At 47.0% G+C, this 71,225-nt stretch overlaps 1 protein-coding gene across 1 annotated transcript; it reads right to left on the bottom strand.

The window, feature by feature from the left end:
- Window positions 1–20,455: 20,455 nt before the first annotated feature.
- On the bottom strand, window positions 20,456–56,256 carry LOC143420001 (mucin-13-like). Its single transcript, XM_076887867.1, has 12 exons — window positions 56,202–56,256; window positions 25,440–25,613; window positions 25,204–25,326; window positions 24,378–24,484; window positions 24,173–24,231; window positions 23,882–24,039; window positions 23,301–23,429; window positions 23,159–23,201; window positions 23,034–23,071; window positions 22,777–22,864; window positions 22,410–22,632; window positions 20,456–21,431 (listed from the first exon to the last, which is right to left on the bottom strand). Exons 1-12 carry the CDS (start codon window positions 56,254–56,256, stop codon window positions 21,279–21,281), a joined length of 1,350 nt encoding a protein of 449 aa, XP_076743982.1. The 3' UTR covers window positions 20,456–21,278.
- Window positions 56,257–71,225: the final 14,969 nt, after the last annotated feature.

A 71,225-nucleotide genomic window follows, 5' to 3' on the forward strand; every position in this document is an offset into this window, starting at 1 on the left:
ATCTGGTGAAGTAGCTGGGGCATCTGTTACTGCAGCTGTATGATCTGGTGAAGTAGCTGGGGCGTCTGTTACTGCAGCTGTATGATCTGGTGAAGTAGCTGGGGCGTCTGTTACTGCAGCTGTATGATCTGGTGAAGTAGATGGGGCGTCTGTTACTGCAGCTGTAGCATCTGGTGAAGTAACTGGGGCGTCTGTTACTGCAGCTGTATGATCTGGTGAAGTAGCTGGGGCGTCTGTTACTGCAGCTGTTACATCTGGTGAAGTAGCTGGGGCGTCTGTTACTGCAGCTGTAGCATCTGGTGAAGTAGCTGGGGCGTCTGTTACTGCAGCTGTAGCATCTGGTGAAGTAGCTGGGGCGTCTGTTACTGCAGCTGTTACATCTGGTGAAGTAACTGGGGCGTCTGTTACTGCAGCTGTAGCGTCTGTTACTGCAGCTGTATGGTCTGGTGAAGTAGCTGGGGCGTCTGTTACTGCAGCTGTATGATCTGGTGAAGTAGCTGGGGCGTCTGTTACTGCAGCTGTAGCATCTGGTGAAGTAGCTGGGGCGTCTGTTACTGCAGCTGTATGATCTGGTGAAGTAGCTGGGGCGTTTGTTACTGCAGCTGTAGCATCTGGTGAAGTAACTGGGGCGTCTGTTACTGCAGCTGTATGATCTGGTGAAGTAGCTGGGGCGTCTGTTACTGCAGCTGTAGCTTCTGGTGAAGTAGCTGGGGCGTCTGTTACTGCAGCTGTAGCGTCTGTTACTGCAGCTGTATGGTCTGGTGAAGTAGCTGGGGCGTCTGTGACTGCAGCTGTAGCATCTGGTGAAGTAGCTGGGGCGTCTGTTACTGCAGCTGTATGATCTGGTGAAGTAGCTGGGGCGTCTGTTACTGCAGCTGTATGATCTGGTGAAGTAGCTGGGGCGTCTGTTACTGCAGCTGTAGCATCTGGTGAAGTAACTGGGGCGTCTGTTACTGCAGCTGTAGCATCTGGTGAAGTAGCTGGGGCGTCTGTTACTGCAGCTGTAGCATCTGGTGAAGTAGCTGGGGCGTCTGTTACTGCAGCTGTATGATCTGGTGAAGTAGCTGGGGCGTCTGTTACTGCAGCTGTAGCATCTGGTGAAGTAGCTGGGGCGTCTGTTACTGCAGCTGTAGCGTCTGTTCCTGCAGCTGTATGGTCTGGTGAAGTTGCTGGGGCGTCTGTTACTGCAGCTGTATGATCTGGTGAAGTAGCTGGGGTGTCTGTTACTGCAGCTGTAGCATCTGGTGAAGTAGCAGGGGCGTCTGTTACTGCAGCTGTATGATCTGGTGAAGTAGCTGGGGCGTCTGTTACTGCATCTGTAGCGTCTGTTACTGCAGCTGTATGGTCTGGTGAAGTAGCTGGGGCGTCTGTTACTGCAGCTGTATGATCTGGTGAAGTAGCTGGGGCGTCTGTTACTGCAGCTGTAGCATCTGGTGAAGTAGCTGGGGCGTCTGTTACTGCAGCTGTATGATCTGGTGAAGTAGCTGGGGCGTCTGTTACTGCAGCTGTAGCATCTGGTGAAGTAGCTGGGGCGTCTGTTACTGCAGCTGTAGCGTCTGTTACTGCAGCTGTATGGTCTGGTGAAGTAGCTGGGGCGTCTGTTACTGCAGCTGTAGCATCTGGTGAAGTAGCTGGGGCGTCTGTTACTGCAGCTGTAGCATCTGGTGAAGTAGCTGGGGCGTCTGTTACTGCAGCTGTAGCATCTGGTGAAGTAGCTGGGGCGTCTGTTACTGCAGCTGTATGATCTGGTGAAGTAGCTGGGGCGTCTGTTACTGCAGCTGTAGCATCTGGTGAAGTAGCTGGGGCATCTGTTACTGCAGCTGTATGATCTGGTGAAGTAGCTGGGGCGTCTGTTACTGCAGCTGTATGATCTGGTGAAGTAGCTGGGGCGTCTGTTACTGCAGCTGTAGCATCTGGTGAAGTAGCTGGGGCGTCTGTTACTGCAGCTGTATGATCTGGTGAAGTAGCTGGGGCGTCTGTTACTGCAGCTGTAGCATCTGGTGAAGTAGCTGGGGCATCTGTTACTGCAGCTGTATGATCTGGTGAAGTAGCTGGGGCGTCTGTTACTGCAGCTGTATGATCTGGTGAAGTAGCTGGGGCGTCTGTTACTGCAGCTGTAGCGTCTGTTACTGCAGCTGTAGCATCTGGTGAAGTAGCTGGGGCATCTGTTACTGCAGCTGTATGATCTGGTGAAGTAGATGGGGCGTCTGTTACTGCAGCTGTATGATCTGGTGAAGTAGCTGGGGCGTCTGTTACTGCAGCTGTAGCATCTGGTGAAGTAGCTGGGGCGTCTGTTACTGCAGCTGTATGATCTGGTGAAGTAGCTGGGGCGTCTGTTACTGCAGCTGTAGCATCTGGTGAAGTAGCTGGGGCGTCTGTTACTGCAGCTGTATGATCTGGTGAAGTAGCTGGGGCGTCTGTTACTGCAGCTGTATGATCTGGTGAAGTAGCTGGGGCGTCTGTTACTGCAGCTGTAGCATCTGGTGAAGTAGCTGGGGCGTCTGTTACTGCAGCTGTATGATCTGGTGAAGTAGCTGGGGCGTCTGTTACTGCAGCTGTAGCATCTGGTGAAGTAGCTGGGGCGTCTGTTACTGCAGCTGTATGATCTGGTGAAGTAGCTGGGGCGTCTGTTACTGCAGCTGTATGATCTGGTGAAGTAGCTGGGGCGTCTGTTACTGCAGCTGTAGCGTCTGTTACTGCAGCTGTAGCATCTGGTGAAGTAGCTGGGGCATCTGTTACTGCAGCTGTATGATCTGGTGAAGTAGATGGGGCGTCTGTTACTGCAGCTGTATGATCTGGTGAAGTAGCTGGGGCGTCTGTTACTGCAGCTGTATGATCTGGTGAAGTAGCTGGGGCGTCTGTTACTGCAGCTGTAGCATCTGGTGAAGTAGCTGGGGCGTCTGTTACTGCAGGTGTAGGATGAGGTGTAAATGCAATTATTAGTATATGATAACGTGTAAGTGTTTAGACCTATTTGGTGAAGCTGCAAGGTGGAAGTTATAAGTATTATTATAAACAAAAGCACAATAAAAAAAATAACAACAACCAAAAATATGTGTATATTTTAAATGAAATTTTATGAAGTTTTATATCATTAATTTGTTTTACATCCAGCATATTTCATGTACCCAAAGGTAAAGAAGTCCCTACCAACAAATATTTTCGGATTGCTCTGGCACAGTATATACTGATTGAATAAAACAAAGCGATGTCCAACTGTTCACTGTAAAAAGTTTTTGATTGTATGTTTTGTTTTCAGAGAAGCTGCAACCACACAACAGCCAATCCACTGGTTTCACACGAACTTGTGACTATCACACTGTCTACACTGTGCAACGAACCTGCTTTGACACATTAAGTGTTTCATGGAAAAAGGTTTTAAAAGTCAGTTTATTGAAGTATTTGTATTTAAGTATCAAATTAAAAGAATGACTTTTTTGTTTTGTATTTGTAAAATGTAAAAACTAATAAAAATTAAATAATAAAAATCAAAACTAATTTTGTAATGAAGAAAAGAACGTAAAAAAAGCCCCAGGATTGACACAGATTCTGCACTGACACCATACAATTTCCTTAATTTAGCTTTCACACATAAAAAGAAGTAACCTGGCTGCAGAGTGCATTGGCAAGGGAATGTAGTGTAGCAACAGGGTCATAAGATAAGGTTAGACTGTTGACAGAAAGCACTAGTCAAATACTTAGATCTGCTTGTGCGTGTGAAAAATGGTTGCAAGGGAAAACCTGAAGCAGGTGTGCAAGTTATACTTTTATTATTAACACATAATACACACTTTTTATTTTTTCCCCCAAAATAAATTACTTGATTATTAAAAAATAAAGTTTTTATATCAAATAGCATTCTTTATTTTTAAGCCATTAAAAAGTTTTTACTTTTTATGCTTAAAAAACGCCATCTGGTGGTGGGCCAGTGCGTGTGTGTGCGTGCGCGCACCCCCGCGCCTGTGCGAGCTTGTGCGCGCGCCTGAGTCTGGGCCCATGCTCGTCTGTGTGTGTGTGTGTGAAAATGTGTTAAACCAGAGTAAAAGTGCTTAGTTAAACTTGTGCTTTTGTAACGGTCAGTATGGCAAGACATACAGGTTGCATGCCTCATTGGAAAACTTTATTTCAATTTTCAATCCGAAAAAGGAAAATGAGAATCAAAAGTACGAGTCGCAAAAAACTCTCGCGATCCCCCAAGCATAAGCTCAATGCGGCAGCAAAAACCCCTAGGTAAACAAGCAGGGAGACCTCCTGAAAAAAACCCTCCGTCTTTCTCCAAAAACGCACAACAAATCCCCCCTAGCATTACTTCATAGGGACCCCTCTATTCCCAAAACTTATATTCGATAACAGTGCAAAAATCCCTGAAAAAATCCTTAGTCTTTTTTCGCAAATTCAGCACCCCGCGGCTCCCACCCAACCCTTAGGCAATCAAGCAGGAAACCTCCTGAAAAAAACCTCCGTATTTTTATCCAAAACACGCGCAACAAAAAAACCCTAGAATAACTTGTTAGGGAACCCTCTATTCCCAAAACGTATATTCGATAACAGGGGAAAAACTCCTGAAAAAATCCTTAGTCTTTTTTCTTCAAACCAGCCCTCGTACTAGCTCCGTCTCAAATTCAGTGCACAGCCTAAGTTTTCCCTCGCTCCTACTCGCACCGAGCCACAGCCAGCGCACAATTTTTTCCCTTGTTACTCTCGCTGTATCTGATCCTTAATGATTCGGGCTCTTCGTTCGGAATTTGCGCCGGAGGCCAACTCCGCTTCCGAGGCGTGCCTAACTTCGCCCCGGTGCCAATCACATAACAAAGGGGCAGCTCCCCTCGCACCCCGGTTAGCCAATCGGATAGAGGTCCCATTTTTATGACCTCCCGCTGAGGTTAAGACTGGCACAGCGCTCCCAGAAGACGTCTGACTTCTATTGAGTTATTTTTGTGCCACTATTCTGAGCGCACGTAAAAAAGTTTGCAGGTGCAAGTGTTGTAGTTTGACGAGAAATTTATTTTGAGTGAAGAAAAGCTGAATTTGAGTGAACAAAATTCATTCCTGCGTGCAAAAAAATGTATTTCAGTGTTTGCTATTATCCACACACACACAATAGAAACCCCTCTCGCTCAGTTTTTGCATTGACGCTCGCTCGCAATGTGATACTTGCGCTCTCAACATTTCTGCTGTGCGCACTCAACTCTTTCTCTACACCGTTATATTTGTGCCACAAAACCAACCAATCACAGACTTGGATGCAAAAAAATCTGATTGGCTGTTCTGGTCTCCAATCAGCTCGAAATGACAAAATGCAATATCCCAGAATCCATTTCGTCCAAAACTCAATCGAGGCAGTGGTGGAGGAACACAGAGTGGCGGAGTTTGAAATATTACTCTTTCTGAGTCACAAAATAAACTTTTAAGATATTTTCATGCAAGAATGCTGCTGTGTAAACTTCAAATATCTGCTCGATTCATCAAGACATCACATATTTGCATAAGTGCTCTAACGTTTTCGGAGATGCCTGTTACCCACCAGCTGACTGGGTGGTCACTTGGGTTAAACATAATATATAAGGCTGAACTGACAAAAAAAATCACAGACTACACCACCAGGTATTATAGGAAAAACCATAAAGCCTTTGAACTAAAACAAACGCTGTTGTGACAGTGATGTACACTGTCTTGTTGGTATATATGTATGATTTGTATCACCTTCATGTTTCCAAACCGATATCATGAGCAGCAGCTTTTACAGCTGTGGCTCCAGCAAACATCAGCTGATACTAGAAATTAATTTTAAATAAATTATAACAACAGCTTATCAAGCTTGAACGTGCTGCTGTTGTTGTTTAGCGCAACATCCGCTTGTTTCCTGTTTCTGGCGCAAAGTGGGAGATAAACAAACAAGAGAGACGATCAGCTGATCATTGATTAGTTTCATGATTGAAGTAGCAACAGGAGAGAGAGGGAGAGAGAATGAGGGGAGAAGCGGCAGCTGTGCAGCGTAAAGAAAAAATAACTCCAGCTTTGTGTCTTTTTTTCATTCTAGCTGAAGTATGGGACTAATCGCGTTCCTTTTCCCCTCAATACGGATGTATTGTAATTGGTCCAGCCCAGAGTTGATCATGATGAATTGGCTAATCCACCACCTTCCATTGTTTATACCGTTACAAAAAGAAACAAACATAAAAATGAAAAATCACCATCGGCCCACCGGGCTAATGCCTGGTATGCCCAATGGCCGGTTCCAGTCCAGCTGTGCGGTCAGCTGGTGGGTAACAGGCATCTCCAAAAACGTTAGAGCACTTATGGAAATATGTGATTTCTTGATAAATCGAGCAGGTATTTGAAGTTTACACAGCTACATTCTCGCATGAAAATATCTTAAAAGTTTATTTTGTGACTCAGAAAGAGTAATATTTCAAATTCCGCCACTCTGTGTTCCTCCGCCACTGCCTCGATTGAGTTTTGGACGAAATGGATTCTGGGATATTGCATTTCGTCATTTCAAGCTGATTGGAGACCAGAACAGCCAATCAGATTTTTTTGCATCCAAGTCTGTGATTGGTTGGTTTTGTGGCACAAATATAACAGTGTAGAGAAAGAGTTGAGTGCGTACAGCAGAAATGTTGAGAGCGCGAGCAACACATTGCTAGCGAGCGCCAATGCAAAAACTGAGCGAGAGGGGTTTCTATTGTGTGTGTGTGTGGATAATAGCAAACACTGAAATACATTTTTTTGCACGCAGGAATGAATTTTGTTCACTCAAATTCAGCTTTTCTTCGCTCAAAATAAATTTCTCCACAAACTACAACACTTGCACCTGCAAACTTGTTTTTTTTCCGTGCGCTCAGAATAGTGGCAAAAAAAATAACTCCATAGAAGTCAGACGTCTTCTGGGAGTGCTGTGCCAGTCTTAACCTCAGCAGCAGATCATAAAAATCGGACCTGTATCCGATTGGCTAACCGGGGTGCGATCAGATACAGCGAGAGTAACAAGGGAAAAAATTGTGCGCTGGCTGCGGCTCGGTGCGAGTAGGAGCGAGGGAAAACTTAGGCTGTGCGCTGAATTTGAGACGGAGCTAGAAAGAGGGCTGGTTTGAAGAAAAAAGACTAAGGATTTTTTCAGGAGTTTTTCCCCTGTTATCGAATATACGTTTTGGGAATAGAGGGTTCCCTAACAAGTTATTCTAGGGTTTTTTTGTTGCGCATGTTTTGGATAAAAATACGGAGGGTTTTTTCAGGAGGTTTCCTGCTTGATTGCCTAAGGGTTGGGTGGGAGCCGCGGGGTGCTGAATTTGCGAAAAAAGACTAAGGATTTTTTCAGGGGGTTTTGGCCTGTTATTGAATATACATTTTGGGAATAGAGGGGTCCCTATCTAGTAATTCTAGGGGGGATTTGTTGTGCATTTTTGGAGAAAGACAGAGGGTTTTTTTCAGGAGGTCTCCCTGCTTGTTTGCCTAGGGGTTTTTGCTGGAAGCCAAAGTGAGCTTATGCTTGGAGTATTGCGAGAGTTTTTTGCGACTCAGACTTTGATTCTCATTTTCCTTGTTCGGATTAAACAAATGCAAATAAATTGAAATAAAGTTTTCCAACGAGGCATGCAACCTGTATGTCTCGCCATACTGAACGTTACAAAAGCACAAGTTTAACTAAGCACTTTTACTCTGGTTTAACACATTTTCACACACACACACACACACACACAGACGAGCACGGGCCCAGACTCAGACACACTGACCCACCACCAGATGGCGTTTTTTTAGCATAAAAAATAAAAACTTTTTAATGGCTTAAAAATAAAGAATGCTATTTGATATAAAAACTTTACTTTTTTAGTAATCAAATAATTTATTTTGACGGAAAAAATTAATGAGCTATGAACTAGCATATTTTGATGAATATCATAATTCTATGGCTACCAAATGTTTTATTACTTCCTTTATTACGTCCTAGGGTCACAAATCATTTATTGGGGCCACAAATCACTCTGTTTGACATAAGGGGTATAATATCCCTCCTGACATTTAACGCACATCACCGGTAGCTTTCCATTTTACTACTACAAAGATAATAGTGGATTAGGAATGAGTACAAATATAAAATCTTAACCTAAATAATGGTTTTATCACTATTTATGAAAAGCATTTAAAGACTTGACCTGTGTTAAACAGTTTAGCTGTAATTGCAGCTCAATCTGATTCACATAAAAAAAACACAAGTTGAAAATGTGTGGTTTTAAAGTTTATGCAATAGGAACAGACTACTTACCCAAAAGGGCTACAAGTATCCAAAGGATAGACAGGTGTATGAATTTTTGAGCCATTGGAAAAAAAAAAAAAAATCAGCGTAAACACAGAAAAGACGTCCAATGAAGGTTAGGAGTGCTCAAGTCCTTAGTTCTCAAAATCTTTGTACGGTTAGAATTCAATTGCCCTTCACGGGCAGTTTTCATCATTAGCCACTCCTCCTCCTTTGGACAGTGCTAAAGTACAGGTCCCACCCAAAGAAGATAACCTAAGGGTTCACTTTTCAAGCCATTTATCTATTTATCAATTTTCCATGACATAGAGTATTTCAGTTATCATTTAAAAGTTGGTAAAAAAAAAATGTGGCAATGATCTAATGCAATATGAAAACCATCCCAAGCCTTTATATTTACATTTCAAGAAGAAGGAAATTACCATTAACCACTCTTTTCTTGTTTAGCCGCACATTTTTAGATGTTGATTTTTTTAAGTCTCTTTACTTTGCATAGTTCTCTGAAGTAAGAGTGTTTTTAAGTAATGTTCTTTAAATCTAAGGCTTACTTGAAATTGCATGGTTCCTTCTATGGTTAGGCCATATATAACTATAAATTAAACCTTTCCTCATTCTAACTTAAAAATCCCTTTTCAAAACTATACATGATCTAGATTCATTAATCACTAGTCGGGTAAGGAATATGTGCATATCAAATTATATCGAAACTCTAATCCCAGAACTGAAATGTGGAAAATCTACTTAATAAATAAGGAGGGAGCTTTAGAAGTTATTACAATTGTACACGGTAAAACACATCACACTAGCTATAAGGGATGTCACATTGTTCAACTGTACATGGCCAATAAAACAGGGTGGGGAGAAAGATAACATGAACTTTGATTTGTAGACATCACAAGATATGTGATAAGATGGTCTATGTGCAAACAGCTGAGATAATAGAAAAAACTATTTTAAAAAGACTTTTAAAAAGTTTTCCCTTTAAGATCCAAAGTACCTTCCCATTATACTTAAGTTGACCTTGATCACAATTGCAAATCTGAATCAAGTTGTGTACACCACTTCACCATTACCATGAATGTCAATGCTAAAACATAGTCTAATGATAGAAATACATAGTACTGTGCAAAAATCTTGAGCCAGTCCTCATTTCGTTATATTAAAGAAAATTTGGAAATAGCTGCAGTCATTTTCTGAAACGTGCAAACATACATGGAAATTAAGCATAGAAGCCAAAAACAGCTTCAACAATACCTTCAAGCATGAAAGTCAATACTTGGCACAACCACCTTTATTCTTCTACAATACCTGTATTAGAACAACAAACAAAAACTATTATCAAAGTACATGAAACGCTTTCCCAAGATTAGCAACAGATTGTGATTATGTGCTGGCTATGGTAAATGGTAAATGGCCTGTATTTATATAGCGCCTTACTAGTCCCTAAGGACCCCAAAGCGCTTTACATATCCAGTCATCCACCCAGTCACACACACATTCACACACTGGCGATAGCAAGCTACATTGTAGCCACAGCCACCCTGGGGCGCACTGACAGAGGCGAGGCTGCCGGACACTGGCGCCACCGGGCCCTCTGACCACCACCAGTAGGCAACGGGTGAAGTGTCTTGCCCAAGGGCACAACGACCGAGACTGTCCAAGCCGGGGCTCGAACCGGCAACCTTCCGATTACAAGGCGAACTCCCAACTCTTGAGCCACGATCGGCTATAACAGCTCTGGATGGTGAGCAGTTAGAGCCTGTGGTGAGACTCGATGCGCTTGGTACTCCTGATACTAGTGGTGTGCGATACTGCATATTTTGGTATCGATCTGATACCAAGTAAATTCGGGCCAGTATCGCCGATACCAATACCGATACGATACTTTTCAATAAATAAGGTGGATGTCTCATTGAATTGCTAAATCGCAATTAATTTTCATGACCTTAAGTGTTTTTTGTGATGTTTCCTTTGGTATTATTAATTAGTTAAAACCCAGGACATAATTAGGAGAAATAATTTATTTATAATTAAATAAAAAAATGTTTTATTATTGTGGCGGCTCCTGGTCTGCGATGCCGCTGCAGGTGAGATGGACTCACCTTCACTGCATCTACAATGATGCCTCGCCGGCTTAAAACCTGTGCGCTGCTTGTCCTGTTGTTGTTTTTGGTGTTGATGTGTACAGCTGGCAGCAGGAGGGCTGCAGCCATTGAATGTAGGCTATTGTTACAGCAACCATGTGGACAGCGCGCGGCTTGGGGTGAGGCGGAGGCTGGCGCGCCAGCGGGACCTGTCAAGCTGGAGACGAAGGTCGAGGTGCACGGGGGTCCTGCCACGCCTGAGGGCGGCGTGCTGTCCACTTCGGCACGCAGGCTGCATGGTCCTGCGTGCCGGCCGTCTGCCCAGCTGCCTATGAGCCCCAGCTCACTTCCACGCCTGCTGCGCCGCTGCTGCTGCTTGCCATATGGGTGGCCATCAGGCCAGCTCCGGGGCTTCCGCTGGAGGCGCGGGCAACCACCAGAGTGGACACTTCCCCGTCGCTGGGCAGGGGCACGGGGCGCCGATGGTCCGGGCCGATTCCCTTGCCTGCTCGTGGGGTGAGGTGAAGCGGACGAGGGGGGTATGTGTCATGTCTCAACTCTGTATATTTTTATATATTTTATTTATTGTTTACTCTATTTAATTTGTAAAATATGTGTACACACACATACACACACACACACACACACACACGTAGAAAAAACTATTTAGTATACACATCCAGAAATGCATATACTATTATATATTGTACATATATTTATTAGTTTCAGATGTAGCCATTCTTGTATTTTGCTTGTTTACATTATTGTATTTTGCACAACTCTGTTGCTTGTGAAGCTCACACACAAGAATTTCACTCACATGTGCTGTACCAATGTACCTACACATGTGATGTGACAATAAAAGTGATTTGATTTGATTTGATTTGATTTGATTTGATTTGTGGCAGGGCGTGTTCTGAGATGCCGCTGCAGGTTTGGTGGTGGTGATGTGTACGGCTGCCAGCGGGAGAGCTGAAGCCGTTGAATGTACTGTTACAGCAACCGTGTGATTATTGTAAGAATAAATGATGCTGCGAAGCATGAAAATGCCATCGGGTCTGCCGTGGTGGTGATCTTTTTTTTTTTTTTTTTTTTTTAATCTTAAGTGCACGCAAACCAGTAAACAAATTAAAACAAATACTGTTGATAAACTATAATACAAAAATTACAATTAAAATTCTCAACAACGGGGCTTCCGCTTCCGGCCGATGGAGTAAGTAGCAGCGAAAGGCAGCTCCGCTAAGATTTTTGATTATCCAAACCTCCTGGGACACATATTGACTTTGATTCGGACTAAAACACACCCTCTTAAATGAACCTTGGCTAGATGTAGAACAAGCACTCTGCAATAATCTAGAGATCTCAGACCTACCATTTATCAGCTCAAACATCCAACGACATGAATGCTTTAAAAGCATCAACATCAGCTCTTCTCTGACAGCATGGTGGGAGTTTCTAAAATTGACGGCGTCTTCATTAATCCCATGCAAACGTACACCTATCTGGAACAACCCTGACATATTACAAAACAATAATATGATAAACTTTTCAGATTGGAGTGATAAAGGAATCAAATATTTAGAACATATACTAGAAGGAACAGAATTTATTTCATTTGACGGACTAGTTACACAATATGGGATCAACAAGAAAAGATTTTTAGAATATCAACAAATTAAATCCATAGTAAAAAAGAAATTTAAACCGGGTCAAGTTGAACTACAAACACCACCAAGTGTGGTTCAATTTCTTACTCTTAAACCCCCCAAATTACTATCCAAAATATACAGAATGCTTTCTAAAACAGATGAATCAATATCACTTCCTATTGCAAAATGGGAAGCGGATTTATCAGTTAACTTAGACCTAAACTTCTGGTCTCAGATTTGCTTAAAAACCTTTCATCTAATTAGAAATCCCAGTCTTCAATTAATTCAATACAAAATATTACATAGAGTACACTATACAGGTCATCGGATGTTCAAGATGGGCTTTACTTCTACCAACAACTGCTCACACTGCCAAACCAATTCACCGGACACTTATATCCACGCTCTTTGGTTCTGTCCACCAGTTCAGAAGTTTTGGCGCGAGATATGTGAAGACTTATCGAAGTGTCTGAAATGTAACATTCCAACTTCCCCCTTAGTGTGTTTGTTGGGCAGCTTAGATAATGTCACTTCAGAAAAGAATATCGCCCATATGGTTTTCACTGCCCTATGCATAGCCAAGAAAACAGTCCTCATGAACTGGAAAAATAAAAATAATCTTAATTCTAACCAATATAGAAATTATCTATTAGATTACATTAGTCTTGACACAGCCTCTGCCACCACATCAGATCAATTGCTCTGGGCTCCTTTGATCAGCTCCATCACCTAGTGGGGGTGGGGGGTCATAGTTTGGTCCCGCCTTCACTGTTGTGATTGGTGTGGGGGTAGGGACAGGCTTAGGGCGTCGGGGGGTTCCCCGGAGGCATCTTCCTTGGGGGGCTCAACCCGGGGTAGCGGTCATGTCCGGTTAGGGGCTCTGTTGGCTCTCCGGTGACTGTTTCCTCGCGGCTGCATGCAGCGGGGCTAGGGGAGGGTCTGTGCTGACGGACGTGGGTTACTGACCTGGTAGCCTGGCTGGCCCTGGGTGGGTCCGGGATGGGCGTGAGGTTCTGGGGGCGCTCCGTCTCTGGGCTGGGACCCGGACTGGGCCTCGGGGGCTTGGGTCCTGGTTGGTGTGTTGCCGGGGTTGTGGGCGGGTGGGTGCATGGGGGCCCAGCCCTGGAGCAGGGTGCCGCCGGTGCATCGAGCCACCTGGGGGGCTCTTCAACTGGTGGGGGAGATTGTCACATCTTGCAGGAGCTTTCCTCTCCTCAGGAGCTCCCTCTGCAGGAGGGGGAGATACAGGAGAGGTGGAGGAAGATCTCAGCCTGGGTGTTTATTGTCTTATGTAGTCTGGAAGATGAGTGGATGGTGGGGTGGGTGCAGTTTTCTCTGTGGTGGGGTTGGGTGGACTGTCCCGGGCTCTGTGGGGCCGGGCGGCGCTGCTGCACTGGGCCCGGTCTGGATGGGCCTGGGCCCCCTTTCCCTGGCGGGTCGCGGAGTATGGGGGTGCCTACTGGGGTCAGCGGGGGAGCTGGCCCCAGGGAGGGGTCACTTGCCCCTCCCTTCCTTCCCTCCCCATCTCCAGCTGCCTCCCTCTTCCCGCTCCACCACAACCACCCACACATGCAGGGCCTTGGAGTAGGGGTATGTCACCAGGGTGCAGAGGAGGCTACCCCCCCTCTGTCCCCTTCTGGCTGCCTCTGCCTCAATTTTATCCCACAACTTAGACATTCACATTACTCACACTCTCATTACACATACATATAGGATCTTGGGGGTGGGCACGATACACGGAGTCCAAAGTACCATCAGGGTGTACACCCCACCCCTGGCATCGTTGCCCACCTCTCAATTTTAAATACACGTAGACATTGAGGGCTAGCAGGAGGGACCATGCGCTTACCTGCTGCTCTCTGGCAGGTAGCTCCATGCCCTCCTGGGTTTTAAATGCACCTTAGAACACACATGCATCAACATTACAATGAGCGGGTGGAGGGAGGTTTGGAGTCTTCTCTCACCCCCGTTCTCTGCGACCTGCTGGAGCAGGGGGGCTAGGAGGAGGAGTTGGCCGTCCGACTGCGGTCTGGAGTGTGGAGCCTTCCTGCTGCTGCGGAGTCGGGGCGGTCTGCCTCCCCCCACCGCAGGGAAAAGGGAAACACCACCTGGGTCTGGGTGCAGTTCCCCCCTCCAGGGGCGAGGGCACCTAGACCCGGTTTGTAGAGTACGCTTGGGGAGTGTGATCGTGTGTACAACGTCTCTTTATGTCTGTCTCCACGTTGGTTGAGTGTGGAGTAAGTGCATATGAGAGCATGAGGGTGGGAATGGATGTTTGTATCTGTGTGTGCCTGTATGTCTGTGTCTATATGTCAGGTTGGGTGTCAGGCGCCACCTCTCTGGGGACATCTCAGGCCCTCCAAGGTTTGGAGGCCTATCTCCCCCTACCACCACTTCCCCTGCCAGTGGCGGACCCCCTCAGACATCGGTGCGTTGGTGGTTCTTTGTGTCCGGGGATGGGCGTCCAGGTACACACCGGCTCACTCCTTGGCGGCCGCTTATCGGGGCCTGGAGCCTGGGGCTCGCTCGGGCCACTTCGGAGGTGGGGTGCCCCCGGCCTCTCGGCCTGGGGCTCGGTCACTCAGGCGCAGCTGGCCGCCGGCGGAGCTCACGGGCGCGTCACTGCAACTCCCCCTGGCTTCTGCTCCGCGGCTGCTGAGTGAGCCCTCATCTGGGACTCTCCTCAGCTCTTTCCGGGACAGTGGCGCAGCTGCCCCTCTGTTGGTCTTCCTTGGTCTCTTGTGTTCTGGGGGCATCTGGATGTCTGGAGTTTTGATCTCCTCCACACCTGCTTCACGCCCTGGAGGACGGGGCTGTGGCCCCCCCACACCCTCTAGCAGATTATTACATGAAGGAACCTTTTAAAAAAACAAAAAACAAGCGCGTCCATGCTCACAGGTGTACACACGGGTGATCACACCCACAAACTACACCCTTTTTGGCTCCTACCTCAAAGCACACTGTGTTCTGTTGATCTTATGTGCTGCACAATAATGTTTAACATTTAGTATTTACTGTCATATTCCCATATATCATTATGATGTTGTTTATTCTATTACTCTTGTTCTCTTCTGCTTGCTTTCTTTTTTCTTTCTCAGCAGGTGATCCAGGTGATTGATATATGCATTTTTTTTCTCTGCCCGTTCTGTTGGTTTTTGTCTTTTGCCCTTCTCCCCCGTCCCTCTTCTCAGCTGTTTCTCTTTCCCTCTTTCTTTCTCCCCTTTTTTCCCCCAGTCAAGTCTGTCCCGTATTCAGTAAGTGAAAATAAAATAAACAATAAAAGGTGAATCAAATGGACCATTACGGCAAGGCTGGGATGGTCAGTTTGGTAAAGTAAATCCGTTGGGCATCTTTCTTTGCCTTTAGACAACAATTCTGATGGCAAAAGAGCCAAACGGGACAGGCCAAAAAAACAACAAAAAAAAAAAAAAAAACAAAGACTTTGATTCGGACCAAGATTCAACTGTACAAACTCCTCCTGACCAAAGCGAGTCATGAAGAGTAGTCGGAAATACACGCAAAAAACTTTGTCGTCAGCTTCTGCTACATCTGGCGGAGAAGAGCCACAACACGACATGGCGGACGAGAACTCGCCAATCTCCGTGAGGATCCTTCGGAGCGAATTGCAAGCCTACCGAGACGGTATGATGAACGATATTAAATGGTAAATGGCCTGCATTTGTATAGCGCTTTTCTAGTCCCTAAGGACCCCAAAGCACTTCACACTACATTCAGTCATTCACCCATTCACACACACATTCACACACTGGCAATGGCAAGCTACATTGTAGCCACAGCTGCCCTGGGGCGCACTGACAGAGGCGAGGCTGCCGGACACTGGCGCCACCGGGCCCTCTGACCACCACCAGTAGGCAAACATGGGGTTAGTATCTTGCCCAAGGATATTTGGCATGCAGCCAGGAGGCAGCCTGGGATCGAACCACCGACCTTCTGATTAGTGGCTGACCTGCTCTGCCACCTGAGCTACAGCCACCCTTATATTAAGACGCAGATAGATAATATGCATGAAAACTTACGTGAGGACATTTCCTCGCTAAGAGAAGAAGCTAAAGCAGACACCAATAACCAATAAGCTTCGACATGAGCTATCACAGAAAATAGAGGCACTGCATGAAACTCATGCAGAAACAACAAGTATACAGAAGGACATGGAGCGGGCCCTCTGCGACACTACAGACAGGTTAACAGCCTTGGAGAAAGATCACGAAACCCTAAAGAAAGATTACAACAAGCTACACGACAAATGCCTGGATTTAGAAAATAGAAGCCGCAGAAACAATCTGCTTGTGGTGGGCATTAATGAGGACGCAGAGGGGGGAAACCCCAGCCGTTTCATGGCAGAATTTTTCTCAGAAGTGCTCGGGAAAGAAAATGATGATTCGCTTATCATGATAGACCGAGACCGAACAGAACCCTCGCCCTGAAACCACGGACAGGGGAGCGCCCAAGAGCCATGATAGTCCGCCTGCACTACTACACCGACAGAGAGAAGATTTTACGATTGTCCAGGGAAAAAGGCCGCCTCTTCTACAAAGGATCACCTGTACACATGAATCCTGAGGTCAGCAAACTTCGAGCGTCATTCAACCCCGTGAAAGGGAAACTGCGGAATGCTGGCGTCCCGTACAGTCTGTACTACCCCGCGAAGCTGACTATAACGGTGAACAACGCTAAGCACTCATTCACAGATCCGCGCGAAGCAGAGAAGTTCGTCAGTACCCACGTCCAGAGCCCAGCCACATCTACCGCTTAGCCACATCTTTACAAACATGACCCAGGAGGGAATAGCATATAATAATAGACAATCTTAAGGAGTTTAGTGGTGAGTCTGATGTCTACAGCCTGTAAAAAGCTGGACAAAAATTGTTTTTCTTTTCTTTTCTTTGCAAATGAAGAAAGGGTTCCGGTTTGAGTTCATGAGGTTGTTCTTTAGTTTGGTTCAAGAAAGTTGTGAATTTCAGAGGATCACTTTTAGAAAGCTCAGAGTAAGATCCATCAACCACTCAGTAACAGTTAATAACTATTGGTACCTCTACTGAGACAGCACCACAAAATCTTGTCAACTTTGTAACATGGAACTGTAGGGGACTCAGGGGACCAGTGAAACGAGGAAACATTTTAGCTCACTTAAAAAAAGTAAACGCGGATATAATCTTTTTGCAAGAAACGCATCTAAAAGTACAAGATCACAACAGATTACGATGCAAATGGATAGAACAAATATTTAACTCTACGTTTAATGCTGGAAGCAGAGGCACAGCCATACTGATCAAAAAATCAGTACCATTTACAGCAGCAAAAATACTACCAGACACTCAGGGTAGGTATGTTATTGTAACTGGCAAACTTTATGGTCATTTAGTTATGTTAGTAAATATTTACGCTCCGAATGTGGATGATGAGCAATTTATACGGTCGATAATATCAAAGCTTCCGGATATTGATACTCATCAATTAATCATAGGAGGTGATTTTAACTTTGTGTTAAATACTAACCTTGATAGATCATCGAGCAAACCTGCCAAAATATCTAAATCGGCAAAGGCCATCCAGGAATTTATGGGAAATTATGGAATAATTGATCCGTGGAGAGTTCAGAATCCTAATGTGCGACAATATTCATTCTATTCGCCGGTCCACCAGACATACCAGGATAGACTTTTTTTTAATCGATTCTAAATTTCTACCACCAGTAAAGCACTGTGAATATGGCACAATAATGTTGTCGGATCACAGCCCCCTCCTTTTGCAACTAGCCCTCAGGTTCAATCACACAACAAAGATATGGAGATTTGATAATAGTTTATTATCAAATAAACAGGGGATAGAAGACATTAAGAACCGAATCGATATCGGATCTAGCCAGGCTAGTATCGATCCGATATCGATTCTGACTTGGGATCAATACTATCGATATTTGGATCAATCCGCCCACCACTAGTACGAGTGTTTGTAACTGACTGCAAAAAGTCAGCACAACGAAAATAAACTACACCTAAACTTGGTTTATATCTGACCCAGATAGACTACAGGTTATAACTTCTTACCTGAAGTTCAGTTCACCTGACACTCGGACCTGCGGCCGCCTCGAGTCTCTCCTCGTCCTGCCTCCGATCTCCCTCATCCACGTGCTGGCCTCCACCACTTGTTAATTTTACTGAATATGTGGAAGCTCTGCGATGCCACCACCAAACAACTGAGTTATTTTTACACACTGGCCAGCATCTGGCCAATCCAACACCTTTCATTGTTTATACCGTTACAAAAAAAATAAATAAAAAATCATCGGGCCACCGAGCAAATGCCCGGTATGCCCGGTGGCCAGTTCAGCTATGGCCGTGCCATCAGTTAACCCTTTGTGTGCCAACTGTGGCATGCGTGCCTAGGGTTGCCGACCCCTGGGATACGCCCTCCCTGCCCAGTGCACGCTCCCGACGCAGGGGGAACAATTCTGTTGGGGATACCTATCTTGGCACAGCACCAGTAACGAGGGAGAAGGAAACTGGTGGGAGCACAGCTGACACTAATCACAGGAAGGATACAAGGAACATGCACAGGAAAAGGGACTGTCAAAATGACACAGGAAACTAACACTGAGACGAGCAAGAACAGAAACGTAAACAAGCACAGAGATAAGACTGAAAGGGGAACAAAACATCGGGAAGAGACGTGATGTAGTTTCCAGCCAAAGAAAACTTAAGCCTGAGCCAGGCACATGCAGAGGAGGGCAGGGGGCAGAAGGGGCTTGGGCACCTTCCCCTTTCCTGCTGGGCGCTCCAAGTGCCCTTTTCTTGAGCCTTTTTTATTTTATTTTATTAAAATGTTTTTCATGTGTGTGTGTGTGTGTGTGTGTGTGGGGGGGGGGGGTGTCTTGCCTGTGCCCCTCAACAATAACATAACTATTAATCTCAGTTTTTCTAAATAAAAGGATCTGGCTTGCATCAATCACATGATGACGTTGACTACGAGCGTGCTGTGTGTGAAACAGTACGACAAACATTACCTGCCCTAGATCTAATATTTAGCGTATGTAATTCTATTTTAAATCCTATCTGTTGAAATTAAAAACAATATAATTTAGATTCCAGTTATTGCTATTTTTGACAAGGAGAGAAACCTCTGTGCTTTATTTAGATGCTACATGCTTCATCCAACAATTAGAGATTTATGGCTGATCATTAAGAGCCACCAAAAAGAAATCTTTTTGCAGCTGTAGCTGAAACAAGCAGAACAGATATTATTAAAAAAAAAATACACACCTTAATTTGAGGTAGTCTGAAGAGGGCGGTAGAGACCTGTGGCAGACAGAGTTCATGTCCTCTTCTGTTACCTGTCCTATGCCCTTTGCTGCAGAAGTAGCTACACTGTGAAATCTAACTGTACAATTTCCAGAAACAATAAAAGATTTATCGTTCTTTGAAAGTGTTGTGTATAATTCATCAAATGAAAAGAGTACACTTAAATGACTGTTTATAATCTCTAGCCAGTATTACTAGTGCATAAAAGCTGAAAGTAACAGCAGGACAACTGGAAAAGGGTGTTGTTTGGTGCCTGCTAAATAAGCAGCTAAGATTCTTTTGCTATTATAATTGTTTTATTTTTACAAATAATTATAATAACAACAACAACAACAACAATAATAATAATAATAATAATAATAATAATAATAATAATAATAATAATAATATTACTTTATCTTTATCTTACTCCTCTCTGGCAGCCAGAATGGGTTTCATTCTTCTAAAACTTATTTTTATTATTTACATTTTTAAAATTATTTTGAATTTTTTTTTACTCTGAATTAAGAAACTGCTTTATTTTAAATTCGATTTTTATTCAGTGTTCAGTGCTATTTCTGCCAATTCCTTTTCCATTTAAACTTTTGTTAATTTTCTAAACTTTATTTAGAAATACTTTTTATATTGTGTGTACGGTTATATAACATTTTTTCTCATTGGTACATCTGCTGTGCATGTAGTCACTGGTTTTCTGTACTAAATTCTAGCAAGACCTACAGTGGAATTCTTTTTGCATAAATTTTTAATTTCTACTGATATAAAACCGAGAAGAAAACATTGGTCAAAAAGTAATATACAATGGTAGAGTTTGAAGAAATTCAGCATTGTGTGCCGAACAGTTTCTCCCTTCTTTATGACAGTAACCTGGGTAGGAGCAAAATGTGCCAAGCATGACATTACTCTACTGCATGCCAGCTTCACAAATGTTTGTCAGCAAAACTTTTCTGTACTACAAAGAAAAATCAATCTCATTAACAGAGATGGATGAATATTATGGATAAGTTAAATAAATTAGGGTTACAAATTATGTAATCGTTCATGTAACATTTTAAAAACAAGAACAACAGCCTAATGCATCTTCTCAATTATTTCATCTCAGGAAGAGTCTGACAAAGAATATGAGTATTTAAAAGCTCTTTATTTCAAAGTGGGGTTTTGTGTATTTAACTACTATATAATATAAACATGAATTAATCATTAAATAAATATCATACTATAATAAATATACAAGTGACAAAAAAGTGATGCAAAATGAAAGTGATCAAAGACATTCAAATAATAATATCATGTTGAATAACACAATGTTTCAGTAAGGAAGGCCAGAAATAAAACAAATAGATACTTATCAAACTGTTTGAAGCATTAAGGAGTCAACAAGTACTTAGCCTTTTTGTTTTTTACAAATTATAATAAAATATACAGGTGACTCTAACATCCAATAAGTTGGACTGTGACTTAATAATATAAATGGAATAGTGTTTTTATTAATTGTTTTAAGTGATATGGAATCTCTTGGAGCCACAAATTGCTGTGTCTTTGCTCGCTTAGAACGAGCCCTAAACAAATACAAAAACTAGTTAAATATCAAGTTGTGACTAATTACAAAAATCAAACATAGTCAAGTGAACAAGTGAAGCATTAATGGGAAAAGAAAGCAACATCAAGAAGCTCCTCATCAGTTTAACATGGATGTCCAGGTTTCTGGTTCATGTCCAATAAATAATTCATAAGCCATTTTTCAGGAAATAAAAAAAACAAACAACAAAGGAAAAACAATGAATACTTTTTTCAAATTCCATGTGATATAATCAAGAACAGTTTATGCACAGAAAACGATTCCTGTAAAAAATGGTGAAAAGCCAGATCGCTCATTAAGTTTCGTTGTGTGCAGTAACTGGAATACAATTCCAAAAAAACACAAAACAAAAAACAAGTCATTGCCATTGTATGGTCAACTCTGTGTGAGTTTTTACTAACTGAAGTTGCTTTCACTGTCGTACTGGTAGTAAGGGTTATCGTAGCCTTGGCTCTGAGCGTGTGGTTTGATCTGGGGTCGTTTCACAGCGTAGAGGTTGTTCTGATGTTGAGCCTGGGAGTTTGTGTTATTTTGGTCACTATATAACTCCTGCAGAGGGAAAACAATACAATTACTTTCACAGTGAAATGAACAACAAACGACATAAAAACGAAAAGCTTCATAAAATCAGGGAGAAATGCAAATCGAAGCCTACATCTCTATGGACACACAGAGACATACTGTCACAATCCTGGGTCTTTTGACCCAGCGTTTTGAGTTTTAGTTTATGGTTTATGTTTAAGCCCTTCAGGTTTTCTAGTTCATTTTTTATCATGCCTAGGTTGTTATAGTTTGTTATTAGATTCCCCTTGTGTCTTCCACCCCTGTTAAGTCTCCCTTGCCCTTCATGTGTTTCATGTCTGTGTCTTACGTTGTCAAGTTCAGGTTGTGATGTCTGCGACTTATGTTTCTTTTTTTATTTTGAAGAGATCTTGTGTTCCTGTGTTCATCGCGTTTAGTTTTACTCTTTTCCTGCGAGTTCATTATGTGCATGTGGGTTGTGCTGTTTTGATCTTTATAGTTATTATTTCCCTTAGGCTTAGTTCTTGTAATATGGCTTCACTGTGTTCCATGTTGTGTCTACTGTGCCTTTCTGTACCATGTTTCAGGTTCCTATGTTCTGTCTCCCCAGTTGCTGTTAAGTTTACATGTTTAGAGTTCAGTCAGTGTGTTTCCTGTTTTATTTTGAAGGTCTCATGTCAGTGTTTCTAGTTTTGCTTCCCTTGTCTTGTCCAGTCTGATTACTCCCAGCTGTGCTCTCCTTCTGTGTCTCAGTTCCTCGTTATCCCTCAGTGTATTTAAGCCCTGTGTTTCTCTTTGTCAGTGTCGTAGTCTCCCTCATAGCTGTATGAGTTGCCATGTGGTTTCATGTATGATTTATTTGTAGTTTTCCCAGTTTAGTTTTGTTCTTTGTTTCCTTTCCAAGCCTGCAATAAAGCAGTGTTTTGAGTTCACTTTTGTCTCGGTGAGTTTTGCGTTTGGATCCTTCTCTTGCCTGCACACAGCTGAAACATGACACATACTCACCGAGCTGTTGTCCACAAAGACAGGGCTTTGTCGACTGTTTGAAGTTATCTCCAGGTTGGTTATGCTGATGGTGGTGGTGGAGTTGGTGGCTCGTGGGAGTTTGGGCGCACCATTGGAAAAAATTGGCAGGGTAGTGAACCCTTTAAATGTGAACGAATCCTGGTTCATGTATGGGTTTTCTATATCTCCATCTTTGCCGGTTTTGGAGATTTTCTTTGAGGATCTGATAACAAAATGGTAAAAAAGTATTACAGTTTACTATTACAGTGTTCATCAGGCATTTGCAAACTCTTACATTTAAAATTTGTAATAAAGATGTGGATAAATTAATGTTTAAAGTGAGTGGATGGGTTGGTGGGAAACTTACATGGTAGGGATTATTGGTAGAAGGATGAGGGCTATGAGCAGCAGTCCCCCAAGAACAGAGCCCACAATTACCAGAATGAGCTGCCAGTCTAATAAAAAACAACAAAGATTTAAGTCCTTAACTAATTTAAGTCCTTAACTGAATTCCCTTTGGTTGAAAATCAATTTTAGTATTTGTTGTCAATACTCGTTAGGGTTTTTTTTTTTTTCAAAAATTATGTTTCAGTTTTCACTTTTAAAAACATACACTATACTCACTTTCACTGCATTCCAAACCAGAATAACCAAACGAACATCTACAAGACAAAAAAAAATGTTTATTTTAGGATTTCATTTACCCAAACTTACATCAATGCTGAACATACAGAAGGAGGAGCACTTACTTCACACATGTATTATCTTTAAATCTGGACCCACTAGGACAAGCTGTGAAAATGATGAGACAGTTAAAGAAGTAGATAAATAACTATTCAAAGAAAAACACACACACGGAGAGATGTTTGCTTGTTCACCAAGATATCTTACCAGTGCACATTCTGTCACTGAAGTCTGTTTGCAAATGTTTTTCCAAACAGGTACAGCTGTAAGCTCCATCCTGTGATGTGCAGTTTGAAGTTTTTACATCACAAGGGTTTTCAGCACACAGGTCTGTTGCTTTAAATAAAGGAGAGAGTGGAAAAAAGCTTTAGCTCATACAGCTTAAAGACTGAATACAAAATGTCCTCAGCAGTTACATAAGTCAGTAACTAACATGTCATGATGTGAACTGTGGATTGGAATATACAGTCTGCAGTTTAGTTATACCATTATCATTAGGACTTCATAAAAGTTTATCTAAATTATAGTTTCAGTTCAAAGTTCAGAGTAGAAGCAACCATGAGCAAGAATTTGGCAAAGATCCAAAACTATTTATAAAGGGCTTTGGTGGAAACGGTTCGATTCAGACCGAAACGTAGATATAGTATAAAGGATTCTGAAACACATCTTGTCAATTATATTCTTTCTGAAAACAAATCTTTATCTTGTGTGAGTCTTGTTTTAGAAACATATCAACATAGAAGTTACTGGAAAAACACAGTGTGCTAGAATACAGGTAATAAACTTACGCTCAAATGTTGCCCCACTCAGCACACAGTTATCACAAGTATTGTTTTCTAACTCCTTTATAACATCATCTTCTTTGATTTCAGAACTGGCTTTGAAGATGATCTGTAGTACAGCAATGATCCCTGGGGGTGCCCTCAGCATACGACTGGCGCTTGGCCTGTTAAGACAGAAATCACATTTAGTGATGATTGCATCCTTTATTTTTTCAGGATAACACCATGTTAGTGTACAGTGATTCGAAATAGGCTGAAAAATTGTAAGGTAAAAGCTGTTGTCAGTCTGAGACTTACAAGAGTTTCAGCACTACAGAGCCAGAGTAACCGTCCTGCCCTTTATAAACTTCATCCAGCTGTGTTTTCAAAAGAAAATATGTTTTGGTCAAGATGAATAAGATATAATTATTTTTTAACTTAAGCTTAAATTTAGCTTGTAAAAATGTCAAAAAATGTCCATAAAGACACATTTATTGATAGAGAGTACTAACTGATTACTTACCGCAGCAACAATTTCATCTGCAGTTTCTTTAAATTCCTTTGATGTGGTATCTTTCATTTTTTCATTAAATGGTTTTCTCAGGGAAAGTTTTCCAGGGAAAACTTTGGCTGAAAACAATAAAGCATCATCAGAAGAAACTCAAAATCGAATAAAATTATACTTTATCCTGTCATTAACTTGCTGACAGGAGGAAGATTTATCCCAGTGTCATACAGTATCTCTGTTAAATATGACGCTACAACTAGCAGATACTTAGCATTATGACAGGAACTGACAGCTAACATAAAATCTTCTCTGCTTGCCTGGCAAATACAAGGCAACAAGAATATAGTTCAAGATGTCACTGCTCCTGCCCAAAATTAATCCCAGACAAATAAAAGATGAAACAAAACATAATCTGCCTTTCCTACTTTTTTTTTTGTTTTTTGCATGGAATAAGTAGACCAAATCGAAAATATTAATTAGTGAACTAGCTGTTTGTCAGATTTAATAATTTTGTCACTAAGCTAGGCTAACAGTTTACTAACCTTACTTAGTGTTTATGCTGGGAAATGGTTAAGGGCATTTTCATATCTATAGTATGTTTACTCTGGTACAAATTGGTTAATACGTTTGTAAACTTGGAGATTTTTCCCTTGGTTTGGTTTGTTTTCACACAGAAAGAAATCCAAGTACATGGGACATTTTATGACAAGGGAGAAAAAATTAAAAAATAAGCACCTGTTTAGTTCAAAAGGTGCTTATGGTTTTGAATCACCGATTCTTCACTAACACTAGGTAAGACTTGTAAGAAGTTGACAGCTGTTGTAGACAAACAAATAATTACCATTTTCACATCTCAGGGTGATATTATTGTAAAAATCACCAGGCAGACACTTGCATACAAATGTGTGGTTGGCACGGGCTTCACAGGTGCTTCCAACACCACATGGATTTGAAAGACAGGGATCTTCAAAGTGGAAACAAAAGAAAAAATAATATAAGCCTTTGAAGCATTATGTAAATACTTGGACTGGATACAGATAACATTATACATTTTATACAGGCTACTGGCCACATTACCCGGAGATGCTGAAGTAGGTGGAACCCCTGTTGCTGAACTTGATGGATCCGATGAAGTGGCTGGGGCGTCTGTTACTGCAGGTGTAGGATCTGATGAAGTAGCTGGGGCGTCTGTTACTGCAGCTGTATGATCTGGTGAAGTAGCTGGGGCGTCTGTTACTGCAGCTGTATGATCTGGTGAAGTAGCTGGGGCGTCTGTTACTGCAGCTGTATGATCTGGTGAAGTAGCTGGGGCGTCTGTTACTGCAGCTGTATGATCTGGTGAAGTAGCTGGGGCGTCTGTTACTGCAGCTGTATGATCTGGTGAAGTAGCTGGGGCGTCTGTTACTGCAGCTGTAGCATCTGGTGAAGTAGCTGGGGCGTCTGTTACTGCAGCTGTAGCATCTGGTGAAGTAGCTGGGTCGTCTGTTACTGCAGCTGTAGCATCTGGTGAAGTAGATGGGGCGTCTGTTACTGCAGCTGTATGATCTGGTGAAGTAGCTGGGGCGTCTGTTACTGCAGCTGTAGCATCTGGTGAAGTAGCTGGGGCGTCTGTTACTGCAGCTGTATGATCTGGTGAAGTAGCTGGGTCGTCTGTTACTGCAGCTGTAGCATCTGGTGAAGTAGCTGGGGCGTCTGTTACTGCAGCTGTAGCGTCTGTTACTGCAGCTGTAGCATCTGGTGAAGTAGCTGGGGCATCTGTTACTGCAACTGTATGATCTGGTGAAGTAGCTGGGGCGTCTGTTACTGCAGCTGTATGATCTGGTGAAGTAGCTGGGGCGTCTGTTACTGCAGCTGTAGCATCTGGTGAAGTAACTGGGGCGTCTGTTACTGCAGCTGTATGATCTGGTGAAGTAGCTGGGGCGTCTGTTACTGCAGCTGTTACATCTGGTGAAGTAGCTGGGGCGTCTGTTACTGCAGCTGTAGCATCTGGTGAAGTAGCTGGGGCGTCTGTTACTGCAGCTGTATGATCTGGTGAAGTAGCTGGGGCGTCTGTTACTGCAGCTGTAGCATCTGGTGAAGTAGCTGGGGCGTCTGTTACTGCAGCTGTAGCGTCTGTTACTGCAGCTGTAGCGTCTGTTACTGCAGCTGTATGATCTGGTGAAGTAGCTGGGGCGTCTGTTACTGCAGCTGTAGCATCTGGTGAAGTAGCTGGGGCGTCTGTTACTGCAGCTGTAGCATCTGGTGAAGTAGCTGGGGCGTCTGTTACTGCAGCTGTATGATCTGGTGAAGTAGCTGGGGCGTCTGTTACTGCAGCTGTATGATCTGGTGAAGTAGCTGGGGCGTCTGTTACTGCAGCTGTATGATCTGGTGAAGTAGCTGGGGCGTCTGTTACTGCAGCTGTAGCATCTGGTGAAGTAGCTGGGGCGTCTGTTACTGCAGCTGTATGATCTGGTGAAGTAGCTGGGGCGTCTGTTACTGCAGCTGTATGATCTGGTGAAGTAGCTGGGGCGTCTGTTACTGCAGCTGTATGATCTGGTGAAGTAGCTGGGGCGTCTGTTACTGCAGCTGTATGATCTGGTGAAGTAGCTGGGGCGTCTGTTACTGCAGCTGTAGCATCTGGTGAAGTAGCTGGGGCGTCTGTTACTGCAGCTGTAGCATCTGGTGAAGTAGCTGGGGCGTCTGTTACTGCAGCTGTATGATCTGGTGAAGTAGCTGGGGCGTCTGTTACTGCAGCTGTATGATCTGGTGAAGTAGCTGGGGCGTCTGTTACTGCAGCTGTATGATCTGGTGAAGTAGCTGGGGCGTCTGTTACTGCAGCTGTAGCATCTGGTGAAGTAGCTGGGGCGTCTGTTACTGCAGCTGTAGCATCTGGTGAAGTAGCTGGGGGGTCTGTTACTGCAGCTGTAGCGTCTGTTACTGCAGCTGTAGCATCTGGTGAAGTAGCTGGGGCGTCTGTTACTGCAACTGTATGATCTGGTGAAGTAGCTGGGGCGTCTGTTACTGCAGCTGTAGCATCTGGTGAAGTAGCTGGGGCGTCTGTTACTGCAGCTGTAGCATCTGGTGAAGTAGCTGGGGCGTCTGTTACTGCAGCTGTATGATCTGGTGAAGTAGCTGGGGCGTCTGTTACTGCAGCTGTATGATCTGGTGAAGTAGCTGGGGCGTCTGTTACTGCAGCTGTAGCGTCTGTTACTGCAGCTGTATGATCTGGTGAAGTAGCTGGGGCGTCTGTTACTGCAGCTGTATGATCTGGTGAAGTAGCTGGGGCGTCTGTTACTGCAGCTGTATGATCTGGTGAAGTAGCTGGGGCGTCTGTTACTGCAGCTGTAGCATCTGGTGAAGTGGCTGGGGCGTCTGTTACTGCAGCTGTAGCATCTGGTGAAGTAGCTGGGGCGTCTGTTACTGCAGCTGTAGCATCTGGTGAAGTAGCTGGGGCGTCTGTTACTGCAGCTGTATGATCTGGTGAAGTAGCTGGGGCGTCTGTTACTGCAGCTGTAGCGTCTGTTACTGCAGCTGTATGATCTGGTGAAGTAGCTGGGGCGTCTGTTACTGCAGCTGTATGATCTGGTGAAGTAGCTGGGGCGTCTGTTACTGCAGCTGTAGCACCTGGTGAAGTAGCTGGGGCGTCTGTTACTGCAGCTGTAGCATCTGGTGAAGTAGCTGGGGCGTCTGTTACTGCAGCTGTATGATCTGGTGAAGTAGCTGGGGCGTCTGTTACTGCAGCTGTATGATCTGGTGAAGTAGCTGGGGCGTCTGTTACTGCAGCTGTATGATCTGGTGAAGTAGCTGGGGCGTCTGTTACTGCAGCTGTAGCATCTGGTGAAGTAGCTGGGGCGTCTGTTACTGCAGCTGTAGCATCTGGTGAAGTAGCTGGGGCGTCTGTTACTGCAGCTGTAGCATCTGGTGAAGTAGCTGGGGCGTCTGTTACTGCAGCTGTAGCATCTGGTGAAGTAGCTGGGGCGTCTGTTACTGCAGCTGTAGCATCTGGTGAAGTAGCTGGGGCGTCCGTTACTGCAGCTGTAGCATCTGGTGAAGTAGCTGGGGCGTCTGTTACTGCAGCTGTAGCGTCTGTTACTGCAGCTGTAGCGTCTGTTACTGCAGCTGTAGCATCTGGTGAAGTAGCTGGGGCGTCTGTTACTGCAACTGTATGATCTGGTGAAGTAGCTGGGGCGTCTGTTACTGCAGCTGTAGCATCTGGTGAAGTAGCTGGGGCGTCTGTTACTGCAGCTGTAGCATCTGGTGAAGTAGCTGGGGCGTCTGTTACTGCAGCTGTATGATCTGGTGAAGTAGCTGGGGCGTCTGTTACTGCAGCTGTAGCGTCTGTTACTGCAGCTGTATGATCTGGTGAAGTAGCTGGGGCGTCTGTTACTGCAGCTGTATGATCTGGTGAAGTAGCTGGGGCGTCTGTTACTGCAGCTGTATGATCTGGTGAAGTAGCTGGGGCGTCTGTTACTGCAGCTGTATGATCTGGTGAAGTAGCTGGGGCGTCTGTTACTGCAGCTGTAGCGTCTGTTACTGCAGCTGTATGATCTGGTGAAGTAGCTGGGGCGTCTGTTACTGCAGCTGTATGATCTGGTGAAGTAGCTGGGGCGTCTGTTACTGCAGCTGTATGATCTGGTGAAGTAGCTGGGGCGTCTGTTACTGCAGCTGTAGCATCTGGTGAAGTAGCTGGGGCGTCTGTTACTGCAGCTGTAGCATCTGGTGAAGTAGCTGGGGCGTCTGTTACTGCAGCTGTATGATCTGGTGAAGTAGCTGGGGCGTCTGTTACTGCAGCTGTATGATCTGGTGAAGTAGCTGGGGCGTCTGTTACTGCAGCTGTATGATCTGGTGAAGTAGCTGGGGCGTCTGTTACTGCAGCTGTATGATCTGGTGAAGTAGCTGGGGCGTCTGTTACTGCAGCTGTTACATCTGGTGAAGTAGCTGGGGCGTCTGTTACTGCAGCTGTAGCATCTGGTGAAGTAGCTGGGGCGTCTGTTACTGCAGCTGTATGATCTGGTGAAGTAGCTGGGGCGTCTGTTACTGCAGCTGTATGATCTGGTGAAGTAGCTGGGGCGTCTGTTACTGCAGCTGTATGATCTGGTGAAGTAGCTGGGGCGTCTGTTACTGCAGCTGTATGATCTGGTGAAGTAGCTGGGGCGTCTGTTACTGCAGCTGTATGATCTGGTGAAGTAGCTGGGGCGTCTGTTACTGCAGCTGTAGCATCTGGTGAAGTAGCTGGGGCGTCTGTTACTGCAGCTGTAGCATCTGGTGAAGTAGCTGGGGCGTCTGTTACTGCAGCTGTAGCATCTGGTGAAGTAGCTGGGGCGTCTGTTACTGCAGCTGTATGATCTGGTGAAGTAGCTGGGGCGTCTGTTACTGCAGCTGTATGATCTGGTGAAGTAGCTGGGGCGTCTGTTACTGCAGCTGTATGATCTGGTGAAGTAGCTGGGGCGTCTGTTACTGCAGCTGTAGCATCTGGTGAAGTAGCTGGGGGGTCTGTTACTGCAGCTGTAGCGTCTGTTACTGCAGGTGTAGCATCTGGTGAAGTAGCTGGGGCGTCTGTTACTGCAACTGTATGATCTGGTGAAGTAGCTGGGGCGTCTGTTACTGCAGCTGTAGCATCTGGTGAAGTAGCTGGGGCGTCTGTTACTGCAGCTGTATGATCTGGTGAAGTAGCTGGGGCGTCTGTTACTGCAGCTGTATGATCTGGTGAAGTAGCTGGGGCGTCTGTTACTGCAGCTGTAGCGTCTGTTACTGCAGCTGTATGATCTGGTGAAGTAGCTGGGGCGTCTGTTACTGCAGCTGTAGCATCTGGTGAAGTAGCTGGGGCGTCTGTTACTGCAGCTGTAGCGTCTGTTACTGCAGCTGTATGATCTGGTGAAGTAGCTGGGGCGTCTGTTACTGCAGCTGTATGATCTGGTGAAGTAGCTGGGGCGTCTGTTACTGCAGCTGTAGCGTCTGTTACTGCAGCTGTAGCATCTGGTGAAGTAGCTGGGGCGTCTGTTACTGCAGCTGTAGCATCTGGTGAAATAGGTGGGGCGTCTGTTACTGCAGCTGTAGCATCTGGTGAAGTAGCTGGGGCGTCTGTTACTGCAGCTGTAGCATCTGGTGAAGTAGCTGGGGCGTCTGTTACTGCAGCTGTATGATCTGGTGAAGTAGCTGGGGCGTCTGTTACTGCAGCTGTAGCGTCTGTTACTGCAGCTGTATGATCTGGTGAAGTAGCTGGGGCGTCTGTTACTGCAGCTGTAGCATCTGGTGAAGTAGCTGGGGCGTCTGTTACTGCAGCTGTAGCATCTGGTGAAGTAGCTGGGGCGTCTGTTACTGCAGCTGTATGATCTGGTGAAGTAGCTGGGGCGTCTGTTACTGCAGCTGTATGATCTGGTGAAGTAGCTGGGGCGTCTGTTACTGCAGCTGTATGATCTGGTGAAGTAGCTGGGGCGTCTGTTACTGCAGCTGTATGATCTGGTGAAGTAGCTGGGGCGTCTGTTACTGCAGCTGTAGCATCTGGTGAAGTAACTGGGGCGTCTGTTACTGCAGCTGTATGATCTGGTGAAGTAGCTGGGGCGTCTGTTACTGCAGCTGTTACATCTGGTGAAGTAGCTGGGGCGTCTGTTACTGCAGCTGTATGATCTGGTGAAGTAGCTGGGGCGTCTGTTACTGCAGCTGTAGCATCTGGTGAAGTAGCTGGGGCATCTGTTACTGCAGGTGTATGATCTGGTGAAGTAGCTGGGGCGTCTGTTACTGCAGCTGTATGATCTGGTGAAGTAGCTGGGGCGTCTGTTACTGCAGCTGTAGCATCTGGTGAAGTAGCTGGGGCGTCTGTTACTGCAGCTGTATGATCTGGTGAAGTAGCTGGGGCGTCTGTTACTGCAGCTGTAGCATCTGGTGAAGTAGCTGGGGCGTCTGTTACTGCAGCTGTAGCATCTGGTGAAGTAGCTGGGGCGTCTGTTACTGCAGCTGTAGCATCTGGTGAAGTAGCTGGGGCGTCTGTTACTGCAGCTGTATGATCTGGTGAAGTAGCTGGGGCGTCTGTTACTGCAGCTGTATGATCTGGTGAAGTAGCTGGGGCGTCTGTTACTGCAGCTGTAGCGTCTGTTACTGCAGCTGTATGATCTGGTGAAGTAGCTGGGGCGTCTGTTACTGCAGCTGTATGATCTGGTGAAGTAGCTGGGGCGTCTGTTACTGCAGCTGTATGATCTGGTGAAGTAGCTGGGGCGTCTGTTACTGCAGCTGTATGATCTGGTGAAGTAGCTGGGGCGTCTGTTACTGCAGCTGTAGCATCTGGTGAAGTGGCTGGGGCGTCTGTTACTGCAGCTGTAGCGTCTGTTACTGCAGCTGTATGATCTGGTGAAGTAGCTGGGGCGTCTGTTACTGCAGCTGTATGATCTGGTGAAGTAGCTGGGGCGTCTGTTACTGCAGCTGTAGCGTCTGTTACTGCAGCTGTAGCATCTGGTGAAGTAGCTGGGGCGTCTGTTACTGCAGCTGTAGCATCTGGTGAAGTAGCTGGGGCGTCTGTTACTGCAGCTGTAGCATCTGGTGAAGTAGCTGGGGCGTCTGTTACTGCAGCTGTATGATCTGGTGAAGTAGCTGGGGCGTCTGTTACTGCAGCTGTAGCGTCTGTTACTGCAGCTGTATGATCTGGTGAAGTAGCTGGGGCGTCTGTTACTGCAGCTGTATGATCTGGTGAAGTAGCTGGGGCGTCTGTTACTGCAGCTGTAGCATCTGGTGAAGTAGCTGGGGCGTCTGTTACTGCAGCTGTAGCATCTGGTGAAGTAGCTGGGGCGTCTGTTACTGCAGCTGTATGATCTGGTGAAGTAGCTGGGGCGTCTGTTACTGCAGCTGTATGATCTGGTGAAGTAGCTGGGGCGTCTGTTACTGCAGCTGTAGCGTCTGTTACTGCAGCTGTAGCATCTGGTGAAGTAGCTGGGGCGTCTGTTACTGCAGCTGTAGCATCTGGTGAAGTAGCTGGGGCGTCTGTTACTGCAGCTGTAGCATCTGGTGAAGTAGCTGGGGCGTCTGTTACTGCAGCTGTATGATCTGGTGAAGTAGCTGGGGCGTCTGTTACTGCAGCTGTAGCGTCTGTTACTGCAGCTGTATGATCTGGTGAAGTAGCTGGGGCGTCTGTTACTGCAGCTGTATGATCTGGTGAAGTAGCTGGGGCGTCTGTTACTGCAGCTGTAGCATCTGGTGAAGTAGCTGGGGCGTCTGTTACTGCAGCTGTAGCATCTGGTGAAGTAGCTGGGGCGTCTGTTACTGCAGCTGTATGATCTGGTGAAGTAGCTGGGGCGTCTGTTACTGCAGCTGTATGATCTGGTGAAGTAGCTGGGGCGTCTGTTACTGCAGCTGTATGATCTGGTGAAGTAGCTGGGGCGTCTGTTACTGCAGCTGTATGATCTGGTGAAGTAGCTGGGGCGTCTGTTACTGCAGCTGTAGCATCTGGTGAAGTAACTGGGGCGTCTGTTACTGCAGCTGTATGATCTGGTGAAGTAGCTGGGGCGTCTGTTACTGCAGCTGTATGATCTGGTGAAGTAGCTGGGGCGTCTGTTACTGCAGCTGTAGCATCTGGTGAAGTAGCTGGGGCGTCTGTTATTGCAGCTGTATGATCTGGTGAAGTAGCTGGGGCGTCTGTTACTGCAGCTGTAGCATCTGGTGAAGTAGCTGGGGCATCTGTTACTGCAGCTGTATGATCTGGTGAAGTAGCTGGGGCGTCTGTTAGTGCAGCTGTATGATCTGGTGAAGTAGCTGGGGCGTCTGTTACTGCAGCTGTAGCATCTGGTGAAGTAGCTGGGGCGTCTGTTACTGCAGCTGTATGATCTGGTGAAGTAGCTGGGGCGTCTGTTACTGCAGCTGTAGCATCTGGTGAAGTAGCTGGGGCGTCTGTTACTGCAGGTGTAGCATCTGGTGAAGTAGCTGGGGCGTCTGTTACTGCAGCTGTAGCATCTGGTGAAGTAGCTGGGGCGTCTGTTACTGCAGCTGTATGATCTGGTGAAGTAGCTGGGGCGTCTGTTACTGCAGCTGTATGATCTGGTGAAGTAGCTGGGGCGTCTGTTACTGCAGCTGTAGCATCTGGTGAAGTAGCTGGGGCGTCTGTTACTGCAGCTGTAGCATCTGGTGAAGTAGCTGGGGGGTCTGTTACTGCAGCTGTAGCGTCTGTTACTGCAGCTGTAGCATCTGGTGAAGTAGCTGGGGCATCTGTTACTGCAACTGTATGATCTGGTGAAGTAGCTGGGGCGTCTGTTACTGCAGCTGTAGCATCTGGTGAAGTAGCTGGGGCGTCTGTTACTGCAGCTGTAGCATCTGGTGAAGTAGCTGGGGCGTCTGTTACTGCAGCTGTATGATCTGGTGAAGTAGCTGGGGCGTCTGTTACTGCAGCTGTATGATCTGGTGAAGTAGCTGGGGCGTCTGTTACTGCAGCTGTAGCGTCTGTTACTGCAGCTGTATGATCTGGTGAAGTAGCTGGGGCGTCTGTTACTGCAGCTGTATGATCTGGTGAAGTAGCTGGGGCGTCTGTTACTGCAGCTGTATGATCTGGTGAAGTAGCTGGGGCGTCTGTTACTGCAGCTGTATGATCTGGTGAAGTAGCTGGGGCGTCTGTTACTGCAGCTGTAGCATCTGGTGAAGTGGCTGGGGCGTCTGTTACTGCAGCTGTAGCATCTGGTGAAGTAGCTGGGGCGTCTGTTACTGCAGCTGTAGCATCTGGTGAAGTAGCTGGGGCGTCTGTTACTGCAGCTGTATGATCTGGTGAAGTAGCTGGGGCGTCTGTTACTGCAGCTGTAGCGTCTGTTACTGCAGCTGTATGATCTGGTGAAGTAGCTGGGGCGTCTGTTACTGCAGCTGTATGATCTGGTGAAGTAGCTGGGGCGTCTGTTACTGCAGCTGTAGCATCTGGTGAAGTAGCTGGGGCGTCTGTTACTGCAGCTGTAGCATCTGGTGAAGTAGCTGGGGCGTCTGTTACTGCAGCTGTAGCATCTGGTGAAGTAGCTGGGGCGTCTGTTACTGCAGCTGTATGATCTGGTGAAGTAGCTGGGGCGTCTGTTACTGCAGCTGTATGATCTGGTGAAGTAGCTGGGGCGTCTGTTACTGCAGCTGTATGATCTGGTGAAGTAGCTGGGGCGTCTGTTACTGCAGCTGTAGCATCTGGTGAAGTAGCTGGGGCGTCTGTTACTGCAGCTGTAGCATCTGGTGAAGTAGCTGGGGCGTCTGTTACTGCAGCTGTAGCATCTGGTGAAGTAGCTGGGGCGTCTGTTACTGCAGCTGTAGCATCTGGTGAAGTAGCTGGGGCGTCCGTTACTGCAGCTGTAGCATCTGGTGAAGTAGCTGGGGCGTCTGTTACTGCAGCTGTAGCGTCTGTTACTGCAGCTGTAGCATCTGGTGAAGTAGCTGGGGCGTCTGTTACTGCAACTGTATGATCTGGTGAAGTAGCTGGGGCGTCTGTTACTGCAGCTGTAGCATCTGGTGAAGTAGCTGGGGCGTCTGTTACTGCAGCTGTAGCATCTGGTGAAGTAGCTGGGGCGTCTGTTACTGCAGCTGTAGCATCTGGTGAAGTAGCTGGGGCGTCTGTTACTGCAGCTGTATGATCTGGTGAAGTAGCTGGGGCGTCTGTTACTGCAGCTGTAGCGTCTGTTACTGCAGCTGTATGATCTGGTGAAGTAGCTGGGGCGTCTGTTACTGCAGCTGTATGATCTGGTGAAGTAGCTGGGGCGTCTGTTACTGCAGCTGTAGCATCTGGTGAAGTAGCTGGGGCGTCTGTTACTGCAGCTGTATGATCTGGTGAAGTAGCTGGGGCGTCTGTTACTGCAGCTGTAGCATCTGGTGAAGTAGCTGGGGCGTCTGTTACTGCAGCTGTAGCATCTGGTGAAGTAGCTGGGGCGTCTGTTACTGCAGCTGTAGCATCTGGTGAAGTAGCTGGGGCGTCTGTTACTGCAGCTGTATGATCTGGTGAAGTAGCTGGGGCGTCTGTTACTGCAGCTGTATGATCTGGTGAAGTAGCTGGGGCGTCTGTTACTGCAGCTGTATGATCTGGTGAAGTAGCTGGGGCGTCTGTTACTGCAGCTGTAGCATCTGGTGAAGTAGCTGGGGCGTCTGTTACTGCAGCTGTAGCATCTGGTGAAGTAGCTGGGGGGTCTGTTACTGCAGCTGTAGCGTCTGTTACTGCAGCTGTAGCATCTGGTGAAGTACCTGGGGCGTCTGTTACTGCAACTGTATGATCTGGTGAAGTAGCTGGGGCGTCTGTTACTGCAGCTGTAGCATCTGGTGAAGTAGCTGGGGCGTCTGTTACCGCAGCTGTATGATCTGGTGAAGTAGCTGGGGCGTCTGTTACCGCAGCTGTATGATCTGGTGAAGTAGCTGGGGCGTCTGTTACTGCAGCTGTAGCGTCTGTTACTGCAGCTGTATGATCTGGTGAAGTAGCTGGGGCGTCTGTTACTGCAGCTGTATGATCTGGTGAAGTAGCTGGGGCGTCTGTTACTGCAGCTGTAGCATCTGGTGAAGTAGCTGGGGCGTCTGTTACTGCAGCTGTAGCATCTGGTGAAGTGGCTGGGGCGTCTGTTACTGCAGCTGTAGCATCTGGTGAAGTAGCTGGGGCGTCTGTTACTGCAGCTGTAGCATCTGGTGAAGTAGCTGGGGCGTCTGTTACTGCAGCTGTATGATCTGGTGAAGTAGCTGGGGCGTCTGTTACTGCAGCTGTAGCGTCTGTTACTGCAGCTGTATGATCTGGTGAAGTAGCTGGGGCGTCTGTTACTGCAGCTGTATGATCTGGTGAAGTAGCTGGGGCGTCTGTTACTGCAGCTGTATGATCTGGTGAAGTAGCTGGGGCGTCTGTTACTGCAGCTGTAGCATCTGGTGAAGTAGCTGGGGCGTCTGTTACTGCAGCTGTAGCATCTGGTGAAGTAGCTGGGGCGTCTGTTACTGCAGCTGTAGCATCTGGTGAAGTAGCTGGGGCGTCCGTTACTGCAGCTGTAGCATCTGGTGAAGTAGCTGGGGCGTCTGTTACTGCAGCTGTAGCGTCTGTTACTGCAGCTGTAGCATCTGGTGAAGTAGCTGGGGCGTCTGTTACTGCAACTGTATGATCTGGTGAAGTAGCTGGGGCGTCTGTTACTGCAGCTGTAGCATCTGGTGAAGTAGCTGGGGCGTCTGTTACTGCAGCTGTAGCATCTGGTGAAGTAGCTGGGGCGTCTGTTACTGCAGCTGTAGCATCTGGTGAAGTAGCTGGGGCGTCTGTTACTGCAGCTGTATGATCTGGTGAAGTAGCTGGGGCGTCTGTTACTGCAGCTGTAGCGTCTGTTACTGCAGCTGTATGATCTGGTGAAGTAGCTGGGGCGTCTGTTACTGCAGCTGTATGATCTGGTGAAGTAGCTGGGGCGTCTGTTACTGCAGCTGTATGATCTGGTGAAGTAGCTGGGGCGTCTGTTACTGCAGCTGTATGATCTGGTGAAGTAGCTGGGGCGTCTGTTACTGCAGCTGTAGCGTCTGTTACTGCAGCTGTATGATCTGGTGAAGTAGCTGGGGCGTCTGTTACTGCAGCTGTATGATCTGGTGAAGTAGCTGGGGCGTCTGTTACTGCAGCTGTATGATCTGGTGAAGTAGCTGGGGCGTCTGTTACTGCAGCTGTAGCATCTGGTGAAGTAGCTGGGGCGTCTGTTACTGCAGCTGTAGCATCTGGTGAAGTAGCTGGGGCGTCTGTTACTGCAGCTGTAGCATCTGGTGAAGTAGCTGGGGCGTCTGTTACTGCAGCTGTAGCATCTGGTGAAGTAGCTGGGGCGTCTGTTACTGCAGCTGTATGATCTGGTGAAGTAGCTGGGGCGTCTGTTACTGCAGCTGTATGATCTGGTGAAGTAGCTGGGGCGTCTGTTACTGCAGCTGTATGATCTGGTGAAGTAGCTGGGGCATCTGTTACTGCAGCTGTAGCATCTGGTGAAGTAGCTGGGGCGTCTGTTACTGCAGCTGTAGCATCTGGTGAAGTAGCTGGGGCGTCTGTTACTGCAGCTGTAGCATCTGGTGAAGTAGCTGGGGCGTCTGTTACTGCAGCTGTAGCATCTGGTGAAGTAGCTGGGGCGTCTGTTACTGCAGCTGTAGCATCTGGTGAAGTAGCTGGGGCGTCTGTTACTGCAGCTGTATGATCTGGTGAAGTAGCTGGGGCGTCTGTTACTGCAGCTGTATGATCTGGTGAAGTAGCTGGGGCGTCTGTTACTGCAGCTGTATGATCTGGTGAAGTAGCTGGGGCATCTGTTACTGCAGCTGTAGCATCTGGTGAAGTAGCTGGGGCGTCTGTTACTGCAGCTGTAGCATCTGGTGAAGTAGCTGGGGCGTCTGTTACTGCAGCTGTAGCATCTGGTGAAGTAGCTGGGGCGTCTGTTACTGCAGCTGTAGCGTCTGTTACTGCAGCTGTAGCATCTGGTGAAGTAGCTGGGGCGTCTGTTACTGCAACTGTATGATCTGGTGAAGTAGCTGGGGCGTCTGTTACTACAGCTGTAGCATCTGGTGAAGTAGCTGGGGCGTCTGTTACTGCAGCTGTAGCATCTGGTGAAGTAGCTGGGGCGTCTGTTACTGCAGCTGTAGCATCTGGTGAAGTAGCTGGGGCGTCTGTTACTGCAGCTGTATGATCTGGTGAAGTAGCTGGGGCGTCTGTTACTGCAGCTGTTACATCTGGTGAAGTAGCTGGGGCGTCTGTTACTGCAGTTGTAGCATCTGGTGAAGTAGCTGGGGCGTCTGTTACTGCAGCTGTATGATCTGGTGAAGTAGCTGGGGCGTCTGTTACTGCAGCTGTAGCATCTGGTGAAGTAGCTGGGGCATCTGTTACTGCAGCTGTATGATCTGGTGAAGTAGCTGGGGCGTCTGTTACTGCAGCTGTATGATCTGGTGAAGTAGCTGGGGCGTCTGTTACTGCAGCTGTAGCATCTGGTGAAGTAGCTGGGGCGTCTGTTACTGCAGCTGTATGATCTGGTGAAGTAGCTGGGGCGTCTGTTACTGCAGCTGTAGCATCTGGTGAAGTAGCTGGGGCGTCTGTTACTGCAGCTGTAGCATCTGGTGAAGTAGCTGGGGCGTCTGTTACTGCAGCTGTAGCATCTGGTGAAGTAGCTGGGGCGTCTGTTACTGCAGCTGTATGATCTGGTGAAGTAGCTGGGGCGTCTGTTACTGCAGCTGTATGATCTGGTGAAGTAGCTGGGGCGTCTGTTACTGCAGCTGTATGATCTGGTGAAGTAGCTGGGGCGTCTGTTACTGCAGCTGTAGCATCTGGTGAAGTAGCTGGGGCGTCTGTTACTGCAGCTGTAGCATCTGGTGAAGTAGCTGGGGGGTCTGTTACTGCAGCTGTAGCATCTGTTACTGCAGCTGTAGCATCTGGTGAAGTAGCTGGGGCGTCTGTTACTGCAACTGTATGATCTGGTGAAGTAGCTGGGGCGTCTGTTACTGCAGCTGTAGCATCTGGTGAAGTAGCTGGGGCGTCTGTTACTGCAGCTGTAGCATCTGGTGAAGTAGCTGGGGCGTCTGTTACTGCAGCTGTATGATCTGGTGAAGTAGCTGGGGCGTCTGTTACTGCAGCTGTATGATCTGGTGAAGTAGCTGGGGCGTCTGTTACTGCAGCTGTAGCGTCTGTTACTGCAGCTGTATGATCTGGTGAAGTAGCTGGGGCGTCTGTTACTGCAGCTGTATGATCTGGTGAAGTAGCTGGGGCGTCTGTTACTGCAGCTGTAGCATCTGGTGAAGTAGCTGGGGCGTCTGTTACTGCAGCTGTAGCATCTGGTGAAGTGGCTGGGGCGTCTGTTACTGCAGCTGTAGCATCTGGTGAAGTAGCTGGGGCGTCTGTTACTGCAGCTGTAGCATCTGGTGAAGTAGCTGGGGCGTCTGTTACTGCAGCTGTATGATCTGGTGAAGTAGCTGGGGCGTCTGTTACTGCAGCTGTAGCGTCTGTTACTGCAGCTGTATGATCTGGTGAAGTAGCTGTAGCGTCTGTTACTGCAGCTGTATGATCTGGTGAAGTAGCTGGGGCGTCTGTTACTGCAGCTGTATGATCTGGTGAAGTAGCTGGGGCGTCTGTTCCTGCAGCTGTAGCATCTGGTGAAGTAGCTGGGGCGTCTGTTACTGCAGCTGTAGCATCTGGTGAAGTAGCTGGGGCGTCTGTTACTGCAGCTGTAGCATCTGTTACTGCAGCTGTAGCATCTGGTGAAGTAGCTGGGGGGTCTGTTACTGCAGCTGTAGCATCTGTTACTGCAGCTGTAGCATCTGGTGAAGTAGCTGGGGCGTCTGTTACTGCAACTGTATGATCTGGTGAAGTAGCTGGGGCGTCTGTTACTGCAGCTGTAGCATCTGGTGAAGTAGCTGGGGCGTCTGTTACTGCAGCTGTAGCATCTGGTGAAGTAGCTGGGGCGTCTGTTACTGCAGCTGTATGATCTGGTGAAGTAGCTGGGGCGTCTGTTACTGCAGCTGTATGATCTGGTGAAGTAGCTGGGGCGTCTGTTACTGCAGCTGTAGCATCTGGTGAAGTAGCTGGGGCGTCTGTTACTGCAGCTGTAGCATCTGGTGAAGTGGCTGGGGCGTCTGTTACTGCAGCTGTAGCATCTGGTGAAGTAGCTGGGGCGTCTGTTACTGCAGCTGTAGCATCTGGTGAAGTAGCTGGGGCGTCTGTTACTGCAGCTGTATGATCTGGTGAAGTAGCTGGGGCGTCTGTTACTGCAGCTGTAGCGTCTGTTACTGCAGCTGTATGATCTGGTGAAGTAGCTGTAGCGTCTGTTACTGCAGCTGTATGATCTGGTGAAGTAGCTGGGGCGTCTGTTACTGCAGCTGTATGATCTGGTGAAGTAGCTGGGGCGTCTGTTACTGCAGCTGTAGCATCTGGTGAAGTAGCTGGGGCGTCTGTTACTGCAGCTGTAGCATCTGGTGAAGTAGCTGGGGCGTCTGTTACTGCAGCTGTAGCATCTGGTGAAGTAGCTGGGGCGTCTGTTACTGCAGCTGTATGATCTGGTGAAGTAGCTGGGGCGTCTGTTACTGCAGCTGTATGATCTGGTGAAGTAGCTGGGGCGTCTGTTACTGCAGCTGTATGATCTGGTGAAGTAGCTGGGGCGTCTGTTACTGCAGCTGTAGCATCTGGTGAAGTAGCTGGGGCGTCTGTTACTGCAGCTGTAGCATCTGGTGAAGTAGCTGGGGCGTCTGTTACTGCAGCTGTAGCATCTGGTGAAGTAGCTGGGGCGTCTGTTACTGCAGCTGTAGCATCTGGTGAAGTAGCTGGGGCGTCCGTTACTGCAGCTGTAGCATCTGGTGAAGTAGCTGGGGCGTCTGTTACTGCAGCTGTAGCGTCTGTTACTGCAGCTGTAGCATCTGGTGAAGTAGCTGGGGCGTCTGTTACTGCAACTGTATGATCTGGTGAAGTAGCTGGGGCGTCTGTTACTGCAGCTGTAGCATCTGGTGAAGTAGCTGGGGCGTCTGTTACTGCAGCTGTAGCATCTGGTGAAGTAGCTGGGGCGTCTGTTACTGCAGCTGTATGATCTGGTGAAGTAGCTGGGGCGTCTGTTACTGCAGCTGTATGATCTGGTGAAGTAGCTGGGGCGTCTGTTACTGCAGCTGTAGCGTCTGTTACTGCAGCTGTATGATCTGGTGAAGTAGCTGGGGCGTCTGTTACTGCAGCTGTATGATCTGGTGAAGTAGCTGGGGCGTCTGTTACTGCAGCTGTATGATCTGGTGAAGTAGCTGGGGCGTCTGTTACTGCAGCTGTATGATCTGGTGAAGTAGCTGGGGCGTCTGTTACTGCAGCTGTAGCGTCTGTTACTGCAGCTGTATGATCTGGTGAAGTAGCTGGGGCGTCTGTTACTGCAGCTGTATGATCTGGTGAAGTAGCTGGGGCGTCTGTTACTGCAGCTGTAGCATCTGGTGAAGTAGCTGGGGCGTCTGTTACTGCAGCTGTAGCATCTGGTGAAGTAGCTGGGGCGTCTGTTACTGCAGCTGTAGCATCTGGTGAAGTAGCTGGGGCGTCTGTTACTGCAGCTGTAGCATCTGGTGAAGTAGCTGGGGCGTCTGTTACTGCAGCTGTTACATCTGGTGAAGTAGCTGGGGCGTCTGTTACTGCAGCTGTATGATCTGGTGAAGTAGCTGGGGCGTCTGTTACTGCAGCTGTATGATCTGGTGAAGTAGCTGGGGCATCTGTTACTGCAGCTGTAGCATCTGGTGAAGTAGCTGGGGCGTCTGTTACTGCAGCTGTAGCATCTGGTGAAGTAGCTGGGGCGTCTGTTACTGCAGCTGTAGCATCTGGTGAAGTAGCTGGGGCGTCTGTTACTGCAGCTGTAGCATCTGGTGAAGTAGCTGGGGCGTCTGTTACTGCAGCTGTAGCGTCTGTTACTGCAGCTGTAGCATCTGGTGAAGTAGCTGGGGCGTCTGTTACTGCAACTGTATGATCTGGTGAAGTAGCTGGGGCGTCTGTTACTGCAGCTGTAGCATCTGGTGAAGTAGCTGGGGCGTCTGTTACTGCAGCTGTAGCATCTGGTGAAGTAGCTGGGGCGTCTGTTACTGCAGCTGTAGCATCTGGTGAAGTAGCTGGGGCGTCTGTTACTGCAGCTGTATGATCTGGTGAAGTAGCTGGGGCGTCTGTTACTGCAGCTGTAGCGTCTGTTACTGCAGCTGTATGATCTGGTGAAGTAGCTGGGGCGTCTGTTACTGCAGCTGTATGATCTGGTGAAGTAGCTGGGGCGTCTGTTACTGCAGCTGTATGATCTGGTGAAGTAGCTGGGGCGTCTGTTACTGCAGCTGTAGCATCTGGTGAAGTAGCTGGGGCATCTGTTACTGCAGCTGTAGCATCTGGTGAAGTAGCTGGGGCGTCTGTTACTGCAGCTGTAGCATCTGGTGAAGTAGCTGGGGCGTCTGTTACTGCAGCTGTAGCATCTGGTGAAGTAGATGGGGCGTCTGTTACTGCAGCTGTAGCATCTGGTGAAGTAGCTGGGGCGTCTGTTACTGCAGCTGTATGATCTGGTGAAGTAGCTGGGGCGTCTGTTACTGCAGCTGTATGATCTGGTGAAGTAGCTGGGGCGTCTGTTACTGCAGCTGTATGATCTGGTGAAGTAGCTGGGGCGTCTGTTACTGCAGCTGTAGCATCTGGTGAAGTAGCTGGGGCGTCTGTTACTGCAGCTGTAGCATCTGGTGAAGTAGCTGGGGCGTCTGTTACTGCAGCTGTAGCATCTGGTGAAGTAGCTGGGACGTCTGTTACTGCAGCTGTAGCATCTGGTGAAGTAGCTGGGGCATCTGTTACTGCAGCTGTATGATCTGGTGAAGTAGCTGGGGCGTCTGTTACTGCAGCTGTATGATCTGGTGAAGTAGCTGGGGCGTCTGTTACTGCAGCTGTAGCATCTGGTGAAGTAACTGGGGCGTCTGTTACTGCAGCTGTATGATCTGGTGAAGTAGCTGGGGCGTCTGTTACTGCAGCTGTTACATCTGGTGAAGTAGCTGGGGCGTCTGTTACTGCAGCTGTAGCATCTGGTGAAGTAGCTGGGGCGTCTGTTACTGCAGCTGTATGATCTGGTGAAGTAGCTGGGGCGTCTGTTACTGCATCTGTATGATCTGGTGAAGTAGCTGGGGCGTCTGTTACTGCAGCTGTAGCATCTGGTGAAGTAGCTGGGGCGTCTGTTACTGCAGCTGTATGATCTGGTGAAGTAGCTGGGGCGTCTGTTACTGCAGCTGTAGCATCTGGTGAAGTAGCTGGGGCGTCTGTTACTGCAGCTGTATGATCTGGTGAAGTAGCTGGGGCGTCTGTTACTGCAGCTGTATGATCTGGTGAAGTAGCTGGGGCGTCTGTTACTGCAGCTGTATGATCTGGTGAAGTAGCTGGGGCGTCTGTTACTGCAGCTGTAGCATCTGGTGAAGTAGCTGGGGCATCTGTTACTGCAGCTGTAGCATCTGGTGAAGTAGCTGGGGCGTCTGTTACTGCAGCTGTATGATCTGGTGAAGTAACTGGGGCGTCTGTTACTGCAGCTGTAGCGTCTGTTACTGCAGCTGTATGGTCTGGTGAAGTAGCTGGGGCGTCTGTTACTGCAGCTGTATGATCTGGTGAAGTAGCTGGGGCGTCTGTTACTGCAGCTGTAGCATCTGGTGAAGTAGCTGGGGCGTCTGTTACTGCAGCTGTATGATCTGGTGAAGTAGCTGGGGCGTCTGTTACTGCAGCTGTAGCTTCTGGTGAAGTAGCTGGGGCGTCTGTTACTGCAGCTGTAGCGTCTGTTACTGCAGCTGTATGGTCTGGTGAAGTAGCTGGGGCGTCTGTGACTGCAGCTGTAGCATCTGGTGAAGTAGCTGGGGCGTCTGTTACTGCAGCTGTATGATCTGGTGAAGTAGCTGGGGCGTCTGTTACTGCAGCTGTATGATCTGGTGAAGTAGCTGGGGCGTCTGTTACTGCAGCTGTAGCATCTGGTGAAGTAACTGGGGCGTCTGTTACTGCAGCTGTAGCATCTGGTGAAGTAGCTGGGGCGTCTGTTACTGCAGCTGTAGCATCTGGTGAAGTAGCTGGGGCGTCTGTTACTGCAGCTGTATGATCTGGTGAAGTAGCTGGGGCGTCTGTTACTGCAGCTGTAGCATCTGGTGAAGTAGCTGGGGCGTCTGTTACTGCAGCTGTAGCGTCTGTTCCTGCAGCTGTATGGTCTGGTGAAGTTGCTGGGGCGTCTGTTACTGCAGCTGTATGATCTGGTGAAGTAGCTGGGGCGTCTGTGACTGCAGCTGTAGCATCTGGTGAAGTAGCTGGGGCGTCTGTTACTGCAGCTGTATGATCTGGTGAAGTAGCTGGGGCGTCTGTTACTGCATCTGTAGCGTCTGTTACTGCAGCTGTATGGTCTGGTGAAGTAGCTGGGGCGTCTGTTACTGCAGCTGTATGATCTGGTGAAGTAGCTGGGGCGTCTGTTACTGCAGCTGTAGCATCTGGTGAAGTAGCTGGGGCGTCTGTTACTGCAGCTGTATGATCTGGTGAAGTAGCTGGGGCGTCTGTTACTGCAGCTGTAGCATCTGGTGAAGTAGCTGGGGCGTCTGTTACTGCAGCTGTAGCGTCTGTTACTGCAGCTGTATGGTCTGGTGAAGTAGCTGGGGCGTCTGTTACTGCAGCTGTAGCATCTGGTGAAGTAGCTGGGGCGTCTGTTACTGCAGCTGTAGCACCTGGTGAAGTAGCTGGGGCGTCTGTTACTGCAGCTGTATGATCTGGTGAAGTAGCTGGGGCGTCTGTTACTGCAGCTGTAGCATCTGGTGAAGTAGCTGGGGCGTCTGTTACTGCAGCTGTAGCATCTGGTGAAGTAGCTGGGGCGTCTGTTACTGCAGCTGTATGATCTGGTGAAGTAGCTGGGGCGTCTGTTACTGCAGCTGTATGATCTGGTGAAGTAGCTGGGGCGTCTGTTACTGCAGCTGTATGATCTGGTGAAGTAGCTGGGGCGTCTGTTACTGCAGCTGTAGCATCTGGTGAAGTAGCTGGGGCGTCTGTTACTGCAGCTGTATGATCTGGTGAAGTAGCTGGGGCGTCTGTTACTGCAGCTGTATGATCTGGTGAAGTAGCTGGGGCGTCTGTTACTGCAGCTGTATGATCTGGTGAAGTAGCTGGGGCGTCTGTTACTGCAGCTGTATGATCTGGTGAAGTAGCTGGGGCGTCTGTTACTGCAGCTGTAGCGTCTGTTACTGCAGCTGTAGCATCTGGTGAAGTAGCTGGGGCATCTGTTACTGCAGCTGTATGATCTGGTGAAGTAGATGGGGCGTCTGTTACTGCAGCTGTATGATCTGGTGAAGTAGCTGGGGCGTCTGTTACTGCAGCTGTATGATCTGGTGAAGTAGCTGGGGCGTCTGTTACTGCAGCTGTAGCATCTGGTGAAGTAGCTGGGGCGTCTGTTACTGCAGGTGTAGGATGAGGTGTAAATGCAATTATTAGTATATGATAACGTGTAAGTGTTTAGACCTATTTGGTGAAGCTGCAAGGTGGAAGTTATAAGTATTATTATAAACAAAAGCACAATAAAAAAAATAACAACAACCAAAAATATGTGTATATTTTAAATGAAATTTTATGAAGTTTTATATCATTAATTTGTTTTACATCCAGCATATTTCATGTACCCAAAGGTAAAGAAGTCCCTACCAACAAATATTTTCGGATTGCTCTGGCACAGTATATACTGATTGAATAAAACAAAGCGATGTCCAACTGTTCACTGTAAAAAGTTTTTGATTGTATGTTTTGTTTTCAGAGAAGCTGCAACCACACAACAGCCAATCCACTGGTTTCACACGAACTTGTGACTATCACACTGTCTACACTGTGCAACGAACCTGCTTTGACACATTAAGTGTTTCATGGAAAAAGGTTTTAAAAGTCAGTTTATTGAAGTATTTGTATTTAAGTATCAAATTAAAAGAATGACTTTTTTGTTTTGTATTTGTAAAATGTAAAAACTAATAAAAATTAAATAATAAAAATCAAAACTAATTTTGTAATGAAGAAAAGAACGTAAAAAAAGCCCCAGGATTGACACAGATTCTGCACTGACACCATACAATTTCCTTAATTTAGCTTTCACACATAAAAAGAAGTAACCTGGCTGCAGAGTGCATTGGCAAGGGAATGTAGTGTAGCAACAGGGTCATAAGATAAGGTTAGACTGTTGACAGAAAGCACTAGTCAAATACTTAGATCTGCTTGTGCGTGTGAAAAATGGTTGCAAGGGAAAACCTGAAGCAGGTGTGCAAGTTATACCTTTATTATTAACACATAATACACACTTTTTATTTTTCCCCCCAAAATAAATTACTTGATTATTAAAAAATAAAGTTTTTATATCAAATAGCATTCTTTATTTTTAAGCCATTAAAAAGTTTTTACTTTTTATGCTTAAAAAACGCCATCTGGTGGTGGGCCAGTGCGTGTGTGTGCGTGCGCGCACCCCCGCGCCTGTGCGAGCTTGTGCACGCGCCTGAGTCTGGGCCCATGCTCGTCTGTGTGTGTGTGTGTGAAAATGTGTTAAACCAGAGTAAAAGTGCTTAGTTAAACTTGTGCTTTTGTAACGGTCAGTATGGCAAGACATACAGGTTGCATGCCTCATTGGAAAACTTTATTTCAATTTTCAATCCGAAAAAGGAAAATGAGAATCAAAAGTACGAGTCGCAAAAAACTCTCGCGATCCCCCAAGCATAAGCTCAATGCGGCAGCAAAAACCCCTAGGTAAACAAGCAGGGAGACCTCCTGAAAAAAACCCTCCGTCTTTCTCCAAAAACGCACAACAAATCCCCCCTAGCATTACTTCATAGGGACCCCTCTATTCCCAAAACTTATATTCGATAACAGTGCAAAAATCCCTGAAAAAATCCTTAGTCTTTTTTCGCAAATTCAGCACCCCGCGGCTCCCACCCAACCCTTAGGCAATCAAGCAGGAAACCTCCTGAAAAAAACCTCCGTATTTTTATCCAAAACACGCGCAACAAAAAAACCCTAGAATAACTTGTTAGGGAACCCTCTATTCCCAAAACGTATATTCGATAACAGGGGAAAAACTCCTGAAAAAATCCTTAGTCTTTTTTCTTCAAACCAGCCCTCGTACTAGCTCCGTCTCAAATTCAGTGCACAGCCTAAGTTTTCCCTCGCTCCTACTCGCACCGAGCCACAGCCAGCGCACAATTTTTTCCCTTGTTACTCTCGCTGTATCTGATCCTTAATGATTCGGGCTCTTCGTTCGGAATTTGCGCCGGAGGCCAACTCCGCTTCCGAGGCGTGCCTAACTTCGCCCCGGTGCCAATCACATAACAAAGGGGCAGCTCCCCTCGCACCCCGGTTAGCCAATCGGATAGAGGTCCCATTTTTATGACCTCCCGCTGAGGTTAAGACTGGCACAGCGCTCCCAGAAGACGTCTGACTTCTATTGAGTTATTTTTGTGCCACTATTCTGAGCGCACGTAAAAAAGTTTGCAGGTGCAAGTGTTGTAGTTTGACGAGAAATTTATTTTGAGTGAAGAAAAGCTGAATTTGAGTGAACAAAATTCATTCCTGCGTGCAAAAAAATGTATTTCAGTGTTTGCTATTATCCACACACACACAATAGAAACCCCTCTCGCTCAGTTTTTGCATTGATGCTCGCTCGCAATGTGATACTTGCGCTCTCAACATTTCTGCTGTGCGCACTCAACTCTTTCTCTACACCGTTATATTTGTGCCACAAAACCAACCAATCACAGACTTGGATGCAAAAAAATCTGATTGGCTGTTCTGGTCTCCAATCAGCTCGAAATGACAAAATGCAATATCCCAGAATCCATTTCGTCCAAAACTCAATCGAGGCAGTGGTGGAGGAACACAGAGTGGCGGAGTTTGAAATATTACTCTTTCTGAGTCACAAAATAAACTTTTAAGATATTTTCATGCAAGAATGCTGCTGTGTAAACTTCAAATATCTGCTCGATTCATCAAGACATCACATATTTGCATAAGTGCTCTAACGTTTTCGGAGATGCCTGTTACCCACCAGCTGACTGGGTGGTCACTTGGGTTAAACATAATATATAAGGCTGAACTGACAAAAAAAATCACAGACTACACCACCAGGTATTATAGGAAAAACCATAAAGCCTTTGAACTAAAACAAACGCTGTTGTGACAGTGATGTACACTGTCTTGTTGGTATATATGTATGATTTGTATCACCTTCATGTTTCCAAACCGATATCATGAGCAGCAGCTTTTACAGCTGTGGCTCCAGCAAACATCAGCTGATACTAGAAATTAATTTTAAATAAATTATAACAACAGCTTATCAAGCTTGAACGTGCTGCTGTTGTTGTTTAGCGCAACATCCGCTTGTTTCCTGTTTCTGGCGCAAAGTGGGAGATAAACAAACAAGAGAGACGATCAGCTGATCATTGATTAGTTTCATGATTGAAGTAGCAACAGGAGAGAGAGGGAGAGAGAATGAGGGGAGAAGCGGCAGCTGTGCAGCGTAAAGAAAAAATAACTCCAGCTTTGTGTCTTTTTTTCATTCTAGCTGAAGTATGGGACTAATCGCGTTCCTTTTCCCCTCAATACGGATGTATTGTAATTGGTCCAGCCCAGAGTTGATCATGATGAATTGGCTAATCCACCACCTTCCATTGTTTATACCGTTACAAAAAGAAACAAACATAAAAATGAAAAATCACCATCGGCCCACCGGGCTAATGCCTGGTATGCCCAATGGCCGGTTCCAGTCCAGCTGTGCGGTCAGCTGGTGGGTAACAGGCATCTCCAAAAACGTTAGAGCACTTATGGAAATATGTGATTTCTTGATAAATCGAGCAGGTATTTGAAGTTTACACAGCTACATTCTCGCATGAAAATATCTTAAAAGTTTATTTTGTGACTCAGAAAGAGTAATATTTCAAATTCCGCCACTCTGTGTTCCTCCGCCACTGCCTCGATTGAGTTTTGGACGAAATGGATTCTGGGATATTGCATTTCGTCATTTCAAGCTGATTGGAGACCAGAACAGCCAATCAGATTTTTTTGCATCCAAGTCTGTGATTGGTTGGTTTTGTGGCACAAATATAACAGTGTAGAGAAAGAGTTGAGTGCGTACAGCAGAAATGTTGAGAGCGCGAGCAACACATTGCTAGCGAGCGCCAATGCAAAAACTGAGCGAGAGGGGTTTCTATTGTGTGTGTGTGTGGATAATAGCAAACACTGAAATACATTTTTTTGCATGCAGGAATGAATTTTGTTCACTCAAATTCAGCTTTTCTTCGCTCAAAATAAATTTCTCCACAAACTACAACACTTGCACCTGCAAACTTGTTTTTTTTCCGTGCGCTCAGAATAGTGGCAAAAAAAATAACTCCATAGAAGTCAGACGTCTTCTGGGAGTGCTGTGCCAGTCTTAACCTCAGCAGCAGATCATAAAAATCGGACCTGTATCCGATTGGCTAACCGGGGTGCGATCAGATACAGCGAGAGTAACAAGGGAAAAAATTGTGCGCTGGCTGCGGCTCGGTGCGAGTAGGAGCGAGGGAAAACTTAGGCTGTGCGCTGAATTTGAGACGGAGCTAGAAAGAGGGCTGGTTTGAAGAAAAAAGACTAAGGATTTTTTCAGGAGTTTTTCCCCTGTTATCGAATATACGTTTTGGGAATAGAGGGTTCCCTAACAAGTTATTCTAGGGTTTTTTTGTTGCGCATGTTTTGGATAAAAATACGGAGGGTTTTTTCAGGAGGTTTCCTGCTTGATTGCCTAAGGGTTGGGTGGGAGCCGCGGGGTGCTGAATTTGCGAAAAAAGACTAAGGATTTTTTCAGGGGGTTTTGGCCTGTTATTGAATATACATTTTGGGAATAGAGGGGTCCCTATCTAGTAATTCTAGGGGGGATTTGTTGTGCATTTTTGGAGAAAGACAGAGGGTTTTTTTCAGGAGGTCTCCCTGCTTGTTTGCCTAGGGGTTTTTGCTGGAAGCCAAAGTGAGCTTATGCTTGGAGTATTGCGAGAGTTTTTTGCGACTCAGACTTTGATTCTCATTTTCCTTGTTCGGATTAAACAAATGCAAATAAATTGAAATAAAGTTTTCCAACGAGGCATGCAACCTGTATGTCTCGCCATACTGAACGTTACAAAAGCACAAGTTTAACTAAGCACTTTTACTCTGGTTTAACACATTTTCACACACACACACACACACACACAGACGAGCACGGGCCCAGACTCAGACACACTGACCCACCACCAGATGGCGTTTTTTTAGCATAAAAAATAAAAACTTTTTAATGGCTTAAAAATAAAGAATGCTATTTGATATAAAAACTTTACTTTTTTAGTAATCAAATAATTTATTTTGACGGAAAAAATTAATGAGCTATGAACTAGCATATTTTGATGAATATCATAATTCTATGGCTACCAAATGTTTTATTACTTCCTTTATTACGTCCTAGGGTCACAAATCATTTATTGGGGCCACAAATCACTCTGTTTGACATAAGGGGTATAATATCCCTCCTGACATTTAACGCACATCACCGGTAGCTTTCCATTTTACTACTACAAAGATAATAGTGGATTAGGAATGAGTACAAATATAAAATCTTAACCTAAATAATGGTTTTATCACTATTTATGAAAAGCATTTAAAGACTTGACCTGTGTTAAACAGTTTAGCTGTAATTGCAGCTCAATCTGATTCACATAAAAAAACACAAGTTGAAAATGTGTGGTTTTAAAGTTTATGCAATAGGAACAGACTACTTACCCAAAAGGGCTACAAGTACCCAAAGGATAGACAGGTGTATGAATTTTTGAGCCATTGGAAAAAAAAAAAAAAATCAGCGTAAACACAGAAAAGACGTCCAATGAAGGTTAGGAGTGCTCAAGTCCTTAGTTCTCAAAATCTTTGTACGGTTAGAATTCAATTGCCCTTCACGGGCAGTTTTCATCATTAGCCACTCCTCCTCCTTTGGACAGTGCTAAAGTACAGGTCCCACCCAAAGAAGATAACCTAAGGGTTCACTTTTCAAGCCATTTATCTATTTATCAATTTTCCATGACATAGAGTATTTCAGTTATCATTTAAAAGTTGGTAAAAAAAAAATGTGGCAATGATCTAATGCAATATGAAAACCATCCCAAGCCTTTATATTTACATTTCAAGAAGAAGGAAATTACCATTAACCACTCTTTTCTTGTTTAGCCGCACATTTTTAGATGTTGATTTTTTTAAGTCTCTTTACTTTGCATAGTTCTCTGAAGTAAGAGTGTTTTTAAGTAATGTTCTTTAAATCTAAGGCTTACTTGAAATTGCATGGTTCCTTCTATGGTTAGGCCATATATAACTATAAATTAAACCTTTCCTCATTCTAACTTAAAAATCCCTTTTCAAAACTATACATGATCTAGATTCATTAATCACTAGTCGGGTAAGGAATATGTGCATATCAAATTATATCGAAACTCTAATCCCAGAACTGAAATGTGGAAAATCTACTTAATAAATAAGGAGGGAGCTTTAGAAGTTATTACAATTGTACACGGTAAAACACATCACACTAGCTATAAGGGATGTCACATTGTTCAACTGTACATGGCCAATAAAACAGGGTGGGGAGAAAGATAACATGAACTTTGATTTGTAGACATCACAAGATATGTGATAAGATGGTCTATGTGCAAACAGCTGAGATAATAGAAAAAACTATTTTAAAAAGACTTTTAAAAAGTTTTCCCTTTAAGATCCAAAGTACCTTCCCATTATACTTAAGTTGACCTTGATCACAATTGCAAATCTGAATCAAGTTGTGTACACCACTTCACCATTACCATGAATGTCAATGCTAAAACATAGTCTAATGATAGAAATACATAGTACTGTGCAAAAATCTTGAGCCAGTCCTCATTTCGTTATATTAAAGAAAATTTGGAAATAGCTGCAGTCATTTTCTGAAACGTGCAAACATACATGGAAATTAAGCATAGAAGCCAAAAACAGCTTCAACAATACCTTCAAGCATGAAAGTCAATACTTGGCACAACCACCTTTATTCTTCTACAATACCTGTATTAGAACAACAAACAAAAACTATTATCAAAGTACATGAAACGCTTTCCCAAGATTAGCAACAGATTGTGATTATGTGCTGGCTATGGTAAATGGTAAATGGCCTGTATTTATATAGCGCCTTACTAGTCCCTAAGGACCCCAAAGCGCTTTACATATCCAGTCATCCACCCATTCACACACACATTCACACACTGGCGATAGCAAGCTACATTGTAGCCACAGCCACCCTGGGGCGCACTGACAGAGGCGAGGCTGCCGGACACTGGCGCCACCGGGCCCTCTGACCACCACCAGTAGGCAACGGGTGAAGTGTCTTACCCAAGGGCACAACGACCGAGACTGTCCAAGCCGGGGCTCGAACCGGCAACCTTCCGATTACAAGGCGAACTCCCAACTCTTGAGCCACGATCGGCTATAACAGCTCTGGATGGTGAGCAGTTAGAGCCTGTGGTGAGACTCGATGCGCTTGGTACTCCTGATACTAGTGGTGTGCGATACTGCATATTTTGGTATCGATCTGATACCAAGTAAATTCGGGCCAGTATCGCCGATACCAATACCGATACGATACTTTTCAATAAATAAGGTGGATGTCTCATTGAATTGCTAAATCGCAATTAATTTTCATGACCTTAAGTGTTTTTTGTGATGTTTCCTTTGGTATTATTAATTAGTTAAAACCCAGGACATAATTAGGAGAAATAATTTATTTATAATTAAATAAAAAAATGTTTTATTATTGTGGCGGCTCCTGGTCTGCGATGCCGCTGCAGGTGAGATGGACTCACCTTCACTGCATCTACAATGATGCCTCGCCGGCTTAAAACCTGTGCGCTGCTTGTCCTGTTGTTGTTTTTGGTGTTGATGTGTACAGCTGGCAGCAGGAGGGCTGCAGCCATTGAATGTAGGCTATTGTTACAGCAACCATGTGGACAGCGCGCGGCTTGGGGTGAGGCGGAGGCTGGCGCGCCAGCGGGACCTGTCAAGCTGGAGACGAAGGTCGAGGTGCACGGGGGTCCTGCCACGCCTGAGGGCGGCGTGCTGTCCACTTCGGCACGCAGGCTGCATGGTCCTGCGTGCCGGCCGTCTGCCCAGCTGCCTATGAGCCCCAGCTCACTTCCACGCCTGCTGCGCCGCTGCTGCTGCTTGCCATATGGGTGGCCATCAGGCCAGCTCCGGGGCTTCCGCTGGAGGCGCGGGCAACCACCAGAGTGGACACTTCCCCGTCGCTGGGCAGGGGCACGGGGCGCCGATGGTCCGGGCCGATTCCCTTGCCTGCTCGTGGGGTGAGGTGAAGCGGACGAGGGGGGTATGTGTCATGTCTCAACTCTGTATATTTTTATATATTTTATTTATTGTTTACTCTATTTAATTTGTAAAATATGTGTACACACACATACACACACACACACACACACACGTAGAAAAAACTATTTAGTATACACATCCAGAAATGCATATACTATTATATATTGTACATATATTTATTAGTTTCAGATGTAGCCATTCTTGTATTTTGCTTGTTTACATTATTGTATTTTGCACAACTCTGTTGCTTGTGAAGCTCGCACACAAGAATTTCACTCACATGTGCTGTACCAATGTACCTACACATGTGATGTGACAATAAAAGTGATTTGATTTGATTTGATTTGATTTGATTTGATTTGATTTGATTTGATTTGATTTGATTTGTGGCAGGGCGTGTTCTGAGATGCCGCTGCAGGTTTGGTGGTGGTGATGTGTACGGCTGCCAGCGGGAGAGCTGAAGCCGTTGAATGTACTGTTACAGCAACCGTGTGATTATTGTAAGAATAAATGATGCTGCAAAGCATGAAAATGCCATCTGGTCTGCTGTGGTGGCGATCGTTTTTATTTTTTTTTAAATCTTAAGTGCACGCAAACCAGTAAACAAATTAAAACAAATACTGTTGATAAACGAATACAAAAATTACAATTAAAATTCTCAACAACAAAAACAAAAAAAATATAATTAATATGTAAACAACTTAACAACCCCCAAAGTGTCTAAGTCACGTGACGTGTCAGTGCAACACCGAAACATAAGAGTGGGGGAGATGGAGCAAAGTGTGCCTGCTCTCCGCTGTCACAGGAGCGGTGAGTCCAGCGACCTGGTTGTTTCGTTTTTGCCGAAAGCACAGCGTTGTAAATGAGCAGAACTCAAAGTAAAGAATTGATATCACCAGGCTAGTATCGATCCGATACCGATGCCGACTTGGGATCGATCCGCCCACCACTACCTGATATGATATATGACACAGAGTCATTGTATTGCATGGGAATCCGCACGTATGGCATGGGGAGCTATGTGGAAGTAAGATTATTTCAGTGTAATTGCTGGAAATGGCTCCATCATCTGTAATTATTATTTAAGAAATCTTCAGGAATAGTCCTCTAATTTTCATGAAGATCTTTTTTGGATGTTGGCTGACTTTTTCTTCATTCTCTGTCAGCATGATCCCACACTGCTTCAATAATGTTGAGCTTCAAACCATAGAGGCTTCTTTAATTCCTTTTAGTGTCAGTTGATTTCCAGGGTTTATTTTTTTATTTCACTTTAGTTTTTACAATATATTTTTATTATATTGTATTGTTTTATTGTTGGATTGTTTTATTGTTTGCTACTCTCTGTTTTCATAAGGTTTAGTGTTAGGTTTGGTCTTTTTAATGAATATTTTAAACTGTTGTGTTTTATGGCATCTGTCTGGCATCTGTCAAAGGCAGGATTTGGGAAAATCAGTAAAGATATTGCAATAGAAACACAGAACTTCTTGAAAACAGTTGACTACTGTTTTGTAGGCAACCAAAGTTTAAATAAACACATCTCCCAAAGCCTCGTCAGGTAAGTTGTAATACAGTTTTGTAGTAAAGATAAGGTAGATCTTTAGAGTTATAATACAATTTTAAAACTAAGGATATTTCATCTCTATTTTTTACATTTTAGTTAGTTTTCCAAGTTCACCAAAGTGTTTTAGTTTCTTTGTTTTTTCAAAAGTCTAATTTTTCTTTTTAATTCAGTTGATTAAAATGTTTTTTTTTTTTACGTGTTATAATTATTGTAAACTAGAATGATCTTGGTAAATTCTAACTATTGTACATTAGTCCTGGCATCCTCTTTATGTGCAGAAGACCTTTTCAGTCCAGTTCTTTTGTAATTTGTCAAACAGTAAATGGATCAGCTGAAGAGCCAGGTGAATCACTCAGATCTTGAGTAATGTCTTTCCTGGATTTTTTCCCTACTTCTTAAGGACATGACATTCAGGTACTATTCATCTGCAGTATTTTTTCTCTCTCGTTTATTATCCATGTGACCAGTTTCCTTAGATTTTTTTTAGAACATACTGTACACCATATTGAGATACAGTGGTGTGAAAAGTGTTCGCCTCATTTCCTAGTTTTCTGTATGTTCGTCACACTTAAATGTTTCAGATCATTAAACAAATTAAAATATTAGACAAAGATAACACACATAAACACAAAATGCAGTTTTTCTAAATGAAGATCTTTATGATTAAGAGGAAAGAAAACCAAATCCAAACCTACATGGCCCTGTATGAAAAAGTGATTGCCCCCTAAACATAATGACTGGTTACGCCATCCTTAGCGGCAACAACTGCAATCAAGCCTTTGCGATAACTGGCAATGAGTCTTTTACAGTGCTGTGGAGGAATTTTGGCCCACTTATCTTATTTTTGCAGAATTGTTGTAATTCAGCCACACCAGAGCGTTTTTGACCATGAATCGCCTTTTTAACGTCAGGCTACAACATCTCAATCAGATTCAGATTGAATCAGATCAGGTCAATTGAGCTATTTGTATATATTAGAGCTATTTCTTATATTTTGTTAACTTTCTGTCATGGTCCGCGGCCCGGCGCCCACGGGCGTGGCTGCTAACCCCACACCTGCATCCCATCCCAGGCAATCACCAGGTGGACTATTTAATCCTGCTCTACCTGCTGCTCCACGCCAGTCCGTAGTCGTCTCTCAGCGATCACAACTCGCGTTTTTTATGAGCCACCTGCCTGTCCACCTGCCCGCCTGAGATTTGGATCACGATCAGCCCCGCCGCCTCGACCCCTTTTGGAGCCCCCCCTCTAGTTCACTCTGCCCGGCTATCACCGTAAGACGCATACTCCCCCTTCCCTCGTATGCTGCCATTTTTCCGCACCCCAGTAATCTGTTTCTCCCTTTTTTTTGCAGCCTCCCACAGCCCTGCTCTCGGCATTCCCTGCGCGACTCACCTCCCCGGTCCTTCGGTGTTTTCTGGTTCCACACGTTGTTCTTTCCGGCTACCCTCACGGGACACCTTTAGTTATAATAAAATTTGGTTTCTTTATTCTCTCCTACCCTGGTGTGTGAGTTCTGCTTCTGGGTCCAGCTTGCGCACGGAACTTCGGTTCATGACAGTACGGACTGGCCAGTATGGACCCAGCAGATCCACTCCGCTCCACCATTAATAAACAGGGCGCTATCCTCGGTCGCCACGATCAGCAGCTCCAGTCTCTCCAAGACCGTTACCAAGAGCTCAGTGACACTCAGGATGAGCTGCGAACTAGGCCGCCCGACCCCGTGCACCGCAGCGTTTCACCTCCGCCGCTGGAACCCTTCCACGGGGAGTTAGACCTGTGTGGGGGGTTCCTTTTTCAGTGCTCCTTGTTTTTCAGCCGCACGCCACACGCCTTTCCCACGGATGCTGCTAAGATCTTCCACTTCGTGGGATTGTTACGGGGGCGTGCTCTAGCATGGGCTGAGGCTTACTTAACCTCTCACCCCATTCGTGATTGCGCTTACGATGAATTCCTGGAGGAGTTCCAGGCTACGTTCTCCCCTCCGGTTTCGGAGGACGATGCCGCGCAGAAGTTGCTGGGGCTCCGTCAGGGGCGGCGCAGTATTGCGGAGTACCTAGTTGAATTTCGTACCAGAGCGGTCGCCGTGGGTTGGCCCGATTCGGCCCTCCGTGGGGTTTTTTTACGGTCATTAACCGACCAGATGAAGGACCAACTAGCGTTTCATGAGGAAACCAAATCCTTTGAAGAATTAGCGTTCCTCGCCCGTAGGATCGATAGACGCTTGCGGGAGAGGAATACCGAGCGGCGGCTTAAGCCTATGGGCTCCGTATTGCGCCCCCAGATCCGCGTTTCTCCGCCCCCGCCCACAGCCACGTGTGCGCGCTCTCCGTCGCCTCCCCCACCCGAACCCATGCAGATCGGACGCTCTCGGCTTTCTCCGGAGGAGAGGGAACGCCGATTTCGGGCTGGGGATTGCCTGTACTGTGGGAGGCCCGGTCACCGCATCGCTGTTTGCCCGGTCCGCCCAAACGACCCGGCCCACCGGTAAGTCCGGGGATACGGGTGGGCAGCGCTCTAAGCACTACTAGACCCCGATTGTTACTGTCCGTTACCATCGTGACTAATAACCAGACTTTTACATGCCCCGCGTTGGTGGACTCCGGGGCGGAACAGAATCTCATGGATGAGCAGCTGGCTAAGAGGTTAGCTGTGTCTCTTACCCCACTCGAACCGCCCATCCCTGCGTCCACATTGAATAACCAAGTGTTTGCGTACATAACTCACCAAACCGCGCCAGTACGGTTAGTCGCATCAGGTAACCACCAAGAGCAGCTGTCCTTTTTCACTTTTCCCGCTCCTGACACCCCGCTTATCTTAGGCTACCCCTGGCTACAGAGGCATAACCCACACATTGATTGGGCCGGAAACAGCATCGCGAGCTGGAGTGTGTTTTGTCTGGCGAACTGCTTGAGGTCAGCTGTTCCCTCCGCCTCAACGGAACGGAGCCCCGCCCCGCCACCCGCACCGGATCTCTCTTCCATGCCCCCCGACTATCACGATCTTCGGCAGGTGTTCAGTAAAGACGAGGCGCTCTCACTCCCGCCTCACCGTCCGTATGACTGTGCCATTGATCTGCTCCCGGGTGCATCGCTGCCCTCCAGCAGGCTTTACAACCTGTCTCGCCCCGAAAGAGAAACCGTGGAGAATTACATCCAGGAGTCGCTAACAGCAGGACGAATTAGGCCGTCATCCTCCCCCGTAGCTGCGGGTTTCTTCTTTGTGGGAAAAAAGGACGGGACGCTCCGCCCGTGCATCGATTACAGGGGGTTGAACGACATCACCGTCAAAAATAAATATCCCCTCCCACTCATTAGTTCTGTTTTTGACTCACTCCAGGAAGCCACAGTCTTCACCAAGCTGGACCTACGGAACGCCTACCACCTGGTTCGGATACGTGAGGGCGACGAGTGGAAGACCGCTTTCAATACCCCACTAGGGCATTTCGAATATCTGGTGATGCCGTTCGGGTTAACTAACGCCCCGGCGGTTTTTCAAGCCCTAGTCAACGACGTGTTACGGGATTTCCTGAACGTGTTTGTTTTTGTATACCTGGATGATATTCTGGTCTTTTCCAAGACGCCCGAGGAACATCGCATCCATGTGAGGAGCGTGCTACAACGGCTGCTCGAAAACAGACTGTACGTCAAGGCGGAAAAATGTGAGTTCCACGTCTCATCCATTTCCTTCTTGGGCTACATCCTCGCAGGTGGGCAGGTGAAGACCGACCCGGTGAAGGTCAAAGCGGTATTGGAATGGCCGGTTCCGGAGTCACGGAAGAAGCTTCAGAGCTTCCTGGGGTTTGCGAACGTTTACCGCCGCTTCGTTCGGAACTACAGCCAGGTGGCCGCGCCTCTCACCCAACTCACCTCACCCAAGGTGCCTTTCACCTGGTCCCCTGAGGCCCACGCAGTCTTCGCTAAGTTGAAGCGATTGTTCACGTCCACACCCATTCTAACCCATCCGGACTCTTCAAAACAGTTTATTGTTGAGGTTGACGTGTCTGATGCGGGTGTTGGGGCGGTTCTTACCCAGCGGTCCGGGCCCCTGAATAAACTCCGGCCGTGCGCCTTCTTCTCACGCCGGCTCACCCTCGCGGAGAGGAATTACGACATTGGCGACAGGGAACTCCTAGCGGTAAAACTCGCGTTGGAGGAATGGCGCCACTGGCTGGAAGGGGCCGAACAGCCCTTCCTTATATGGACAGATCATAAGAACCTACTGTACCTTAGAACCGCCAAGAGGTTGAATCCACGTCAAGCTCGCTGGTCTCTGTTCTTCGCCCGCTTCAACTTCACGCTCTCCTATCGTCCAGGGTCATGGAACACCAAACCCGATGCACTCTCCCGTCAGTATTCCCCCGACAGTGAGGCGCCCTCCCCCGCCACCATCCTACCTGCCGCCTGCGTGGTGGGCGCTCTCACCTGGGAGATTGAGGAGACCATTCGCCGAGCTCTCCCGGGGGACCCTGATCCAGGGACTGGACCACCCGGACGGCGCTTCGTTCCCGCCCCGCCACGATTCACGTGCCACCCGGGCGTGAGCAGAACGGCGCACCTCCTCAGCAGACACTTCTGGTGGAAATCGCTAATACGGGACGTGAGGGACTACGTGTCTGCCTGTGCCGTCTGCGCTCGTAATAAGTCATCCACCAAGCATCCCATAGGTCAGCTCCACCCGCTCACTACACCCCACCGGCCCTGGTCTCACATCTCCCTCGACTTTGTTACCGGTCTCCCTACCTCTTCTGGAAAGTGTGTCATCCTCACCGTTGTGGATCGGTTTTCTAAGACCGCTCACTTCATCCCGCTGGCCAAGCTGCCCTCGGCCGCTGAGACTGCCCAAGCATTGATCACTGATGTTTTCAGGCTCCACGGAATCCCCCTGGAAATCGTCTCCGATCGAGGTCCCAAGTTCACCTCACAAGTGTGGAAGACCTTCTGCTCCATTCTCGGCGCCAAGGTCAGTCTGAGTTCCGGTTTCCACCCGCAATCCAATGGACAAACTGAACGTCTTAATCAGGAGCTGGAGACTATGCTGAGGTGCGTGGTTAGTCAAACCCCCTCCTCCTGGGTTGCCTACCTGCCCTGGGCCGGCCTACCTGACCTGGCCCGGCCCCTGACTACCAGCCGGGCCAGAAGGTTTGGTTGGCAGCTGGGAATATCCCGCTCTGGGGCACGTCCCGCAAACTGGCTCCCCGTTTCATCGGGCCGTACGAGGTGGACCGAGTCATCAACCCGGTGGCGGTCAGGCTCCGGCTTCCGGCCTCCCGGCGAGTGCACCCCACGTTCCATGTGTCTCAGCTTAAGCCGGTCTGCCTCAGCCCCCTGTGCACTCCTTCCGTGCCCCCTCCTCCCGCCCGGCTCATCGGCGGCCATCCGGCCTATGCGGTCCGGCGGATCCTGGATGCGCGCCGGCGCGGGCGTGGCTGGCAATATCTCGTGGATTGGGAGGGGTGCGGCCCCGAGGACTGCCTCTGGGTCCCGCGCTCCTTCGTCCTGGACCCTCGTGTCATCTCTGCTTTCCGTGCTTCTCTCCGCGGGCGGGGTCCCGGCCGGTCGCCTGGAGGCGACCCTTGGGGGGGGGGGTACTGTCATGGTCCGCGGCCCGGCGTCCGGGGTGCTGATGGGATGCCCACGCCCACGGGCGTGGCTGCTAACCCTACACCTGCATCCCATCCCAGGCGATCACCAGGTGGACTATTTAATCCTGCTCTACCTGCTGCTCCACGCCAGTCCGTAGTCGTCTCTCAGCGATCACAACTCGTCGTTTTTTATGAGCCACCTGCCTGTCCACCTGCCCGCCTGAGATTAGGATCAGACGCATACTCCCCCTTCCCTCGTATGCTGCCATTTTTCCGCACCCCAGTAATCTGTTTCTCCCTTTTTTTTGCAGCCTCCCACAGCCCTGCTCTCAGCGTTCCCTGCGCGACTCACCTCCCCGGTCCTTCGGTGTTTTCTGGTTCCACACGTTGTTCTTTCCGGCTACCCTCACAGGACACCTTTAGTTATAATAAAATTTGGTTTCTTTATTCTCTCCTACCCTGGTGTGTGAGTTCTGCTTCTGGGTCCAGCTTGCGCACGGAACTTCGGTTCATGACACTTTCTAATTGTCAAGAGATGTATTCTAAAGACAGAGTCCGAGAGTGGAGACACACACACACTGCAGATTTTACTTGCAAGGGCGTTTACAGAGCGCTCATGCAAGAGTGGGGGCCCTGTGATGTGCGCTCTGAGATTGATCCTGTCTTTATTATATATACAAGGGTAATACAATAGTGAATACGACAGAGGAATGTTGATGCGTATGTAGGTGTATGTGTGAGATTCTGTAGGAAGCAGCCCCTCTTCTTGTTAGGGAGTGAAGATAAGAGTGTTCAGCTCTCCTCTTCCTGGTAGGGAGTGTAACTGCTTGTCCAGCTCTTATTATCGCTGTGGGGAGAAACTTATAAAAGAGAACAGAACAAGTCTTGTAGTGAACAACAGTCTAAGTCATCAAAAGGTCATCATGCAGTATTCTATCATATGCAAACTTATATCATTAAAAGTTTATACTGACTACTAAGTACAATTTTCTAATGACATTCCCTCCTATTTGTCACGTATAACTTTTGAGTGAGATATCAGTATGTAACATCTTGTTGTACATTTTCTGTCACATCATCATTAATCACACAAAGTCTTCATGTTCCAACAGGTCGGGGTCATCATCATCATCATCATTTGTCACGGCTATGTATGCAGCAACAGTGGAAATAATTATGCGGTTAATCATGAGTTTTAGACATGGCAGTATACATGTTACAAAAACACAAAATAAAAGTAAAAATACTCCAACTCCAATGAGTAGTCTTAGCACCTGTAGCCAGGAACCAGTGTAAAGCCAAGAAAACCGGTCACTTGTATCGCTTACATAGTCCTGATTTTGGGCCTGTTCAATCTGTCTCAAGGCGTTCAGGGCGTCAGTCATGTTTGATGAGTGTATTGTCTGGTATGTAAGTGCAGCAGGTGTTGTTGAAGCGGACGCAAAGTCCCCCTTTCTCTGCTAGTATCATGTCCAGAGCTACTGTGATCCGTAATGCATCAATTTCCTGGTTCTGTTGTTTGTTGATCTTGCACAAAGCATTCAGGAAAAGTCCAAAACGGTAGTCCAGAGTTTCAATTCTCAGATATGTTTTTTCCGGTTCCCACCCAGGGGAACAATGTATGGAGTACTTTCTGTCCGATAGTCCACATTTTGAATTCCTTGGGTACGTCGCTCCCCCATATTGGGTCATGTGGCTGAATTTTGGGGAACGTTGATCTTCTTTTCTGGCGTAGTGGAGAAGTGGTGTTTACTGCGGTCATCCTGAAAGTGTGGCCTGACAGGAATATGGGAGCACATGTTCCTGTAAAGCCTGGGGGCAATATGAAATACGCCCATTGTCCACATAGCCAGGCCATTCCTTGCACCCAGTACGTGCCGTTAGATGGTCCAGTCGTGTTCACAGGGGCACCTTCTCCTCCTCCAGCGGTCCGGTTGCAGTTAGTGGTGTTTCCAAGCGGCCTGTCACCTTTGTTTTGTTTATAGCACATGGAGTGGTTCTTCCCTGGGGTTTGGTCCAAGAACACTGGGAAATGGATGGATGTATTCCAGTTTGTCACATTGAAGTTGATCCAGAAAAGTTGATGGTGGTTTTCTTGTATTGTAACCCTCCTAGAAGGTTGACGTGAAGTGTGTAAATAATAGATGTGTTTGTCGCGTCGATGGTGATTTGGCTGTGTTGGAATCCAATGCCAGCGAAGCTAGCGGCACACTTGGCTTAAATGTTGAGAATATATTTACCATATAGTGTGGGGTGTGTCGACGTGCTGGGCATATGAGAACAGACATAACAGTCTGTATTTTCCGATTATGCCCTGGTCCTGTTGTGGATATAGCGGTACCAGGTTCATCATAGAGACCATCCCTCAGACCATCCCTCCTGTTGAGGCATGGCTCAAACCATGGCTCACTAGAGCGGCTGTTTTGTGTAATGACTTAGGAAGAATGGGTTTTCCTGCTATTTTCATTATGTCATCAGTGTCTAGTACTGCTCCATGTTTCAGCCATTGTTTTTGTTCTTTTGGTGGTGCTGTGGTTGCTATGGCTGCTGCTTTTGCAGCTTTGTCAGCAAAATTGTTTCCCTTTGTAATTTCAGAGTCATCCTTCTGATGTGCTGAACATTTGCAAATTGCTAAATGTTGTAATACATAAGGAGTTTCCTCCCATGTAAGCACATGTGTGCCATGATAAAACCTTTCTCCACACACTAGAAATAAGAAACTAATTTCAACCCTCTGTTACATCTTATTCACTTATTTTATAATCCGGTAATTTTTCCAAATCTAGTATCAACTAATTTACATATCAGCTCAGAATATTGTGTGCAGAGAGTCAGGGCCTTGCTTTTCTGATAGTAGAGAGAACAGAGCACATTCCACAGGAGCTGCACCCCCACCTTTGTTGGAAGCAGAAAAACAGGGAGCCAAGGTCATAACTCAGGCTCACTGAGAGTTAGAAAGAATGTGAATGCTTAGTTTGTGGCTGTGGCACATTTTGTATGGCTTCTTTTCTCTTATTTAGTAGCTTTCTGCCTTCACCTGAGAGGGTGTGCCCTAAGTATGTGACTTCAGGTCTCCATAATTGGAGTTTATTTAAAGATACCTTGTGGCCTTGCTCAGCCAAGTGACGTAACACAGCCATAGTATTTTGCTTACACCCTTCCTCTGTGTGGCCAGTCACTAAAATGTCATCTACGTAGAGTAGAAACTGTCTCTGTCCCTCAAAAGTGAAGCCAAACAGGTGTTGTGAATCGGGGTGTAAAGGCACTGAGAAAAAAAGCGTCTATCGCTGAGAACCATTGTTCTTTTGGAGTGACTTGATTCAGTATAGTGCAGGGATTTGCGACTACTGGTGGCATCATTTCAGTGATTTCATTTACTGCTAGCAGATCATGCACTAGATGGTATTTTGCAGTATTAGTGTCATGATTTGGACTCCAGAGACACTGTACAGCGAGGCACCTCAGTGTCAGATCATTCACCGGTTGCTCTCGCTAGTAGCCTTTGTGTTTTTGAGCCCTCTGATTCTGGTAATGCTCACAGTATTTTCTTTGATTCAACTGAACCTAGGACTGTTGCTTCACACCAGACTCATCTACGTACTGCTACTAGCATCGTAGCCCCGCAGAACTGTTTATTTCAGCCCTTAGACTCTAAGGTTTTCCAGTCCGAGCTCAGCCACACACCGTTAGCATCATCAGCTCTAGATGTGACGGTGCATGCTGAGAAACACATACCCACTGAAACTGTGTATTCAGTGCCTGCTAAGGTTAAGAGCCGCAAGGTTTCATTCGCTATACATAGACTGGCAAAAGATTTTGGTTTGAGCACTGCAGGGCTGTTTGCGCAGGTTAAATTTCCTGTTCCCCGGTCATGTCAGTTTAACTCTGTGCGCCATGCTTTTCGGACAGGCTTCATGGACTCTGTGTGCACTACGTCTCGGACTACATCCTGTACGACTGTGTGTAGTGTTGTTTCACATCCAGCTTATCCAGATGCTGCTTATGTGAGTTCTCCTGTACCTGTGGCTGCTCCTAAACTCACTCTTTCTAAGACTGCTAATTATGACATGGACAACTTAAGTACAGCAGAGTTGCTAGAACCAGCCCACCATAAGTCTCTGTTTACTGAAACTGTGTTTGGCTCCACTAACTTGGTTCACCCAGTGACTGTTACTGTTCCTATACTTCGCTCTCCACCTCCAGTTCCTGTAACCAGGGCAGCCACCGGGCCTTGGCCAGTACACCTGACACTGGAGAGCCGCCGCTGCCTTCCGCGCGGCCGGCCCCCTGAACTGCTCCGTCGTCTCCTTCGCCGCCGCCGCTGCCTTCCGCGCGGCCGGCCCCCTGAACTGCTCCGTCGTCTCCTTCGCCGCCGCCGCTGCCTTCCGTGCGGCTGGCCCCCTGAACTGCTCCGTCGTCTCCTTCGCCGCCGCCGCCGCTGCCTTCCGCGCGGCCGGCCCCCTGAACTGCTCCGTCTCCTTCGCCCCCGCCGCCTTCCGCGCAGCCGGCCCCCTGAACTGCTCCGTCGTCTCCTTCGCCGCCGCCGCCGCTGCCTTCCGCGCGGTCGGCCCCCTGACCTGTCTCTACGTCATCACCGCCGTTGCCTTCCACACGGCTGGCCTCCGGACCGGCTCTATCACCTGTGTCACTCGCCTGGTCGGCCCCCCGACCATGTGACCCTTGATCTCTTGTGCCTGCGGGCTCCGGGTCGGCCTCCTGAACTGCACCGCTGCTGCCTTCTGCACGGCCGGCCTCCTGATGTGAGAGGGCGTGGCCTGTTGTATTGCCGCCCTCCAGGCTGACCCCCTGAACTTTGTTTGGACTGTTGTCATGTGCTCCTGTGTTTTCTGTCGGCTGTTTTGTTCCCTGTTCTGGGCCCTCCGTCCTGGTCCCCCGCCTCCCGCCCTGGGTGGGTTGTTTTCTGTTTGTCATGTTTTGGTTCGCGGGTTTGGGCTGTTGGGAGCCAGCCCTTGGGGGGGGGGGGGGGGGGGGGGGTGATGTCATGGTCCTGGCCATGTGGGCCCAGTATTCTCAGTTTTGTGTGTTTTGCATTTTATTCCCTAGTTATGCCTTGGTTCCTAGGATTATTTAGTTAAGATGTTCCTTATTTGGTTACCTCCTGTGTGCCCCTGTGTATCTGTGAGCCCTCGTCTCTCCTTGTGTTTTATTCTATGTTTTCCCCAGCCCGTTATGTCTGTGTTTTCCCCGTGCTCTCTCTCCTCCTGTCTGAACCTCTGTACTTCCTGTTTTACTTTGCCCGTCTCCCGTCAGTGTGGTGTTCACTCCTGCCGTGTCTTGTTATGATTATCAGTGTCACCTGTGTTCCCCGTGTGCTCCCACTTCCCTCGTTAACCCTCTGTGTATTTATGTCTGCATCTCCCTCAGTTCTGTGTCGCGTTCTCCCTCATGCTGCGTGGATTTCCCTGTGTCTCTCTGCGAGTGTTAGTTTATGATTCCCAGTTTAAGTTTTGTATTTACTGTGATCTGCCTTCCAGCATTAAAGCTGTGATTTTGAGTTTATTCCCCGAGTCTGTGAGTTTTGCAATTTGGGTCCTTCTCCTGCCTGCCGCACAGCGATCCATGACAATTAGCTTTCTTCACCACCTAAACAAAACATCACTTTTTGTTTGTTTTATTATTTTTTTAAATTCTCCTTTCTCAAAACCAGAAAATGAAATTGTAGTTGTTGGCTGAGAAACACAAAACCCGTTCTCTTTTTTTTTTCAAGACAAGAAACTAAGTTTTAACTTTTCTGCCTTATCACCTAAAACAAAGCAGACAACCCAGCTCTCAGCTGGCTCTAAACTTATCATCATCAAGGTCGCATGATGAGAGCCACTTCAGAAGTCACAGTACTCCTCACTCAAGCAACATTTTAAAAAACAAAAAGCAAAAACTCAGCACACTACACAGAGAACAACAGCCAAGACACAACTGAAGATGCTGTTCTTCTTTTATTTCCTTGAACTTTAGAATAAACTTCATCTGTATTAGTAAATCATATGCCTAATCATTATATGTCACTGTGATCCACAAGTGTGATCACAAATTTATTTATTTTTCAACCCAACAAAACAAAACAAAAAACAAGTTGCTGATGGCATGAACGCTTTACACACATGAGTCAGGATGCAAAAAAGGCATGCAGCTCCTGCTCTAAAAAACATGTTACTTGCTCATCAGCTTAGCAGTGACCACATATTTAATTCAGCTTCTCAATTTTGTAGCTTTAGCCGTTGTATACAGGGTTTAGCTTATTAGTTGTTAGTATAGGTGTGCTCTATATTTCAGCAATGTCTCATCTAGGATGACAGGTTTTCAAGCAGGTCCAGTGCGTCTATGCACTTAATTATTTTAGATATTTTCTTTATTTTCTTCATCTCATATGTAATTGCACTGAATTTGAGCAAACCTTAAGCTTGATGCAGACTCGGCTCGGAGGACCAAACTAAATGTCAAGAGATGTATTCTAAAGACACTTCTTCAGCTGAGAGTCCGAGAGTGGAGACACACACACACTGCAGATTTTACTTGCAAGGGCAGCCACAGAGCGCTCACGCAAGAGTGGGGGCCCTGTGATGTGGGCTCTGAGATTGCTCCTGTCTTTATTTATATACAAGGGTAATACAATAGTGAATACGTCTGTTCGTAGACAGAGGAATGTTGATGCGTATGTAGGTGTATGTGTGAGTGTCGCGGGGCCCTCTCCTAAACTTCTCCCGAACAAATGCAGGCGTAGTCAGAAAGCATTCAGTGTGGATAATTTATTCTGCCGGCCTCCCAGGTGCACAAAAGATTATTTACAAAGAAAATAGGAAACTAACTTAAGTCAACACAAAACAAACATCTATACACAAAACACAGTCTGCATGTTACCCTCTCTGTAACATCTCACTGAAAAAAGACGCCAGGTAGGCCCTGACTGCCTTCTCTTATACCCCATAGCCCCTCCCACTAGGCATAATAGTCATCTCTTTATTATTTCTTTTACCAAACAATCTTTCCCCCTCAGCTTATTTCCCGCTGTATTCCTACAATACATATATGTATATACAGACATTTATGGCCAATTCCAGGCAGCCTACAGTGTTTCACAATAACAAAAAACAAACCAAAAAATAATGCAGTTCACTTGACCTTGCAAGCGCGCGCGAACCCACTATTTAAACCCCGGAACACCATACCATCGGCTTGCATAACCCCCGTATATTCGGCGATCACAGCGAGTCTCCGCGACCAGCTTTATTAAAGGTAAGTGGGAAAATATGTTGGCTACCCTCTGCGCTGCTCAAAATATACCTCTCACCCCTTTTTGTTTATCTGCCCAGTCGACGAAAAGACGCGCAGCCACGGTAATTGTAGAAACTAATGGTGGTGGTGCGTGTATGCGCCCAGATCAGCTGTCTGCAGCCCGGGACGGCGTAACTCCGTCACATCATCCCCTTCCACCCGGAGGTTGGCGTTGTGCGGCAACCTGGAGAGATAATCTGCCACTACATTGAGCTTGCCTGGTCTGTGACGGATGATGAATCTGAAAGGCTGCAGTGAAAGGTACCAGCGTGTCAGTCGGCTGTTATGGTCCTTCATGGAATGGATCCAGGTGAGCGCTCGATGATCAGTTTCCAGCTCAAACTCTCTTCCAAGTAAATAATACCTGAGTTTCTCCAGTGCCCACTTAATAGCCAAGGCCTCCTTCTCCACCGTTGAGTAGTTGGTCTCCCGTGGCAGCAGCTTGCGGCTTAGGTATAGGACCGGATGCTCATCTCCAGGGTCCCCTTGGGCCAGCACTGCTCCCAGGCCGCTTTTGGAGGCATCCACCTGGACCAGAAATCTCTTCCTGAAGTCTGGGCTCCTGAGAACTGGGGTCGTACACAGGCAGGTTTTCAGCCCTTTGAAGGCTTGTTCACATTCTGCTGTCCATGTGACAGGATTCCGTTGGTCCTTGCTGGTCAACGCAGTAAGAGGGGCCGCAATAGTTGCAAACTGGGGCACAAATCTTCGGTACCAGCCAACCAGCCCCAGGAAAGACTGGACTTCCTTTTTGGTGCGAGGCCGAGGGCAGTTGTGGATAGCTTCCACTTTATCCAACTGCGGGCGCACCTCACCTCTGCCCACTTGGTAACCAAGGTAGCGGGTCTCCTGCCGTGCCCACTCACATTTAGAGGGGTTGAGAGTCAACCCTGCCTTATGGATTCTTCCCAGGACTTCGGACAGGTGCTGCAGATTCTCCACCCAGGTGTTGCTGAAGATCACTACATCATCCAGGTAGGCGGCACTATAGGGGTCACACCCCTGTAGTAATTTGTCCATCAGCCATTGAAAGGTGGCCGGTGCCCCATGTAGGCCAAATGGCATCACCGTGAACTGGAACAGGCCGGCAGGTGTCCTGAAGGCGGTGTACGGTCGAGAAGACTCCTCCAGTGCCAGTAACCTTTGCACAGATCCAAGGTGGTGATGTACCTGGCCGCTCCGATCTTCTCCAGCAAGTCCTCGATTCGAGGCATGGGGTAGGCATCAAACTCTGAAATGGAATTAAGCTTCCGGAAATCAATGCAGATGCGTAGGGAGCCATCTTTCTTGAAGATGATGACCACCGGGCTACACCACTCTATCACCCCAAGCTCCAGCATCTTCTCCACCTACTGTCTCAGTTTATCCACTAAGTGTTGTGGAACCCGGTATGGACGTTGGCGGATGGGATGTCCATCCTTTAGGCGTATCACATGTTCGACAAGGGAGGTCCTGCCGGGGTTGACTGAACACAGAGATGGAGTCTCCCGAAGGATTCGGAGTAGCTCAGCAGCCTGCTGTGGGGTTAGATGAGTCAGCACCGGAGACATTGGATCGGCTCCCTGCTCAGGTTCTGTCTTCCCTTCTCTTGGTATTTCTCTTGCCATCAGAGCTTTCGCAGGGGCCTGGTGGGGACGCTCTTCCCATTCTTTCAGGAGATTCACATGGTAAGTCTGCTTCTGTTTCCTCTTTTCAGGATGATGAATCTCATAGGTCACTGGCCCCATTCTGCGAAGAACTGTGTATGGCCCTTGCCACTTCGCCAGCAGTTTACTGTTGGCTGAGGGGAGAAGTAACAACACCTTTTGACCAGGTTGAAATTCACGTTGCCGGGCCTGTTGGTCATACCAGGTCTTCTGGCTTCGTTGAGCGTCTCGCAGGTTGACCTCGGCCTCTTCATGGTATCTCCCCAACCGATCTCTCATTTCCAGCACAAATTGCACCACTCCTTTATCATTTGGAGCAGAAGCAGGAGAATCCCAACCCTTCCGGAGGAGATCCAACGGCCCCTGCACATCCCAACCATAGAGTAGCTCGAATGGTGAGAAACCAGTGGAAGCCTGGGGAACTTCTCTGTACGCAAACAGCAGGAAGGGTAGCCACTGGTCCCAGTCTTTCCCAGTGTCTGACACAAACTTCTGCAACCTCCTCTTCAGAGTTTGGTTGAACCTCTCCACCAACCCATCTGTCTGTGGATGGTAAGGTGACGTCCTGATGGCAGAGATGCCTAGCTGGTTGTGGAAGAGCTGCATCAACCTAGAGGTAAAGTTAGTCCCTTGGTCGGTCAAAATCTCATCTGGTATCCCCACCCGGGAGAACAGCTGTACCAGTGCATGCAGAACATTGGGTGCCGTGAGCGCACGCAGAGGGAACACTTCTGGGAAACGAGTCGCATAATCACACACCACCAAAATGTACTGATGACCCCGACTACTTTTTACCAGAGGACCCACAATGTCCATAGCTATCCTACGGAAGGGGGTGGAGATGACCGGAAGTGGCTGTAGCAGGGCCCTGTCAGACTTGCGAGCTGGACATGTTTTCTGGCAGGTAGGGCATGTACGGCAATATTTTTGTATGTCTGTGTACATTGACGGCCAAAAGAAACGTGAGCTAACTCGCATATAGGTTTTTTGACGACCCAGATGACCTGCCCAGGGGAGGGTATGTGCTAGGTGCATAATGAGGGGTCTACAACTAGAAGGTATCACAAGCCGTTGGTGGTCACCGTCAACTGCATACAACACATTTTTGTCAACAATGAACTTCTCTTTCCCTCCCCATTTCCCAGTTCCCCCTTCAGTCACATTAGCAAACAAAACTTTCAACGTTTCATCCTCCCTTTGCAACAAAGTGATATTTTCTGGCACATCCCATTTCATGTTCTTAGTGTCCGGCCCCTTTGACCATAGCTGCTTCTCAAAGCGGCGTTGGCGGGATTTTCTTGGCCCATTAGTGCCACCCTCGCACAGACTACTGTCAAAGTCTGGCAAGGGTTGGCATCCAGCCTTCGCCTGGGCTCTAGTGACCACTGGGCCAGACACATTTAATTTAGCATTCCCCTTATCCCCCATATCAGTCTCTGTCCACTGTTCTTCTTTTTCTTGCAGCAAGTCCATGAGTACAGGCAAGTCCATTCCTAGAATAACCTCTACAGGCAAGTTCTGTACCACCCCAACTGACAACAGGTATGGCTGTTCATTAATAGTCACTGTTACCTCCACTTTTGGGTATGGATGTTTATCACCATGCACACATAAAACTTCTTCCTGTCTACTATAGTCCACACTGTTCACTGGTACCAAACTATGCTTAACTAAAGACATAAAACTACCAGTGTCCAGCAAAGCAGTAGCCTGCTGACCATTGACCTTCACTTTTTTATAGTGTTGCACATCCACTGGCTGGACCCTTGTGGGCTCCATCTCCAGCCGGGGTGCATAGCAGGCACCAGTGACTTTAGCCTTCCGGATAGGGCATACCGAGGCTTTATGACCTGGCTGCTGGCAATAATAACAAAGAAAGTCCTTACCCGCCCCTCGTAAGTTGGATGCCTTGGTGTTTTCTGGTGGCTCTGGGTTGCTCTCCCTCTTCAGCAGACCCGCTGATGGGAGTGGTGGTCGCTGTGGCGTCCCAGATGAGCGTGCAGGT

The sequence above is a fragment of the Maylandia zebra genome, linkage group LG8 (assembly GCF_041146795.1).
Source record: "Maylandia zebra isolate NMK-2024a linkage group LG8, Mzebra_GT3a, whole genome shotgun sequence".
NCBI classification, from domain to species: domain Eukaryota; kingdom Metazoa; phylum Chordata; class Actinopteri; order Cichliformes; family Cichlidae; genus Maylandia; species Maylandia zebra.

Excerpts from the sequence above, each read along its gene's own strand:
- LOC143420001 (XM_076887867.1), bottom strand. The coding sequence starts at position 56,256 with ATGAACCGAAGTTCCGTGCGCAAGCTGGACCCAGAAGCAGAACTCACA. Across the intron at positions 25,327-25,439 it reads ACCTACTTCAGCATCTCCGG|ATCCCTGTCTTTCAAATCCA; the intron begins GTAATGTGGCCA and ends TCCACTTTGAAG. Across the intron at positions 24,232-24,377 it reads CAGATGAAATTGTTGCTGCG|CTGGATGAAGTTTATAAAGG; the intron begins GTAAGTAATCAG and ends TTGAAAACACAG.